We start from the raw sequence: 72,089 nt of genomic DNA, 5'->3' as shown, positions 1-72,089 counted from the left end.
GTTGCCAAGGTTGAGAAACACTGTCTTAAAGGACCATGGCATCCCCCGGGCGAGCGTTTGAAGGAACCAGCCTTCAACTCTGGGAGTTAAAAGTCCACAGGTCTTAAAGTTGCCAAGGTTGGAGACCACTGTCTTAGAGGTGTTGAAAGAAATGTCCTTCTGGGTTCGGCTCCAAGTGGGGAAAAAGACACTGGAGACATGGAGGCTGCTTGGAAAGATGGTTTATTGTTGGATGGGGCCACATGGCTTGAGCCCTGAACAGAAAAGGGGATCACATGCTTCAATGTTGGTGGAGAAGAAGAGAAGGGCTGAGGGAGGGGCCTGGTAGGCTTTTTATAACCTGTTCAGTCCCACCTCTCTGTTTCCTGTTCCTGTGTAAGAAATGTATTCTGATTGGTTGTCAGACTCCCACGGGGCCATGCAGGGGCAACACTCTAGGCTGAGTTTTGAATCCGGGTTTGGTTGAGTTCTCAGATGCCATGTGGGGAGTTGGGGGCCAATATTATCATGCTTTCCTGTAGCTGAAGTGGAGAAGTCTTTGTTATGTAAAGTGGACTAGCTTGGCCTTCTTAATGGCCCATTGACCAAGTGGGAATGGGCAGGAAGCTACAGGCAGATATTCTTTTAAAACAGGTTTCTTCCTTTTCTTTTCCCATCCAGAGAACTATTCTGCCTTTTCAATATTTCCTAGGATATTTCATTTTTCTGGGAGAGGGCTGGGTGATAACTTCCCACAGAGGACAATGGCATCCCCCGGGCGAGCTTTTGAAGGAACCAGCCTGCAACACCAGCGTTCCCACAGGCGGTCCGCGTTCTCGCCTCGCTCCGAACCTTAATTTGACAACTCTGGAGTGTGCATGCTTTACATGCCAGAAAGGATCCTTGGAATAATTTTTTTTAAAAAATGACAGCCTGGAAGTTATAAAATATTTGACCGCTTTTAAAATCGACTGTTTTAAACGAGTCGTGCCCCCCCCCGCCCCAGCCATATAAAAAGGTAAAAGTTCCCCTTGAACATATATGTGCTAGTCATTCCCGACTCTAGGGGGCGGTGCTCATCTCCCATTTCAAAGCCGAAGAGCCAGCGATGGCCGGCATGACTAAACGCCGAAGGCATAAGCTTAGCCACTGTAGCCACCACGTGCCATCCAAGCCAATTAAAACGGCAGATCTTTTTGGAATGCTTCCCACAAGAAAGTTGGAAATACTATAGTACAGGGAAATATTATTTTCAGCCTAGATCTAGTAGCTCTACTTAAAAGGGGGTATTTCCATTTATTTTTAGTTTTCTATGGTGTGCTGAGTATAAATCTGAACTCATATCTTGAGTCAGGAAGAAGGGTTTTAGTATGAGCTGAAGTTGGGGTCTCAACACATGTTCAAAAGCAGTTGTGTGTGTTGTGTGTCTCAGGTAGTGCTTCAGTCAAGCTTTGTGCTTTACCATGCTATCCTAACCATTGTAGGAAGTTATCACCCAGCCCTCTCCCAAAAAATGAAATATCCTAGGAAATATTGAAAAGGCAGAATATTTCTCTGGATGTGAAAAGAAATAAACATGTTTTAAGAGACAGAATATCTGCCTGTAGCTTCCTGCCCATCCCCACTTTGTCAATGGGCCATTAAGAAGGCCAAGCTAGTCCACTTTACATAATAAAGGCTTCTCCACTTCAGCTCCAGGGGGGATGGGATTAAAGCATGATAATATTGGCCCTTTACCCAACTCACCACATGGCATCTGAGAAATCAACCAAACCTGGATTCAAAACACAGCCTAGAGAGTTGCCCCTGCATGGCTCCATGGGAGTCTGACAACCAATCAGAATACATTTCTTACACAGGAACAGGAAACAGAGAGGTGGGACTGAACAGGTTATAAAAAGCCTAGCAATCCCCTCCCTCAGCCCTTCTCTTCTTCTCCACCAACATTGAAGCATGTGATCACCTTTTCTGTTCAGGGCTCAAGCCATGTGGTCCTGTCCACCAATAAACCATCTTTCCAAGCAGCCTCCGTGTCTCCAGTGTCTTTTCCCCCACTTGGAGCCGAACCCAGAAGGGCATTTCTTTCGTCACCATAAAATTGATATAGTGGGTTGATAATTGTATTGGACATGCTAATATCCTGACCTAAACCTTACGTATCTTAACATGAAGCAGAACAGCTCAAAGAGGGCAGTGTTAGCTGTTGAGAGGTGAGCAGTCAATGTAGGAGTTGTTGTAGTTTTTTTTTAAAGGTCCTATTTAGCAACTGTAGGTTCACCCTCACCACGAGCATGTAGTGGCATACCTTATTTCTAAAATCCAATTGGTGACTTGTGTTTAAATATAATATAAATATTTTGACTTATGTGTAAACTTATTTAGGATGAATCAGTTATTAGCCTTTGATATGTCTAGCTGTGTGTTCTGACCTTCCTCGTCCTACTCCAAAGCACACCGAGACAAAGATACTTCAAGGATTTATTAACATACAGACAAGACCTTGGCAGCAATCCAGCAGTCCAGATGTTGGCAGCAATCCAGCACAGACTAACCTTGGCAGCAATCTAGCCTGCCAAGCTAGCCACGAGTTCTCCAGCTCTAGTGAATACGTTGACTCCTGCAAAAGGCTGTGTGCACAATCATTTCTTTTATAGTCTTGAGAGGAGCCTAATTACCACCAGCTGAGTGCAATTACCTCCTGCAACTGCGTAACTGTTCCTTACGCCTATTAGCTCTCCATTGCTGGGCATCCAGGAACAACTCCCTTGTCTCCTCCCCACTGCTCCAATGCATGACGTCACAATCACACTCCCTTGTCTCCTCCCTACTGGTCCAAGGACCAGGTGCCTCCTGGTGGCCAACCAGCCTCTCTGCGCCCTGCTCGGAGTCGGAACCCTGTCCAGGGTCCTCCACATCTTCCAGAACCAACTCATAGGGCCCCTCGCTGTTGGAGTCTGGTGGCAGCTCCAACTGCTCCTGCTGGGCCACAACAGCTGTGTATACACAAAGCTGAGTCAGAAACCCTAAGTAGTACACATTTTCCATTTTGCAATTCCCTGGTTATGTGCTATGCTTTAAGGCAGTGGCTCTCAACCTTTCCAATGCCGTGACCCTTTAATACAGGTTCCTCATGTTGTGGTAACCCCCAACCATCAAATTGGTGTCTTGGTTCCTAAGACCATCGAAAATATGTGTTTTCCGATGGTCTTAGGCGACCCCTGTGAAAGGGTCATTCGACCCCCAAAAGGGTCCCGACCCACAGGTTGAGAACCGCTGTTTTAAGGTGATCTGCAGCAAGTATATTTTGGGTTTGTGCAAAAAAATAATAATGCTATAATTTAATTTGTGACAAGTATAGGTTGCAAGGTCCACTAGTGAGGTGTGCAACGGTGGTGCGTGTGTTTAATAACAGTTGTTTTGGTTCTGTATATTTTGTAAATGCAGCTTTTAAGACAACCAAAAATGATAAATGTGTCAGGATTCCCAACTCTTAATACATGCCAATATTAAGAGATTACTTCAAGATTACAAGCAATTTACTTACCCACCCATCTGTTATAATGTTGAAATCAGACAGCTGTTATTTGCATTTTAAAATAATCTTAATTTAAATGTGAAAATCCCAAAATTTAGTTTGGGCTTAGATAAGATTTCAACACACTTCCAACTTCTTATGTAATTTCTTGGCCTTTGGGGTTGGTTTTTAGTTTAGATTTGCAATTGAAACAATGTTGAAAATTAGTTGAATAATCATTTATACCAATTAATAGTTTATTGATTATAACTGTAAAAAAAACCCTATCCTTTCAATATTTCATTTCAGCCTATTTGTTTTTTTCTTGTATTTTCTTGCAATTTTACAGAAATTAAAGATTTTTTTATTTTATAATCTGGTGGTTCATATTTCAAAATTATGAATTTTATAGTATGAAGAAATACGCCAAAACTACAAAATATTTTTCCCATTCTTTTAATTTGTATTCACATTCAAAATTAAGTTTACCAGAATCCAGTCAAATTAAAAAAAAACCAACAGGGTAATAAAATGCCCAGTGATGCCACAATGCATAATTAAAATCTTGAAAAGACCTAATTCTTATAAACAAACACAAAATTTATTTTAAGGAAATAAGTGTCTCACAATGGTAAACCATAAAAGCCATGATTATTTCGTTCCTTGGCATGGTTCAGTTCATAGCGTTTTACAATTAAAAACAAAGACACATAATTCTACTCACTTGACAGTTACAAAAAAAAAAATTGCTCAAAGTGAGGTATTCCCTTTAGGAAATCACTGAAGAGTGCCGATACCAGATATAGTCAGACTGTATAAACTTAAAAGACACGGTACAAAAAAGAGGAATTATTTGAAAGGTTACTTCCGTAAAGACAATGAAGTGAAGTATTTCAGCTTTGAAACGTGACCATACTTTTAATTCTGGATTGCACTGCAATGCCAACATGACATCATTAGCAACAGCTGATACATGGTGCTTCATCCCAAACATTTGCTAACATAGCAAGTCCAGGGACATATTTTCCTATTTGGACTGTGGTTAATGATGTTTCTTATATAATAAAAACAATGTCTATATACATGTGCAAACCAGAAACTCAGCAAAAAAATAACCATTTGTATCAGAAATGCACTGATCAGGATTCTTCATATAATCATACAACGAATGCAAAGATACGTTACTGCAACTGTCCCCCAAATCATTTTATTTTTAAATAAAGGACTTCAGCAGTATTGACTGTCATACGGCATTTAACATGTTTGATTCTAACCTGTTAGATCTCCTGTCGGATGTTACAGTTAATAGCTACTGCCATAGTAGCAACGGTTATTGGTCCAAATGTAAATTTACAGAAAAATTCTAAACATACCAATTCATGAAACTTACTGAGAGTTAAGAGGATATTGGACTGAATCCTTACTTGCCTTCAAGCAGTGATCCAAATTAGGTACAGCGCATTGGTGGGTTCTGGATCCCGCTCCAACCGGTACAGTAGCATCCAAATGGATGCGCGCAACACACACATCTGTCTTAGCGCCTCCGTGAGCCTTCAGCTGCTCAGTGGAGCATCGCGCAGGTGCTGTATGCGCCATGCGTGTGCGCGTAAGCGCTGAAGCCTTAAAAGACCGGTAAGGAGCTTGGGCAGGTGGGTGGGTCCTCTGGAGCACTGTACTGGAACGGTATCCAGTGCTCTGGGCAGGCTCCGGTATGCCCATACCGGGGCGTACCGCCTGCAACCCACCACTGGTACAGCGGTAACAAAGTAATTTCAAAGTGTTTCAAGAGAAATTACTGATTTTAATTTTTTTTTAAATCTATAAATTTGGTTATTCTAGATGTAAATGAGCCACTACATATTGATCTTGTCACAATTTAAAAGGGGTGTGTAACTCTGTAATGAATCAAAGTTTTATGCTGCTCCCAAACCACATTTCTCTCTATAATGAATATCATATGCATTATACAAAAACATGTAAAAGGTTCCCTTTACAATGAACTAAGCTGCTTTAATTTGGAAGTTACAAAGGGTTGTAAACAAATCTGTAAGACATTTGGGGTACAAAAAGAATTGCCTATGTATATCTCCTAAATTATAAATTCCATGATAAGATTGTTACGAATTTATTGTGTAATCATTACTTACAGTAATGGGCATTATTCTCCTAAAGGTATCATAGAAAGAAATAGTCAATAGAGGACATTTTTAATGAATGATAAGATTAAACATATTGTAGCCCCATTACTTGGGCAATCCCATCAATATAAGACAATTTTGTTTTTTGAGTTGGAAAATTCAAAAGGTGCTGACTTCTTTTATATCTATGAAATTGCCACAAATAGTTTTTATACAAGGATATTTAAAACCTTATGTAGTAGAGGAGCTACAAAGCATTAGGGAAATTATATGGATAATCCATACTGAACAAGAAACTTGTACAAGTGGATTCATTTGAACTCTGAACTGGAGGAAACAATTACTCCTCCAGACAGTTAATGGAGTTGACGTTAGGAAAAAGGCTGGTTCTAGATGATGAATAATCCCATGAGTGTTTTTGTATTACACCACCTGGATGGATTGCAGCCCCCAAGATAGGATTGATTGGTTAATACTCAGAAGACAAAAAAACCCACTAAATTCAATAGGGGATTGAGTTAGACTTAAATTGTGATAATCTTTCCAACAAGGGCTCCTAATAGCAAAGCCATGAAATCAATGTTTTGCAATAAACTGAATATATACTAGCATTCTGCCTTACATTCTAGTTGGTGAGATGCAAAGAACTGTATCAAGCCACTAGATTAGAAATCTGACTCCAGAGTGGTGTGAGAGAGTTTAGGGAGACTTTTTTCCTGGTAGTGTCAAGAGTAGATCTTAGGGAGAAAATGGATATGAAAGGAAAGAAGTGAAAGAATTGAAGAGAAAAGTACAGTGACTGTAGGGGGGTGGGGGGAATTATGAAAAATAATTAAAAAATAAATTGATCTCCAACATAATTTTTTGAAATACATTTCAGGAAAGTAGAAACTGCTTGGAACTGAATGAATTGGGCTTATGGAATGCAACAAGTGTATAGAGTTACAATAGTGGGAAATATGTAAAAGGGATATTTGGTCAAATGATACTGAGAGGCAGCTGTGATGTAATTTTTTTGAACAGATTTTTGCTAGAAGAATTAGGGTATATTTTCTTGTGACTACCGCACAAGGCTAACATCATCAGAATTAAGGGAGTTTTTTTAAAAACAAAGTGAGCTTCATTTATCAGATTTATCTGACACTTATCATCTAACAAGTAGGCTGGTAGGAATCTCTGTAAAATTGTGGCATTTCATCATACAGATAATTTGCAATGAAAAGTGCATCTCTGAGGATTATAACTCGTGTTCAAAACCTTGTTTCCTATCCATGCCCTTGGTTTTTGCTGAAAGTGACAACTGGAATAAGATACCTCCACTACAACAGAATTGGGAGATGGATATTTTAATCATATTTGGTAACCCCCTCCAAATCTACATAAAATTCAAGAGTTGAGGAACATTTGAAGACGTAATTCCAGTCTGTGAGTATGGAGAAAATTCTGGCATTTCATCATAACATCATACAAGTGGATTTATTTGAACTCTGAACTGGAGGAAACAATTACTCCTCCAGACAGTTAATGGAGTTGACGTTAGGAAAAAGGCTGGTTCTAGATGATGAATAATCCCATGAGTGTTTTTGTATTACACCACCTGGATGGATTGCAGCCCCCGATACAATTGATTGGTTAATATTCAGAAGACAAAAAACCCACTAAATTCAATAGGGGATTGAGTTAGACTTAAATTGTGATAATCTTTCCAACAAGGGCTCCTAATAGCAAAGCCATAAAATCAATGTTTTGCAATAAACTGAATATATACTAGCATTCTGCCTTACATTCTAGTTGGTGAGATGCAAACAACTGTATCAAGCCACTAGATTAGAAATCTGACTCCAGAGTGGTGTGAGAGAGTTTAGGGAGACTTTTTTCCTGGTAGTGTCAAGAGTAGATCTTAGGGAGAAAATGGATATGAAAGGAAAGAAGTGAAAGAATTGAAAAGTACAGTGACTGTAGGGGAGAAAAAGTTATGAAAAATAATTAAAAAATAAATTGGTCTCCAACATAATTTTCTGAAATACATTTCAGGAAAGTAGAAACTGTTTGGAACTGAATGAATTGGGCTTATGGAATGCAACAAGTGTGTAGAGTTACAATAGTGGGAAATATGTAAAAGGGATATTTGGCCAAATGATACTGAGAGGCAGCTGTGATCTAATTTTTTTGAACAGATTTTTGCTAGTAGAATTAGGGTATATTTCCTTGTGACTACCACACAAGGCTAACATCATCAGAATTAAGGGAGTTTTTTTAAAAACAAAGTGAGCTTCATTTATCAGATTTATCTGATACTTATCATCTAACAAGTAGGCTGGTAGGAATCTCTGTAAAATTGTGGCATTTCATCATACAGATAATTTGCAATGAAAAGTGCATCTCTGAGGATTATAACTCGTGTTCAAAACCTTGTTTCTTATCCATGCCCTTGATTTTTGCCGAGTGACAACTGGAATAAGATACCTCCACTACAACAGAATTGGGAGATGGATATTTTAATCATATTTGGTAATCCCCCTCAAATCTATATAAAATTCAAGAGTTGAGGAACATTTGAAGATGTAATTCCAGTCTGTGAGTATGGAGAAGTTAGTTACATTCAATCTAAAGCCATGGACAATTAAAATGTCAGATGTTAGTTCTGTTTTGAAGGAGCAATATCCTAAGAACATAAAGCTATTGTATGAGGGAAACAGCATTGAAAGGTGACAATAATATACTAAAAAATCAGTAGTTTTAATAAGATTGGAAGAGTGATCAAAATTAAAGGAAAGCTGATGCCATAATACCCAATTTTAACTTCTGGAACATGCTGAGAAAACATGGAACTGATGGAAAGGAGAAAGAGGTATTCCCCCAAAGGAACGTGTTCATAAGATATCTAAGCTTTGATCTTGACTATCCTGAGGTAGGAGAGGGGTCTTCATTCCAAATTTCTCTATTGTAAAAGAGTAATATGGAAAGCTATTAATACACTCTTCCTCGGATACTTAGTTTTAGGATTGAGGAAGACCAGGAAGGATTTATGTGGCTCGGACAGGTGAATCTAGCAATGGTAGGAAGAAGGAAGCAGGCATGGAAAAGAACTGTAGGTAGAATCTCTACAGCACCCTGATTTTTTTTTCCTCCTAGTTTTGTCCTGCTCACTTTTAAGTGGGGCAGATTTTTAGGAAGGCTTTGTCAATTTAATGAGCAATTCCTCTGAACAAGTAGCAATACAATAGAAGCTTGGTATTTCCTATGAAAGAGAGACTGCAATCAAAGAGGGAATGGGGTGTTTAGACAGTTTCTGGGGCACAATAGGTTTTAAGCGTGACCCGTCAAAACCACGCTCGACTAAACCGCGCCCGATTAAACCGCGTCGCTGACGTCATCAACAGGGCGACAACAGCCAGCGCGGAGAAAGAAGGGCGCTTTAAATAGTGCTTTGAAAGCAAGCCAATCCAACAAGGTAAGGGTTAGGTTTAGGGTTAGGGTTAGGATTAGGTTAAAGGTTAGGTTAAGGGTTAGGTTTAGGGGTTAATTTTAGGTTTAGGGTTTACAGCGTGCTTCTGTCTCCGCGCTGTTGTCGCCCTGTTGATGACGTCAGGGGCGCGGTTTAGTCGAGCACGGTTTAGTCGAGCGCGGTTTTGTGGGTGAACCGGTTTTAAGTGGAGGACGAAATGCCATAATCTGCCATCCATATGCTTGTTCTCAAGGAAAATTCACAACCAAGACAAATGATTATCCTGAATCTGTCCGTTTGGCAATATTTACTGTTTACTGTATCACCTTTCCCAAGATACAAAAAAAAATATTGATCTGAAGAGTGAATTTTCCTTCTACAACAAATTGTGGAATAGGATCTTCATGATCAAAGAGAGATACTGAAAAGTCTGTGCATGAGGGGGACAATAACATTTTGCACATGCTCGTCGCAAGGCAAAATAGAAATGGGAATACTAAATGGAAACAGAAAAGTACTTGGGGTTCAGAGAAAAATCTGGGAGAGAAGCTAATTACTGTGGTTACAAAAATGTAATAAGAGGAATTAGTGTGGATCTAGTGATGTGCGATGCTGCAGAAAAAAAACGGGATTCCTTTTTGAAATTTTATATCTCTTGGCTGCTTGGACAGGGTCTGCACGGATGCCTAACCCATAATATAAATCACAGAGAGAATGCAATAAAACATCCCATATGGTGGAAAGCTTTCTGTGCCTTAATAGGAATCAACGGGACGAGGAAGCAGAATGCAATCCCGATATTTATATCTCACTGTTAGTTGACTGTGAAGTAGATGATAGTTGTTCTCTGAATTTCTCTTCAGATAATTGAGCTGGCACAAGTCCTGGGCCTTGGCATATTATTTTGTTTTTTCAAGGCCTTTGGTAAAATAGAGAAACAAGAATAATAATACAAAATTTAGCAAGGGGATATCTTTTCTATCAGCCTTTTTGCTTTCCTACCATGGAACCTGATTCTTTGAGTATATAATAAAGCATTCTGATAAACTTTGTAGCTCTCTCTACTGGAAATTCCTCAAGCAAAACTTTCCTACATAATGCCTTCCCATTAATTCTGCTTACCACAGATTTTAAAAATTTAAGAGTTCCTCAAGGTAAAAGGAGCTGCATTTCCTATTTAACTGTACTACTGTAGAATTCTTTCTTACATATAAGGAAGTGATGCTGGTGATAAATGTGGTGGCCTTCGTGAATTGCAAATGAGGCCTTTGACAAGATGTTATTAAGTTATGGGTTCCTATAGGTCAGCTAGCTAGGCCCAATTATTAGATCAATAATTTTGTTTTATCTGTCCCACCTAACAGCATTATCTATACCAGAGTATTTCTTTATCTTCCTCTTTCCTTTCTTGAAATTGGATCACACTGCTTTGGCAAGTTAAGAATCAACAACCAGAATCAACAATATATTCACTAGTAAGAGAAATGATTGAGAATAATGTATTACCACTATTTTCAAGATGAATGGAATTCTGAGATTGAGGTTTCTTTAAAATCAGTATTTTGGTTTTAAGGAAAAACAGCATTTTCAATTACTGATACTTTGCAGAAACTGGTTTAACTCACTGAACAGAAGGGAGGCAGGACCAGACTTATAGATGTATTAGATTACTTCAGCTAAGAATCATTTATGCAAACAATCATCCATATCATCACAAAACTGTAATCTAGTTTGGCAAAGTGGGTAAAACAAAAGAATAAGCATCATTTTGTGGCTAAGTCCACAGTAATACTATTGAACACAGCCTTCATCTGCATTATCCTTATCCAATTTTACCCAAATAGTTTTAAAATAGAAGATATTATATATTTCAAATTCTAAATAGATTTCAGCTTTGAAAATCTCTTGAGGAGGACTTGGTTTTTTAAAAACCTCCTTCTCTATATGCTCTTCAAAAAAAGCATTATTAGCAAAATAAAAGCAACTTGATAGCAAGAGATCCATTCTTGCTACTATATGTAAAAACCTTTTATGTTTTGAAACATTATGAAAACAAGCCACCCCTACATTAACATAGAAATGATAGCAGGAAATATAAAAATGTTGTGGCAATTACTTGCACAGTAGGACTCTATATTAATATAGTCATTATCCCACAGTCAGTCTAAAAATCTATCAAAAGCTGCTCCCACTAAAAGTAGAAAGCCTGAAGTGATCACAGCAGCTCTATCAACCTAAAAGGAAAAAAAAAAATTCTTTGGTCCCAAACTTGAAATATACTAACCTACTAATTTCAAAAAAGCTTTTTGCACAGATATTCAGATTTAAAAGAGGCAGTACTATCTTTATGCCAATTAATAGACTATTATGACTAAACAGAACAGGCATATAAATAAATCAGCAACCTTATTTCTTTAGAATATTTATTTAGTTTACTTGGAAGGAAAAAGCTGCTTTTGAATTTTGAAAAAACTACATCTTCAAATGTTCCTCAACTCTTGAAAAACCAAACTGCCAGAAGAGCTGTAATAAAACATGTCTCAAAACAGAATTAGTTTTTAAAAAAAATATTTTTTTTAAATTCTCCTTTATGTATGTGTGAGATATACTGTATATTGATGGTTTTTTTTTTACTTCAATTAATCTATAATTATATTAAAATCTAAATTTAGTTATTGCACCAAATTAAATGCTTGCATTAAAATGTTTTTGTGGATGTACATGTATAGAATAATCATTTATAATGGAAGCATCCAGAGTAGAAGCAAAGTATTTTGTGGCTTAGAGATTAGAGAATTGCCTTGGTAAAAGATTGTGATCGAATTCCAGGGAAATAAATAGAATTAGTGGGAAGAATAAATAGTGATAAATGTATCCCACAGACTAGATTAAGAGGGAAGGAAAATATGTTTTTTAGGACTAGATGAAAGCAATGTATATGTATTTTCTAGGATTTCGTAAACATATGAGCACATTTTAAAAAAATTATGTAATCTAAAAAGTTATTCAAAATTATATGATCCTATTGGTTATGGAACAAAAGAGATTCATAATTAAAATGTAATAAGCCAGTAAGCCAGCTTTTATGTAAAGTTGTAGTAAACAGTATTAACATTAGTGTCTTGAGAGAACCAGATCACTAGGTTTTCACCATACATAACTAGTGCAAAGTAACTTGAATTCAAGATCTTTTTAGCGTAAAATGCTTCATTTTGAGTTTGAAACAGTTGTTCTGACTCTGAAACAGGCCATCCTGACCTTATCACACTTCCGTTTTGAGACTGAAATTCATTTCTAGAATAGCTGAACAGCCCACTTCGAAACTGAAACAACTGTTTCATATTAAAACATTTTGCAAACCTGTAATTTTCTCAGTGAAAAGTAGTTACAAAGTCAGGAATTATATTTAAAAAAATCAGATTTAGTACCAAAAAAAAAATCTTTTCAGTCAAAATCATATAGCTAAAACTGGTAACCTGTAATAAACTATATGGTAATTATTGGCAATTTATAATGCAGCAGGTTTATTTTATGCCTGTTCGATTGAAGATTTTGTTCTGTGCAAAAAGCCATTGAAACTGCTTTTTAAATGACCCTTTATCATTGCCTAGAACACTCAAATGCAGCAGTGACAGAGAAGACAGGGAAATAGCAAGGCTGTGTGTATTCCATGATCCACCCAGAAATATAGGAGTTCTAATTTAAGTGCAGATTTTGCTATCCTGAGAATTTTAAACTTTAAAAAGGCATGTTTCTAGTTCTTAAGGCTGAGAACGATCTGAATTTCCAATTGTCAGAGGCAGTGTTTCCATTTTTTTTTTGCATTTGTTCACCTTCCTTTACCCATAAGCCAATCAACATGAAATACAGAAATATTACCTAATTCATAGGATTGAGAGAGGGACTTTGGAATTCAGCTTTTCTGAAGTATAAAATCTGCGTTTCTGTGCTAAAATCTGGGTTTTTAGCACAAAATGCACACAATCCTTGATAACTCCCCTTATTCTTTTCGATATCAAGATGGATTTAAAAGTTCAAAAAAGGTCATTTTACTAGGAAACACAATAAAAACAATTCCCTAGGTAAAAATATTTTTGCATACTCCCCCCCCGCCCCCTTTAGCTACCTACTAGATTACAATGAAAAAGGTGAAACTTGAGCTTGCGGTCAATGTTGCCTCGTAAAAAAGGAAAGCAGAATCTGGCCGACAAAGAATTCCCTAAATAGGGATAACACTAATCACCGAAGTGCACTTGACACCATAGGAGCTACAGTATTTTTTTTTTCACATGCACACTTTGTAGGACAGTTTGTACATGAACTCAAACAATGAATATAAATATGCAAGCATCTTGTTTTTAAGTATACAAATTAAAAGTTTGTTTACATTCTTTACTTTCCAAGTTGCTGATGGAAAAAGTGATCTTTCCAATAGGAAGCCAAAGATGCTCATTAATGCAGTAAAATATTCATACACGCCTTTCTTTCTTTCTTTCTTTCTTTCTTTCTTTCTTTCTTTCTTTCTTTCTTTCTTTCTTTCTTTCTTTCTTTCTCTCTCTATTTCTTTCTCACACATCCACACATCCAGCCTTCTCACATACTTCAGGATATATAGTTGCGTGACTATGAAAAGCCCTAGATAGGACATACTCCTCTCACCACAAGAGGATGACGGAATTATTAATATTAATTCATTTTTTTCTGTAGGGAATTTCTTCTATTTTCAGTAATTTGCGGGCTGAAATCTGCACAGAATCCATTAGGAGCAGGAGTTTCCAAATAACTTTTAGACTCCATTTGATCAGGATAGAGGTACTCTTCAGCAAAGTTTGGGAACATTTCAGTAAAATAAAGGAAATCATCTAGAAATGGGGGAAAAAAAGACAGTTTCAATAATTATTTTAATTAATAGGTAGCTGTTTTTGCTGTATTATAAGTCATATTAAAAGTATTGTGTATAATTTAGTTGAATGGAAATTTAGTTATGCTTTATGTCTACTGAAATCAACGGCAACTAAGTTCACGGTGATTGATTGAACTGATTTCAGTAGGTTTTTGCATGGCTAAATTATGATTTATCTACCTTTAAGGAACATGTTTAAGGTGGGTTGTTAACAACAATTGTTTCGTATTATAGAATATTTGGAGCAATTCATCGTAGAGTGCATAATTATAACAGGGCCTTGTAGACAACATCATCATCATTCTGTAAGAATCAAAGTTAAAGAGCAACTAGTGTAATAGTACTTTTGAAACTATTTTTGTTTTCTATGGTGTACATTGTTTCTCAATACTGATCCACAATATCCTCTGAGAAGATACATATAGAAACAGCATTATCTCTCATCAAAGGCAGCTATTATTTCTACTGCTTATGAGATTTCAAATTTTCTCTTCTCGGACAGCTACTGCGTATCTCGAGTTAGATTATGCACCCCAAGATTACATTATAATTTGATGATTGCATGCTGCAGAAAAATGTGAAAAAAATATTAACAAACATTCAGCAATTATATATGTATTCACTGTTGTTTACCTTTCTAGCAAGAAATCCCAAGATGCTCAGAATTCCTTACAATGCAATTCAAAGTCCCAATTTCCGCATTTCACCCCTATCATGCTTAAATTAATTTTCAAAATCAGAGGGAAGGTAAAATAAGTCGTAAAAGAAATTAAAATATTTTCATTAAGAACAGAAAAAATAAATACTATCTACTTTTTCTGTACTAAATTAAAGACCAGAGTAGGTTTTTCTTTTATAGATAATATAGATTTCTGTATAGACCATATAATAAACTATTGTCAAAGAAGCATGGATATATGTTAATTGTTCCAGCAGGGACTAGAATGACTTGCAACGAAGGGAGATATAGAGCAATCTAGGAAATGTGGTACGATTGACTAGGAGTTATAGTACTGGTTTTGCAATATTAATTGTAGATTACATTACAGCACTGCCATAAATGATTCTCTCTCAAGAACACATCTTTATTTCATTGATATGGAATGTGGGCAATTAAAGGCAATGGGTAACACTGTCAAGTAGTTGCATTCCAAGGTGGGTTCCTACCAGTTCGCACCTATTCGGTAGAACCAGTTTGTCAAATCTACCGAACCAGTTAAAAGAAGTTCCACCAGTGGACCCGGAAAGCAGGCCACACCTACAGAAGAGGTTCCAAAATTTTTTGAAACCCACCACTGACCCTTGGATATGATTATTCTACACTATCATGCTCATATTTATAAAACTCAGTGCCTCTGTGAAAGGTAAGGATGACTACTGCGTTTGTGGTGCAATCAGAACATTGCGTGTGTTGAAGTTGTTTTAACGCAAACCAAAGATGCCTTTTAAAAAACAAGTTTACATCATATTCTTATGCAGGCCAGTGCTGTGTGTGAGATCATTTAAGGTGGTTCTGACAAGTGTCGTCGGCATCTTCATATCCGGTCACATGGGCGGCAAGCCACTCCCATCCGGTCACATGGGCAGAAAGCCACTTCCACAAAGGAGGCCACACCCACAGAGTACGTTCGAACAATTTTTGAAACCCACCACTGTTGCATTCCATCTTTTAATGTCAGCCAAAATGTAGTAAGGCTTCAATATGAATTACACCACAGAGCATGCAGCGCAGTATATTTTGTGGGTTATCTATTTATTTACATGTTTGGCATGAGCATAAATAAGCAACCCACAATCTATATAAACAAATAAGCAACTGCAGTCTCCAAATGCAATTATTGCAAAAGGAGGAATGAGTGTGGGATTGGCTGCTGGTCTATATTTAGAAGATTGCCTTGCCTGCTTTGATGGAGGCATTGTTTCCTCTGTTTGGCTTGTTTTCGTTTCCAGATGCCCTTTCTGATTTCCATACACAAAAATCTATTAAAAAAATGACTTACCATATGCAATTTCCCCTTTTTCTTTATCATCTATAGCTTTAAAAAGATTGGACACATTCAGGTCTGAAACTCCCATGGCGCTCTTCAGGATGGAAGTTAATTCTTGTTCTGTTATACCACCAGTTTCTGATTGATACATCTGTAAAATACAGACACCTATTATTTGATGTTCCAGAAAAGGACCATATTTATTACTAAATATGAGACACAAAATAAAATATTAAGTTTAATACCAGAAAACTATATAAGTTTCATTTTATTTCCAAATATGTAAGTTCTTTCTGCCCCTAGGTGGTGTGAAATTTTTCCTACCAATCAATATAAACTTCTAATTTTTTTAAGTGAAAATATGCACGTTATTTGCACTTAAAAAGGGCTGGTACTATTGACAAAGTACTGAGAGGCATCCCTTTTTATCCGTGACCCGACAAATGCGCGCATGTCAAAGGCGTGCTGACAAAACCACGGCGAGAAAAACGCAAGTTCAAAATAGCACCCACAACAGTGCGCCGACAAAAGCGTGATTACGGTTAAGGTAAGGTTTAGGGTTAGGTTTAGAGTTATGTTGTTTTTGGGTTGTTTTTTGAAGGCGCGCTTTTGTTGGCGCGCTGTTGTGGGTGCGATTTCGAAATCGTGGCTTTCTCGCCGCAGTTTTGTCGGTGCAGTTTTGTCGTGCGCGCATTTGTCGGTGAACCCTTTTTATCACGCTTCCCATAGAGAAGTATCTACAGCAGAGGTGTCAAACAGGCGGCCTGTGGGCTGGAAGCATCATGAATAGGACACGATCACCCGGGCTACGCAAAGGCAAAAAATGTCATGATACGTTATGTGACACGATCGAGTTTGATGCCCGTGAGCTAGACTGATGGAATAGAAACTGGAAATTGTTAGTCCAAATCTGCATTAGTTCTTAGTGAAGCATCAGACTACAGGGCCTTTCTCAAGCATATTTGAAGGTGGGCTGGGGGTTCCGTTCCCTTCATTCCCTTCCCAGCAGACAGGCAAACACCTGCCACTAGGATGGGGAGGAAGCCAGGAACTGCAAGAACAGCTGGAGACTGTCACGCAATGTTCCAAATGAGCATCACATGACTGCAGCTGCAAGCCAGCAGGGCTGAAGCAACCATAACTTCCCCAAATTTCATTCCCTCAGAAGTTATATGTCCCAGATTTTGGACACATTCAGTAAGCGAGCTCATCTGAAGTACCTTGTTTCAAAAATCATTGTCCTAAGAGGCATTTTGCTCAGTTAAAGATAAAAAGTTGGCTTTTCCAGCAAGCCAGCCTGGCCTGAACAAAACAAAACAAATTATTGATTACTGTTAATTTTAATTTTAATTCTTTTTTTAAAAAAAATATTGTCAATTTTAATTGGGTTTGGGATATCCTATTTAATCTCTTTTTAACTTTTGTATTATGTGTTTCTTTTAATGTTGTACGCCGCCCTGAGTCCTTGGGAGAAGGGCGGCATATAAATCGAATAAACCTAAACCTAACCTAAACCTAGTAATGTATAGATTAATGAAGCAATCAGGAAATTGCGCCTTAGTTACATGAAGAGTGGAACCAAAGAGAATCTACGTATGAAGAGGATAGGATCTATATGAATATTGTGGATCCTAAACATGGTATTGATATTGGACGGATAAATGAAGTATGTGGAAACTTCCCACTAGGAAATGGTAGCACTATGCATATTTAAACAGTAATTGTGGTGAAGTTGAGTGGGGAGCATTTAGGAATCTTGGCCTCAGAGAAGAAACTTTTTTTCAGGTTTTGTTAAAGATCTACAGAATCATGGCTGAGGATCAAGAATTGTGAGCCTTGAAAAATAAGGTGATGGAAGGGATAAGGATAACGACGTATATATAGATATCGGTATAACATAAGGAAACTGGATGTAAACTTTAAACAGTGATTTGGAAAGGAGGATTAGAAAATTTTGTTATTAAATATTATGGATGTTAGCAATAGCAGTTAGACTTATCTACCGCTTCATAGGGCTTTCAGCCCTCTCTAAGCGGTTTACAGAGTCAGCATATTGCCCCCAACAATCCGGGTCCTCATTTCACCCATCTCAGAAGGATGGAAGGCTGAGTCAACCTTGAGCCGGTGAGATTTGAACTGCCGAACTGCAGAGCTGCAGTCAGCTGAAGTAGCCTGCAGTGCTGCATTTAACCACTGTGCCACCTCGGCTCTATGTTTAGCTAGAATAGGACATAAGGATTTAGTGTTAGTGGAGGATTTTAGAAATAGTAATTGAAAGGCCAGTATGTAGTTATGTATTAAATTTTGGTATATTTTATGATGAAGGACGCTTAAACAATTATAGTCAAATGAAAATGGAGATGTAATGATGGTGACGTATAAATATTTGAGTTAAAATACTTAAGGTAATATGAATTATGTTTGTTGACTATGGAAGAGATGCATGTAAATCTTTCTGTAACCAACTGATACACTTTCTATAGTATGTAAAGAAGGATGCTGTATTTGTTTTAAATTAAAAATTAAAAAAAATATTTAAAAAAAGAAAAGAAAAATAAGGTGATGGAGTTGGACATTTCAAAGATGGTACCTATGGCATATCGCCAGTCACTGGAGATGAAGGAGAAGGAAAAGAGGTCAAAATTGGTGATCTGTTGCAGTCAGCCACTTCGGTGAATCAAAATTTTGAATTATGTAAGACATAAAATGCATTCAAACCTCCATAACTGATTTTCCTGGTGTCAAGAGCTCTCCAGGAGTCACTGGCAGTGCCAGTGTATTTGGCTTGGAATGAGAGGTGGGATATGTAATACAATAGAATATCAATGTTACTTCCATCAGCAGTACAGCAAAACCACCCATGCTCAAGTTCAGCAAGGAAGCATCTGGAACTAGCACTGCTTGATCAGCCTAAAGTCTGAAAAGGTAGTTTTGTTAAGGGTCAGAGCGTGAAACACTTTGTGATCTATAAAACTTTTAAGAAGCAGAGATCTGCCAATGAACACAAAGCCAATGGAGGTGGCACAAAGAATGTTCCAGTTGGTAGGAAGCTTACTTTCACAGTGTGTATATTCTCCCACTCCCTCTCAAAAGACAGGACCTGAGGTCATTGGCTAAGAGAACTTTGGCAAAACGTACCATATTGAAGTAAAAATGTTAGGAAAAAAAGAGATGCAACGGTAGTAGAAAGAAAAAGAGAAGACAAGATAGAAACCAATAAACAGGAAAACACGATCAAAAATGAACAAAAGGCAACAGAGATGGAGATTATTTCTCATTATGTGCTGCTAGAGAAACAAAAGAAGGAACTAATTTGTTTGATACATCTCTTCATAGTGTTATGCATTTAGGGAGTGCAATTCTGCCCCAGAGCTCAGCTTTAAAATATTGTGGACTGAAGATCCACAAAGCTGTTCTGACCCCCCTCGTCCTACACCAAAGCATGCAGAGACAAAGATACTTCAAGGATTTATTAACACACAGACAAGGCCTTGGCAGCAATCCAGCACAGTCCAGGCATTGGCAGCAATCCAGCACAGACTAACCTTGGCAGCAATCCAGCCTGCCAAGCTAGCCACGAGAGTTCTCCAGCTCTAGTGAATACGCTGACTCCTGCAACAGGCGTGTGCACAATCATTCCTTTTATAGTCTTGAGAGGAGCCTAATTACCACCAGCTGAGTGCAATTATCTCCTGTAACTGCGTAACTGTTCTTTACGCCTATTAGCTCTCCGTTGCCGGGCATCCAGGACCAACTCCCTTGTCTCCTCCCCACTGCTCCAATGCATGACGTCCGGATCACACTCCCTTGTCTCCTCCCCACTGGTTCAAGGCTCAGGCACCTCCTGGTGGCCAACCAGCCTCTCTGTGCCCTGCTCCGAGTCGGAACCCTGTCCAGGGACCTCCACATCCTCCAGCGCCGACTCATAGGGCCCCTCGCTGTCGGAGTCTGGTGGCAGCTCCAACGGCTCCTGCTGGGCCACAACACAAAGCCATGTGTGTCATGCAAAGGGGAAAAAAACCCTGGCCCATCTCAATTTTGCTTCCACAGACAAAAATGGCATCATATCTGTACAGTCCAGATTGCTGCTATGATTTGTAACAGATAGTAACATTTATGAGCAGTTGTAAAGTCAGTAATGAGTTCCAGATACAATGATATTGCAGTATTTGACCTAATATTTACCTATGTTGCAAAAAACACCCTTTGGTTTTTAAATAGCCATTAAGCATTTTAAATAAAAAACTGTAACTTGCCTTAAAAGCCAACTGCATTGTTTGCAATGTTTTGGACGGTCTACAGACTACCGACAAAGCTGTTACATATTCTCGTATGTCAATCAGGCCATCTTCCTTCTGTTGAAAAAATAAGAGTAACATGTAGAAATTCATATCTAGAGAATATATGAAAATTTCTGCATTTACAGACACCAATTTCCTAAAACTGGGATTAATGCAACTATTTAGATATATAGGGGGCAAATCCTTGTGAATTTTTGAAAATCTAATGTAAACTTCCGTGACCCGTCAAAACTGCGCTCGACTAAACCGCGTCGCTGACGTCATCAACAGGGCGACAACAGCCAGCGCGGAGAAAGAAGGGCGCTTTAAATAGCGCTTTGAAAGCAAGCCAATTCAACTTAAGGTAAGGGTTAGGTTTAGGGTTAGGTTAAGGGTTAGGGTTAGGTTTAGGGTTAGGTTAAAGGTTAGGATTAGGTTTAGGGTTAGGTTAAGGGTTAGGTTTAGGGTTAGGTTAAGGGTTAGGTTTAGGATTAGGTTTAGGGGGGTTAGGTTTAGGGGTTAATTTTAGGTTTAGGCTTTACAGCGTGCTTCTGTCTCCGCGCTGTTGTCGCCCTGTTGATTACGTCAGCGACGCGGTTTAGTCGGGCGCGGTTTTGTGGGTGAACCGTAAATTTCTGTTTTCCTTATCAGAATGGAAGTTAGAAAGTTTGAAGTGTGTATATTTATGGTTTCATTTTTCAGTAACCCCTAAAAGTGTGATTATGTAAAGAAATACGTATAGGCAATTCGAGTAGCATATTTGTATAATTTTTTACTGCAGAGTGAAAAATTTAGCAGCGGAGGAAGGCAATTGTCTCCATGAAATATATGTAACAGAATCAGTACTGTTAGGTGGAGTCATATCATACCAACAGCCATTTCCTGTTTCCAAATATAGGTAGTCCTCAACTTACAACTAGAATTGACCCCAAAATTCGTTAAGGGAGTTTTGCCCCATTTTACAACTTTTGTTAGGTGAATAGCTGCAGATGTTAAATTAGTAACATAGTTGTTAAGTGAATCTTCTTCCTCATTGATTGCTTGCCAGAAGGTTGCAAAAGGTGATCACATGAGTCCAGGACATTGCAACCGTCATAATTGTGAGTCAGTTGTCAAGCATCCAAATGTAAATCACATGACCAAGGGAATACGGCAATGGTCAAAAGTGTGAAAAATGGTCATAAGTCACTTTTTTCAGTGCCATTGTAACTTCGAACAGTCAGTAAACAAACTGTTGTAATTGGAGAATTATATATACAATTATATACAATTATATACAATTAAATATACAATTACATATACAATTTAGCAATAGCAGTTAGACTTATATACCGCTTCATTGGGCTTTCAGCCCTCTCTAAGCGGTTTACAGAGTCAGCATATTGGCCCCAACAACAATCCGGGTCCTCATTTTACCCACCTCGGAAGGATGGAAGGCTGAGTCAACCCTGAGCCGGTGAGATTTGAACAGCCGAACTGCAGTCAGCTGAAATAGCCTGCAGTGCTGCATTTAACCACTGCGCCACCTCGGCTCTTCTCTCACATCAGAGGTGGGTTGTTCCCGGTTCAGCCCAGATCGGGCAAACCGGTAGTAGCGGCAGCGGGAGGCTCTGCCCACCCATCCGGATGCTTCTGCGCATGCGCAGAAGCATCGCACACAGGCATGAGCACACCCGAACCAGTGGTAAAAAAAATTGGCAACCCACCACTGTCTCACATGCATGTAAGTCCTCAACTTACAACTAATTACTTAAAAACTGTTTGAAGTTACACTGGACTTTTAAAAGGGCTACCTTACCGCTCATCCTCAAACTTATAATTGCTGCACCTCCCCATGTTTACACAATCATATTTCGGGTGTTTGGTTATATTACTGGCTGCAGTGATTTGCAATGATTTTGCTGTTTTCCAGCAGAAAATGGCAAAAAATGCCCTTGTGTATGTTGGATTCACTTGATGACCAGGTAGTTCACTTAACAACCTTGATATTTTGCTTTATAAACCACTAATAAAAATTGGTTGTAAAATCTAGACCAATCATGCTGTCCTTTGACTTACATATCCAACAGCTTATGATGAGAATCCTAGGTCCCATGGTGGTCATAAGTCAAGAACCATCTGTGGTGACGCAGTGGTTAGAGTGCAGTACTGCAGGCTACTTCTGCAGACTGCCAGCTGCCTGCAGTTTGGCACATTGAATCTCACCCGGCTCAAGGTTGACTCAACCTTCTGTCGTTCTGAGGTGGGTAAAATGAGGACTCAGATTGTTGGGGGCAACATGCTGACTCTGTAAACCGCTTAGAGGGGGCTGTAAAAGCACTGTGAAGTGGTATATAAGTCTAAGTGCTTTTGCTATCTATACATTCATTATCACTCATTAAATCATATACAGATCGGGAGAAGGGGAGGAAGAGACTTCAATCTTGTCACATGGACACAAGTGGATTTTACCCGCAGTAACATTTTCTACTGTACAATAACTTTCATGTTATATTTCTGGTGATAATGAATTCTTACCTCTTCAAAAAGTGCAAACATATTTTCTAACATATCTGAAACTTGGATTTTCAAATACTCTGCAAATTCCTTGAGAGTGACTTTTTTGTTTTTCAGTTTCCTAGCTCTTTCTGAGTATGCATCAAGTTCTTTTTCAAGTTTTTCCGGCTTTAACCTTAAAATGGTAGGGGAAAACAAAGTATTACCTTTGGACAATAATCATTTAAAGGGGGGTGGGAAGAGAGAGAAGTCCTCTCTATTTCTTATATTAGCCCCAAAACCCATAAAAATTGAAAATTTAGTTTCAATTGAAACCTGTTAGGAAAAAAAAACTTGATTTCAGTTAAAATTTATTTTCAACTGAGCAATTTATGTTCTGTTTTACAAAATACCAGATCAAGGCTGTACATTCTTTTTAATATGCCCCTATATATTTTTGTTCTCAAACAGATGTGTTTTACAAATTCTGTATCCTGAATTGTATTGGAATAAAGACTTTGGCTATCAAAAAAAAAACAGAAAAAAAAACAGAGTATTTCAACAGAACTCTCACTTCGTAAAATACATTACTTTTAGCAGAGAAAACATTTTTCCCAACACAAATTCTTATGTTTATAGTAAGTGATGTATAGCTATACAGCCATATAAAATCTCTGTAAAGATATACTAGATCTGCCACTTTTTTTTCCAAAATCACACTTCAAATCACTTTTTTCTTTGCATCGAAAAGCATGAAGAAAATAAGGCTGTTCTTTCATTTCTGAACCAAAAGCTACCTGAAGAACTCAGAAAAGCAGTGACATGCATTTTATAATCAGTTTGTCACGCAGTTCTAAACAGTTACAAAGCTTTTTTTATTTGCTAAAAACATATTGTCAATGTTAAAAACATATATAATGTTAAAAACATATACAAAAGTATATTATTATGTATTGATAATTTGCTTACCCAAGATTTCTTACAAGTTTTGCAAATTCTAAGAGACAGGTATTTGATGGGAGTTGGAGCTGTCCTTCGGCCAAAGCCAGCTGGCAATCTTCAAAAGTATAGTCTGTTATTGAAATTCCTAAAGCCCTTAAATAGACAAAATTATGTACCTATTAGATTTTTTACAACCCCTGGTAAGCCCCAATTATGGGAGGAAGCTAACTGCTTCCATCATCTGTCAATCGGCTCATCACAAGAGTCCATCACGACAGAAACCCAATATTTTTACTGTTGCCTTTGTTATATTTGTGGTTTTTTTATTTGTGCTGATAAATAAATAAAGGGAGACTAGTATAGATCTATTTCAAGCTATTTAGCTCTCATCAGCTAGCCCAGGTTCAAATCCCAGTAAGGGTATGGCTAGCTGATGAGAGCTAAATAGCTTGAAATAGATCTATACTAGTCTCCCTTTATTTATTTATCAGCACAAATAAAAAAAAATGTACATATATACATATATACTCATTCACACACAGGTTCATGAAGCATCTATTTGAGGCATAGATCAAAAGTTCAATCTTGTCATGGCATAGCATGGCAGTACAACTGAGAGGTTTTCTTGCTTTACAAACCTTTCAGATATTAGAAGTGGAAGGTAAGAATTGAAGCAGAGATAATGACTCGAGGATCCTATGTTGAATTTGCATTGAAGAGACTAGAATACATCCTATTTAGCATATCCATTTCTTGCAATCTCCAAATTGCACCTCAATTTATAATTTAATTTATAACTGCAGCACAGATTGCCATATTTGGTTATTTTGTAATTTCTGTCCTCTTGTTCCAATCAGATCCAAGAAATGGTTAATCAGGGTGCTGCCTTGACACCTTGTATGTGTAAATTTCCACAGAATCCAATATTGGGACCATTCCAATTTAACATCTGAGTCAGGATTTGGCAGCTTGGTTTTCTGATCCCAGCAAATCCATGCAATGAGTACTGTAAAGCCATTTTCCCATTGCAAGATTTTGGTTACTTCTTAAAGTATGTTAGTTACCCACAAAGGTAGTTAGGAGTTAAGTGTCCTGAAGCGTCTGACAATACTCATTTCTATATTTATCAAACACTCGGCTGATGTGTCTATTCTCAGTCAGTACTTGGAAACTATAATCAGATGGATAAGGATTAACAGATTGAAACTAAATCCACTGCAAGTGAGATTTGACAGGAAAATATTCTCAGGTTCTAGAAAGCACACAGGTCTTTCTACAACTGAGGTGTTTGTTATTTCCCTAACAAAATGCGTTTAAAAAGAAGATTTTTAAATATAGAATAGCAACTTTATAAAGTAGGTGTAATCCATATAACTCTTTTTCAGCCAGGCATGATAGCAATAACAATGGCACAAGTTATATACCACTCCATAGTGCCTTACAACACTCTGAGCAATTTACAACGTCAGCATATTTCCCCCAACAATGTGAGTCCTAATTTTACCAAACTTGGAAGGATGGAAGGCAGAGTCAACCTTGAGTCAGTCAGGATCAAATCTGTCAGCCTGCAAAACTGCATTCTAACTCTTGCCCAGAGGTGGGTTCCTACCAGTTCGCATCTATTCGGTAGAACCGGTTCGTCAAATCTACCAAACCAGTTAGAAGAGGCTCCACCAGTGGACCCGGAAAGCAGGCCACACCTACAGAAGAGGTTCCAAAAATTTTTGAAACCCACCACTGGCAAGGATCTTGTAACTTGACAGCTTTAAGACTTGCATGCTTCAATGCCAGAGTTTCTGAATAGCTACTTGGACCGACCTAAGTACTAATTCATAATTTCATATCCGGTCACATGGGCGGCAAGCCACTCCTATCCAGTCACATGGATGGCAAGCCACTCCCACAAAGGAGTCCACACCCACAGAGTAGGTTCCAACAATTTTTGAAACCCACTACTGCTCTTGCCCCACCAGGGCTCATGATGTAGAGTTTCTATTTTTTTCTTGAATAGAAACCTTTGCAGTGCTAATTTTTATTTCTAAAAAAAATCTCATGTTCAACTATTAAAATATATTCTCTTCAGTGTAGGGACCAAAGATTCTGACATTTCAGTTACAGAAAAAAACTTATCTGCAAGTATTTAGACAGTTTTGCTGTTTTCATTATCTAGTAAAATGTAGAGTTAGTACTATAAAAACATTTTATTCCTGGATATATGCTTGAGGAGCACCTCATCTTACTGGACTTCCTTTATCAACCTTCTTCTTCTCAGCTTCAAGTTTTGATGTTTACATGAAATATAAACTGTCAATGAGACAGAGGACCTTAACAAGAAGAACTCTGATACTGTGGGGGAGATAATCTCTTATCTGCAGTTTTCCCCAAACCACTTTATTTTAGTAATATAACATAATTGCCTCTCTTTCTCGGTAACAAGCATGCAAATATTTAGTTAGGTTTTTGGTTGCCTCTACAATGTTCCTAATTTGTTTTTGTTTGAAACACAGCAGTTAATTATTTCCTGCCACTAATATTTTCCCTCTATCTTTTGACATTATGGCAGAGAAAAAACATTTTTCTTGCAATATTTCATATAGAAGCAAAAATGTTGCTACTGCTTGAAACTATGCAGCTATTGGGCTATTTGAAACCTTAAGTTTACTCACTCTGCCATTACACGCCTCACATTGTTCGCGTATAAAGATGGGTTTTTCTTTTCCTCTTCAGAAGGTATATACACAGGTAGGAACTATACACAGGAAAATAAGTTTTAATGCACAGTCATTATCACATTACACAAACATATAATACTGGTGTTTTGAAGACGAAGAAATGTTATGAGAATAAGCATTTAAAATTAGGAATAAAAAAAACACCTAACAATTTGAAGCCTGAATAGTTATCATTGAGAATACCAGCATGACAAGCGCCGTACTTGGTTTTCATTCCCTCTATTAGCATGTTCTAAGAACAAATGTAACCCTTCAGAAAGCAAATGACTATTTTTACACAAATTATGTTTCTATCTTTGTATTAAGATTTCCTGTCACTGCAGTTATTCCATTTTCCCCATCATTCAAGCCTTTAAACTGGGGAAACCCTTTTTATTTAAAAGAGCACTCAGATGTGAAATGGATTTCTTTCCTGCCTCTGGGTACAGTATGGTTTAGGTTTAGGTTTATTAGATTTATATGCCGCCCTTCTCCCAAGGACTCAGGGCGGCGTACAACATTAAAAGAAACATATAATACAAAAGTTAAGAAGAAATTAAACGGGATATCCCAAACCCAATTAAAATTGACAATGACACATTTTTTTTTAAAAAAAAGAATTAAAATTAAAATTAACAATGATCAATAATTTATTTTGTTTTGTTCAGGCCAGGCTGGCTTAGGGCGCGTCGGAAGGACTGGAGGTCGGGGATTATACGAAGCTCCGGGGGCAGCTCATTCCAGAGGGAAGGAGCTCCCACAGAGAAGGCTCTCCCCCTGGGGGTCATTAGCCGACACTGTCTGGCCGACGGCACCCTGAGGAGGCCAACTCTGTGGGATCGCACTGGACAGTGGGAGGCTACCGGTGGCAGTAGGTGGTCTTGCAAGTACCCTGGGCCTAAGCCATGGAGCGCTTTAAAGGTCATAATTAGTACCTTGAATCGCACCCGGAAGACAACCGGCAACCAGTGCAGGCCGCCTAAAAGGGGTGTAACATTCTTGTCCTCCTCCAAATAGTTTACTTATCAGAATTAGCGAAATGATTGCTTCAGTTGCCTTTTCAAAATGTAGAGATGAAGTTGAAGTAACTCAAAGTAATTTCCTTAACAATATTCTTTAAAAAGTACAAGAGTGATTTTTTTCCTTACTATCTTGGATTCAAAATATAATAGACATCTGAAATAACCTGAGTGAACAATATTTGCAAACCCATTGGAGACATGGAAGAATATCTCCACTGCCTTACTATCAGTCTAAATTGTTGTATATGCTAATAGCTGCACAAAAAGTTCAGAAATTGCTAATTAGCTTCAAATTACAATGTACTTTTTAATGAATTAAGTTTATTAAAAATATTTAATATAGAATAATTAATTATTTTAAATGGTATGTTTTCAAGAAAAAACCACCATTTTGCAAAGAATATATGTATGTTGTAGGAACTGTACTACAATAAAACAATAAAGCAGAACATAGGAATTTTTCTTTGAGAAAAATCAAAAGCAACTGTTCTTTGTGAGAAAGATTAAGTTGCAGTAAAAGAAAGTCAAACAAAATTCAGTACTTTTATATATTGGTCTTAAGAATTTTAAACAATTTGTGGATAAAAGAATAATTAGAATCCCATTAGTTAAAGTTATAATGGCAAAATGACATTAATAAAAACGTTATCTGCAAATAGACAATAATTTTAGTTACACAGTTTTACCAAGAATATGGTTTAAATTCCATTAGCATGGAAAATATGTTAATTTATAATATACAGTATATGACCATGTTTCAATTTGTTTTATCATAATGTTATTAATGAAATTACATGCTAAGCAGATATGAACAATTAGTATTTAGTTTCTGTTAAAGATCTCATTCCTGCTTGCACTTTCCATATAGATGAGTAAAAGCTAAGCATCATTACTATTAAGAAATTTGTACTGTATTGAAGTAAGAGTGTATTAATAAACAGAGATATGTTGCTTTATATTTTGATAGAAAAATTATTTGTTTGATTTTCGTGAAAGGAAATATTCCTTGAAAATAACTCTATGGGATATTGAAGAAGATACATCTCGGGAAAGTCTGATAGAAGAAAGCCAAATGTTAAATGTAAAGCTTGGCTTAGCTAAAATAGTGTTAAATAGTGCCAAAAAAACTCTTCAGTTACCTACCCCATTCATATATCAACTTCATATCTGATTATTTGGGTTGGTTTAATTACTCCTTTGATGAAGTTAAGTAAAAATACTTATTATGACAAAAGTCATAAATCTCTATTATTATATTCTATTTCACATAAATACAGAAAGAACATCACTAAAAGAGAGTTGTGGGTTTTTTTTTATTTCTCTCTTCCAGTATCTATGCAATAAAGTGCAGATTAATTACACTTGTGTTATTATACTTACCTCTATTTCCACGAAGTTATGAAACTGACATAAGGTAAGCCACAGAATTGTCAACCTTAAGAATAGAAGAATAAAATAGATTAAACTTTAATAAACTTTAATGTCACTTTAAATGTACATAATCAGCATACATTAAAATGAAATTTTGTTGTATTCAGCTCTCAAAAGATAAGCATTATGCATATACCCACATACCCACACATATATGACACAGAGAAACATCAATCTAGTTTGAATGTGTGTGTGTATGTGTGTGTATGTATGTATGTATGTATACATATACATATGCATATATATATACATATATATACACACACACACACACGGCAAAAGAAAAAGAAATCTTGCAAATTTACAAGATGGGTGGCATAAGAAACAATGATGTTACAGAATTTAGTACTCCCTCTAGAGATACTACAACATCTCTTCCCAAAGGGGAACAACAGAAACAGATTGTGAAGTGCGTTTGTGGGGTCTCTAACAATACTTCGAGCTCTAAGCACATAGTGCTTATAATCAGCATCCTGAAGAATGGGAAGCGAGTTTCCTATACTCTTCTCAGCTGTCCTTATCACTCTCTGTATGGACCTTTTTCCTATACTCTTCTCAGCTGTCCTTATCACTCTCTGTATGGACCTTTTTCCTATACTCTTCTCAGCTGTCCTTATCACTCTCTGTATGGACCTTTTATCTGAGGCACTGCTGCCACCAAACATACAGTGATGAAGTTTGTTAAAATGCTCTCAATCATGCCTCTATAAAAAGTGGCCAGGACAGGAGGAGAAAGATGTGTTCTCCTCATCCAATTCAGGAAATGCAAAGGCTAGTTTGCACGCTTCACTAAAGATAAAAAAAAAATCTTGCCATTTGACTAGTTCATATACTATGATCACTTCTGTTGTTAACATTAACACTTTTGAGCTTGAAACAACTAGTATTCCGATGTTTTTGTTTTGTCTATTCTTGAAACAAAACTCAGGGCTTTTCAAGTATATGGGCTTTTTTATGTCTCATGATTGGTACATTTTGTGACTCATTATTAGGTTATTTTTTTTCTACCCTAGCAAATGCACCAATCGGCACTGCCATGCACCTAATGCTATTAGTTTAGGCTAATAGTATGTAGGCTAGAGGTGTGTCATGAGCTGGCACGCTAGAGAAACTAACCATATGGTTTAGCATGCGAAAAGCCATGTTGGATTCTGTTCTGTTGCTGGAGAGAAAATTATTATCAATAATTTATTATGACTGGAATAGACTACTACTGCAGCTAGTATTCTGATATCATACTTAGGCAACCTTGTCTATTCCCCTGCATTCCATTCTAGTCAGAGGTGGGCGAATTGGTAGTGGAAACTGGGACTAGGTCGCTAAATCGGTAGGGGCGGCAGGCTGACCATGCCCCAAACCGGTTTCCCCGTGGCCCATGCCTTTCCCAGCATGTTTTTTTACTCTGTTTTTAATGTTCTGCGCATGCACAGAAAAATTTGCGGGCAACTGCGCAAAGTGCGCGCACAACAAACCGACAGTAATGCTGCCAGCAATCCACCCCTGATTCTAGTATTGTGCTTATATTTTAGTTCTAAATTAAAAATTAAATTTAAATCTTTAAAAATTCTCCCATTAAAGATAAGAACATCTCTCCTTAAACTCCCTCAACCTTTGTACTACGAACTTGCCTTTAAGGAGAAATTAATTGTTTCAGCTGGATGCATACTAATATTGCTATCTCTGCTGTGTTGCTTGGTGGAGTATATATACTTTAAAGAGAGCCTTTCACACAGATGCATAAAGCTCTTGTAGTAGCTTTGTATTTTCAACTTCCAGTCTCAAACAGCATTAGTGACTCTTATTAAAAAATATTACCGTAGCCAGTTCTAATGAAAACTGCGTAGCAAATAGCACTCAGTACTGAATATCAACCTCCCCTCCCCCCCGTTTGCAACATTAGAATAAGAAATGAGGGAGCAAGGATCATGTTCCAGGCTCCCTTTTTTCTTATGGTTGGGATATTTGAAATATTTCACTGTCTCATAGCCAGATCAGGAAATTGGGATAAGATTTTTCAAGTTGCATTATTTGCTCTGAGGTGAAAACAAAACGCATGTTTCTTATTTCATACACAATCCTGCAGGTATTAACAATGCATTCTATTTGTTTTAAAAATTGTTTCACAGAGGACATGCCTCAAACAACATTAACAATCCTCAGAGTAGTCAGATCACTTTGGATACCAATTGTCAGTTTTTATTTTAGAAATATTAAGTCACTGCCCTTTACATCTGAGCAAAAAATAATTTGGAGGGCGAATGTCACACTAAATCTTAGAGTAATAAATAAGTCAAATAGTATGTCACTGACTTACGCTCCTGGACCTTGCCATGTCCATGTAATCGTATCCTATAAACAAAATAATTGTTTTAAATATAGGTGTCACAACTTCTTGTTCTACTCTCAACATATTAACAGGCTTCATCAGAAAAACAGCGTCCCTTTAACAGTAGATAGATGTGATACATTAATCACAGTATCATTTCAAAGATTTTGAAAATGATTATTTAAATTAGAAATATAAAGCCAGGTGTTAAACTTTACATGCTAATTTTATGTCTTACACCAGTGGTTCCCAAACTTGGCAACTTTAAGACTTGTGGACTTCAACTCCCAGAATTCTCCAGCCAGCTGGCTGGAGAATTCTGGGAGTTGAAGTCCACAAGTCTTAAAGTTGCCAAGTTTGGGAACCACTGTCTTACACAAATAACATTTCTATTAGAAATATTAGAAATAGAAGTATTAGAAATAAAAAATTAATCTATACCCTCAGAAATAAGACTTCAAGGCAGATAAAATAATGAAGCGTTACAATGGAAATCTATTCCAAGAAATGTGGGCGCGAGTCCACGAATGGCATGTCAACATATTATCTAACAGAAAATTGTACTGACTGGATTGATTCTGCAGTCATGGGCTATTTTAATCTGAAGTATTTCGCAGTACTGGTGTATGGTAATAGCATAATATAGGCTAATTCCATCACTGTTCCCATGTTTGTATTGGGCCTTCCTTCCAGGGTGGAATGAATATTATATCAAAGAAAAATCTTTTCATAATTATCCACAACTTAAAGCCAAATTGTCGAATGGGCTAGCAGAGGATTAGAGGAGGGGGAGTAAGAAGGAAATTGAGAGATGAGAGTGAAAAGTGGACATCAACAGCACAATGAAAAGTGCTCAATAAGAAAATGAAACTAAAGAGTTAGCCAGAGAGTTATGAACATCCCTTAATTTGGAGCTCAAAATATCAGCTGTACTTATACCAAAACAATTCTTTCTAACCAATTCTTATCCCCTACCCAATCTGATTTCTCTAAGTCAGACTATTGCTTAGAAAGAGTGCTAAACTGGTATAGCAATAGCAATAGCAGTTAGACTTATATACCGCTTCATAGGGCTTTCAGCCCTCTCTAAGCGGTTTACAGAGTCAGCATATCGCCCCCACAGTCTGGGTCCTCATTTCACCCACCTTGGAAGGATGGAAGTCTGAGTCAACCTTGAGCCGGTGAGATTAGAACCGCTGAACTGCAGATAACAGTCAGCTGAAGTGGCCTGCAGTACTGCACCCACCTCGGCTCTTGGTGTGAACAGGTCAACAGCCATCTAGTATTGGTCCTTTGATTTCAAGAAATAGATTTGAAAATATACTTCCAAATAATTTCTTAATATTTCCTCTAATTTCCTCTAATAGACAGTATTATTTCAGATATTAATACACACAATTGGTACAATACATACCAGCTTGTTTGGATAACGTAAGATCACTGGTTGCACAGGTACTCCAGGGATAAACGCTCCTAAAAATATGCATGGGATACATATTTAATTAGAACAATCTCTCGCTCTAAGCTATTATGGCCTTAAATAAAACTGAATAAATCTAAATCCAAGGAGAACTCACTAAAATCAATGGCTATTAAATTACTTACATCCAACTTAAGTACTGCTGATTTCAGTAACTCTGTTCTAAGCCTGATTAAGCCTGGATTTTGGATTGTGTGAGCAATGGAGTATCTGTGTTAACTAATACTTTAGCAGTGTTTATTTTCTAGACAACATAAACAGCAATATTTCCCTGCCAATATAATCTCTTGACGTTGATATATGTCTGTGAAGATTTTCAGTCCCTCAGGGCATGGTTATCCCAAAAGTGCTTTTTTTTTCCTCCAAAAGGCAACTGGACTTAATTTTTTTCTTGAAGACATTTTTCCTTGATGTTGATATATATATTTTCCAGAATGGACAGAGCAGAAGTTCTATTACAAGCCTGTTCATTGGAATATACATGGTGTTTTGAAAAAGAAACATTACAAGATGAAACGGATGGTTCTGCCCTTTTTAGAAGAGTTTTAAATTTGAAAGAATTCTGATTTGAGTCTAAAATAAACGTTTTGGACTCAAATTAGGGCCATTTCAACCTGAGAATACTTCCAGAATGGAATAACCAGATGAAATAGCCCATTTTATGCTCAATGTTCTTTGAATTTGAAATGTATTGCATATCTTTATATTTGTTTTCCAATGATATCCCTTTTCAAAAAAAGGAAAACAAATCTGTTTTATATAGATTTTCCACACAGATTTTAAGTTTATGTCTTACAAATATTTATGCGAATGTAATTGACATTATTCTTGATAATCTCAATGGAACAGATATTAGATGGAAGAAAAATGCATTATAAATCAAATGTATAATTGCAAAATTAGAAAGACCTCCCAAGTGAACGAATCAAGACGGTTTTATGTGTTTTTCCAGTTTCTGCAATGCAAAAATTAACATCATCTTTGGACAATTGCTAGCACCCTTCTAGATTTGCATTATTAACATTCCTATTTTGGTTCATCATTTTAAATTTCTTTAGAATTCAGCAATTTACCCATAGGAGTCCAAAACTCTTTGTCAAAGTCCCAACAAAGGAGAACTTAGGGTTTTTGTATAAAGACATATCTAATTCCATTTGTATGTTATCCAGTTATTGAAACTGTTATTTAAATCTATTAAACCAAACATTTATCCTAGAAGTTTCCAAATTTTAATTCTAATTTTCTTTTTCTGTCTCTGAGAGCTTTAGGTCATGCCATGGGGAAGGGAACAGTAATTGGTAGTATTAGGAAAGATTAATGCAATGCAATCAATTATTGACAATACGCAATCACAAAAACCTGGATTATAAATTCAAATATATCCACATATTTCATAAATTATGCAGTCTGAGTATTTTAAAGATATTTTCTTGGATCTCATAGCAGTAAGTAAACACAAAAGCACATACTGTATTTTTCGGAGTATAAGACGTACCTTTTTCCCTCAAAAAAGAGGTTGAAAATCTGGGGGTGTCTTATACACTGAATAAAGCATTTTTTGCCTCCTGAAACTCCACCTCCTTCACCAAAATGGCTGTGCATAGCTTTTAGAAGGCGTTCAGAGAGTTCCTGGGGGCTGGGAGGGCAGAAATGAGCAAAAAACGGCCCATTTTTTGCCTCCCCAGCCCCCAGCAGCACTCTATAAACTTCCTAAAAGCTATCCATGCCCCTTTTTTTGACAAAAAACAGGTCCACTTTCGCGAAAAATGGTCCGTTTTTGGCTCGTTCCCCTCCCCCGGGGAGCGCACTACAAGCCTCCTAAGGGCTATTCATGCCCTTTTTTTTGGGGGGGGGGGAAACGGGCCATTTTTGGGACGTTTAAAATCTTTTAAAAAATTTTTCCTCTTCAGAACCTTCTGCGTCTTATACTCCAGTGCGTCTTGTACTATGGTGCATCTTATACTCCAAAAAATACCGTATATCAAGAAATAGCTTTGCATTTTCCCAGGGAACAGTCAGAGCATTTTGCAAAGTTTTACAAATATTTGAATTTTTAAAGTATTTTTGGTCAATTAAATTCTGCAAAGCATAATATTTACATATGTATAAATGATATAAAAATACTCAGTAGTTACTCCACAAAGGAAGGAAACAGAAAAGGACATATTTTTGCTGTAATGTAAGAAGTGAAACTGAGCAATAATGAAGACTGAATTGCATTGTTTCAAAATCCAAATCTATTAAAGGAAAGTTGTCCAAAATACTTACCAGGTTTGAATGTAATTAGGCAGGATCGATTAGTACAGGTTCCCTCTGGGAATATCATTATCTTAAAAAAAGAAAAAAAATCAAAATGCCTGGTTAATATTGTTAGCCATCTGGTCCATCCTGTTAGGACACATGTTTCAAATGCAGAATTTAGTCTTCAATTTGCTATTTGAAGCACTTGTAAAGGGAAAGTAATCTCTGAAAGAATTCATGGAATGAGGCCCAGTGTCCATATATAAGCACTATCATTTTGGCACTGTAAAAGGCAGGAAGTACAGTAAATGTTTTCTCTCCATAAACCCATTCCTTCTTATCTAAGAAGATAGCTCTTTACTGCTTAAGAAGAAAATACACCGAGAAAGCCGCCACTAATCTATCTCTTCAGAGCCCATGTTTGGAATTCCTCAAACTTCTTCCAGTTCAAGGAACTCATTTCCAGGAATGGCCAAACCACCCTTGCCTAGTCAATTTGAGGGCTACATTATATTAAATTGGAGAATGTTGAAAAAAAGGGAATACAGTGATCACTAAATCCATAAGAAAATGCTAAATTGCTTGGTTCATTCAATTCGGAGAAAACGACAGTTGATTAAAAGACATAATTTATGAATCAATGTAAGGAAATTCTAGGGGGAGGAAAATACTCATATTTTCTTTCTTTAATTTTTTTTTCATTAGTTTTATTACAGAAAAAGCACACACAAAAAAGAATCATCTTTCATTACATCTTGTAGAAAGCGTAATCCATTGGTCACAAGTACATTTCGTGCGTTCCTTCCACAATCACATATATTCCATTCAGTTTGAACTGTATATGTTAAAAATTTATATATTTTGCTATCACCATGCCACCATTTTCATTTAATTAAGATTTCAAGAACACAGCCACCTGCTGGCATTTTTTTCTTCTTCCCCCCGTCTCAATCAATCTGCCATATCTTTATATCTTTATAACATATTCTAAAAAAAAAAAGTCAATTAATAGGACATCTAACATTTCCTCTCCCTAACATACCTTTATTATTGTTATAGTTAACTAGAGGTTATTTACTATTTTTCTCACCTCTCCTCTCCACAGGCGCAAAAAAGCAACAATCTCTAAACAACAATCTATTAATATGTGTTAACAAAATGACCATTTAAAATCTAAAACAATCTAAAAAATGTTGACATTTCTAGTTGATAATCACCAAAGTATACATTAACATTCCCTTTTGTTATTGTAGTTAAAAGAAAACAGAAAAAAAACCAATTGTTTGCTATTTATGTCACGTCACCTCCAAATCCAATTCTAATCCAAATTATTATACCTTCATAACAGGATTTGGGGGGGGGATACTCTAATCCAAATTATTATACCTTCATAACAGGATTTAGGGGAGGGATACTCTTATTTTCTAAGCTTGCTTTTCTCTGAAATGAATAGAGACTTTCCCCTTCTAAAGCATACAATTATTGCTCTAAAATCATTCATTCACTATGTTTATAATACCGTAAACAACAATGGTCAGTGTTTATTATGATTGCAGAAATGGAAGGCCTTTGAAAAGTCATGGAGGTTTCATTACCTAGGCTCTACAATGACCACATTCCACAAGCAAAGTGCTGCAATAACACAACAAGGTAAGTCACAACAGGCTATTACAGACTTCTTTTACAAAAGGTGAATAGAACAGTTCATTTAGTGACAGTTCAAAGTCATAAGGGCACTGAATAAAGTGACTTACGATGTTTTTCACACTTAACAACCTTTGTAACGTCCCCATGATCATGTGATCAAAATTCAGATGCTTGGCATCTGGTTCATACTTATGACCGTTGCAGCGTCCTGGGGGGTCATGTGATCACCTTTTGTAAGCTTCTGACAAGCAAAGTTAATTGGGACACCAGATTCACTTAATAACCCAGTTACTAACTTATCAACTGTAATGATTCACCTAACCGTGGCAAGAAATGTTGTAAAATGGGGTAAGACTCACTTAACAATGGAAATTTTAGGCTTAATTGTGGTCGTAAGTCGAGAACTACCTGTATATGAATACCTATCCAGTGATCAAGGACAATGAATACTGTTGACAAATACTGCTGGTAAAGAACTGTACCAGCTTGCCACACTGACCTCATTCATATGTCACATTCAGATAAGCTTATGATTGGAGAACATACCAGCTATATGTCTCCTGAAAATAGATGTAGCTAATGCCTAAGCTTTGTTAGTGAATATAATACAGCACCCAAATAAAGAATGTTGGTTTTGATAGTAAGAAAACAGAGAATTAAGCTATTAAGCAACTCAAAACCGTGGCACGACAAAACCGCGGTCCACTAAAGCGCGCCCGATTAAAGCGCATAGCTGACGTCATCAGCGACAAATACGACCGCGGAGAAAAAAGGGCGCTTTAAAAAGCGCTTTTAAAGCAAGCCGATTCACGTAAAGGGTTAGGTTTAGGTTTAGGGTTAGGTTAAGGGTTAGGGTTAGGTTTAGGGTTACGTTAAACGTTAGGGTTAGGTTTAGGGTTAGGTTAAGGGTTAGCATTAGGTTAAGGGTTAGGTTTAGGGTTAGGTTTGGGGGGGGTTAGGGTAAGGTTTTCGCGTTAATTTTAACTTTACCGCTCACAGCGTGATGTTTTCGTCGCGCTGTGATGACGTCAGGTACGCGCTTTCGTCGAGCGCGCTTTAGTCTACCGCGGTATTGTGGTGGAACCCTCAAAACTTCATTCCTAGATTTCCTTTTAACTGATAAAATCCTATGTTCCAAATCCTGAGAAATCTGATTAATCAAACCAGAGTATTAATTCATATTCATTTATGAGAAAAAATCTGTAGCCTGAACCAATGGATTCCTGATAATGCAAACCCAGCAAAGCACAGTAAAATTCAAGCAACCATGTATGAGAATTGTAAGAATTATGTACCCTTCACTGCAGAATTATAATTATAACACAATACTGTTTCACATTCAAGCATCCATGTAAGAATCACTTGTCAATGGCTTTCTTAGGCTCAGTGTCTTCTACAAACAGATGTTTAACTGGGATATTACTTTACCGATAAACAATGGATCAGAAATTTAACCTTAAACTCTTAATTAATTTAGAAATCCCTAGATAAGAGCGCTTAAATATTTTAAATCCAACTTATATTTATTTGTTGCTGGCAGTCTTTGAACAACTGCTGCTATAATATAAATAACTTCTGTTCATAGGAGTCTATTTATTGTTTTCAGAACATACTCATTTCTTTATTTTTAGTGGAGTCCAGTATAACAATTATATCTAATTCCTGTTATTTTAAAGACCTTCAACACTTCTAATGGATATCTAGTTTTTTTATTTCAGTATATCAATGATAATGCTTTTCTGTTTAGCACCATGCTCGATACTTTGTTTTCTGCCCTATTTTCTCCCTCTTTCCTTTCTAAAAAGAAAAAAAAAGTACTCAGAACGAAATCTTTTCAATTAAAGCCTACACCTGGCCACATCAAAAGGACACTTCACATTCTTTTCTGCTCCAATAAAAATCAAAATAAACATATGCTAATTGAGGACCTTAAAATGATTCCTCTGGAACGACCTCCCTGTGGAGATCCGGACTCTCACCACCCTTCAGGCTTTCCGCAAAGCCGTCAAAACCTGGCTGTTCCGACAGGCCTGGGGCTGATGAGTTCCCACCCCCTCTCGAATTTGTGTGACTGTTGGTTGCTTTTAAATTGTTTTTGTATTTTGTTTGTTTGTTTTTGTCTGTATTATCCCTTTCCCCTTTGGTTTGTTAGCCGCCCTGAGTCCCTTCGGGAATAGGGCGGCATACAAGTGCAATAAACCTTCTAACCTTTTAGATTCTTTCCTTTCCCTTTGTTTTAAAGTGGGAAAAAATGCTCTTCCTCAGCAACTCTCCTCTGAGTGCTTACGTTGTGTAGTGTGAAGACTGCTGTGACTGTCATCCACTTAAGGCAATAAAATGAAGAAGAAAATGTGGTTGGGGATGATATATAGAGCCGGACGTAGCGGTAGCGTGAGAAGGAAGATGAGGCCAAGGACAAGCCCCACAATATACCGTGAAACATTCAGGAAAGAAGGCTGAATGAAAATGAAGAGAATCTGACTAAGGGGCAGGATTGTAATTCAGACTTCCTGGTCAGCTCAATATGTCTGGCACACATGTTTTTTTGCTCATCTGCCTGTGTTTTTCCCCCCCTGTTTTGCTAATCCTAGATTAGTAGATGAGCACAATTCCTAAGCCAAGGAGACAGCTGTGCAAAAATACAGGTTTTAAAATAAAAAGATCATTCATGTCTCACAACTACGTGCATTCATATTTTTTTAAAAAAATGATTGCAAGACAGTGCCACAATTCCCCAAGGAAAAGAAAGCTCAAATGTCCTACCATATGCAAAGAGAGGAAAAAATGAAAATTGATCTCATAACCTGAAAACTCTCTCACCACTATTTGTAATATACAAATACTAGACTGAAAATTCGATAGCCGTAAGTACCATGTAAATAGCAAAATGAATGACCACCACAGAAAAGAGAACCATGATTCTCAAGATCAGACATCTATTAAACAAAAGAACTAGAATGCTAATGGATCAAAAATTTCATTCAAATGAATTATTAATTATTTCAAATAACATAATAAATCTATATGTAATCAAAATTATAGACAAAAACAATATTTCCTTTGCCTGCAAAAGTATTCGGAGAAGATAGCTTCACATCCCCCTTCATAAATATTCATGGGCATATCACAATTTAGAAATAGAAATATGGGCTAAATATTCCTAAGTATTATTTAAAAAGAAGCAATGTTTCTGTTCTTATAGGTAGGTTTACCACTTTAAATCAAGTTATGTATAGGAGAGAAGTAAGAAAATGCTAATTCAACAGGGCAATGAAAAATTCTGAATTCAAACCACTGTTGGGATTCCAAATGGTGATGGCTATCATGTTGAAAAAAAAATAGCATACTTATAGCATTTCTTTACACGCAAATAATACAATTAAATTAAGATGCTTTATCAATACCTGTGGCCATTTGCCATTAGACTGAGCGCGCCGTCTTATCTCCTCAACAGTTTTTCTGCGGGAATCCTGATCCAATCGAGATACAAATACAGGTCGAATGTATTTAATTAAAGCTAGAAAGAAACACAAAAAGATTAACATTCCCAAGGGTGTTCCTTTGGTATTACCATATTTTTCAGAGTATAAGACGCATCGGAATATAAGACGCACCAAGGTTTTGAAGAGGCAAATTTAAAAAAAAATGTAGGTGGGTAGATAGAGGAATAGAGAGGGAGAGAGAGAGAAATACAGTAGGTAGGTAGGGAGAGGGATAGAGAGAGAGAGAAAGAATGAAAGAGAAAGAGAGAAAGAGAAATTCAGTAGGTAGGTAGGGAGAGAGAGTAGGTAGGTAGAGGGATAGAGAGAGAGAGACATACAGTAGGTAAGTAGGGGGAGAGAGAGTAGGTAGGTAGGTAGGTAGAGGGATATATATATAGAGAGAGGTAGAGGGAGGGAGGGAGGGAGGGAGAGAAATAACAGTAGATAGGGAGTGAGAGAGAGTAGTTAGGTAGAAAGATAAAGGGATAAATAGTTGATAAATAGATAGTTAGATAGATAGATAGATAGATAGACAGACAGACAGACAGAGATAGGTAGGTAGGTAGGTAAGGAGAGAGAGTATGTGTGTAGGTAGGTAGGCAGGTAGGTAGAGGGATAGATAGAGAGAAATAGAGATAGGAAGAAATACAGTAGATAGGTAGGTGTTTCTGCTGGCACAGCACTTGATCAATGTAATTCTCACCAATCAGTTAAAGAGCTTTCCAAAAGGAAAGAGTTTTTGCACTCTGCAAACCTCCCCCAAATGGCAAGTTTTTCACAAAAATGCACTCATTCCCCGCCCAAAAAGGCATGAATAGCCTTGGGGGACTTGCAGAGTGCTGGGGGGGGGGGAATGAGCAAAAAAGGCCCATTTTTCATGAAAACGGGCCCGTTTTCCATCAAAAAATTTGAATGCATAGCCTTATGGAGACTTATAGAGTGCTGTTGGGGGCTGGGGGCAAAAATGGCCCATTTTGTGTTCATTTCTGTCCTCCCCAGCCCCCAGGAATTCTCTGAAAGCCTCCATAAGGGTATGCACGGCCATTTTGGTGAAGGGGGCGGGGCCCCAGGAGGCAAAAAATGCTGTATTCGATGTATAAGACGCACCCAGATTTTCAGCCTCTTTTTTGAGGAAAAAAGGTGCGTCTTATAGTCCAAAAAATACGGTATTTAAGTTATGTAAAATGTATCAATAATAGAAGCAAACAAAATATAATTAATAAAGACTTCTAGGAAAAAAAAGACAATGTAACTGTTAATTTTTTCTTTATACTTGACAACAGGAACCACCGTTGAGTGCTACAATAGTAGTAATACATTAAAAAATAAACTAAAATAAACTTGTTAGTTATTACTTTACATATTAAACCCTTAAACTGAAAGCACTTTCTAAAATCCAACTTAACATGCCCATTTTATTCTTTTTTTAAAAAAAATTACCTTACTGAATTGAGAACAATTTGAAGCTCCAAACACTTGAGACAATTACTTGTTCTAGGTGACATGAAAACTTAACTAAAAAGCCAAAACGTAGCAGCCTAGAGAAAAGTTTATAAATCCAATGCCATGCGATTTTAAAATTATGTTATTCTCTTCTTCCTAATTATTCCAGCACTGGAGTGAGGATCCCCAAGGGTGGAGGAAAAAAAAAACCTATAAGATTTGCCCTTTTACCCAACTTCCTTATGAGTTGAGTTACAGAAACCTTCCCTGTTATTTAGGCTCATCCATTGGTTTTGGGCCATATCGTTCTAATATTGGGAAGCAAAGTAAAATCATAAGCTCAGTCACGGTCACGTGATCTTTCACTTAGTGACTGAGTTGCCAGTCTCAATTGTAGTTGCTAAATGAGAACTACTTGTATGAGCAGAACTATCAGGAATCAAAGAAAAGTTTTACCTATGTACATGCAACTTCTTTTCCTTCTCTCATCCTCCCTATTGCCTATGAAATATATTCTCAAATTTACATACCATACTCCGTGACTCATTTGCTAGGCTATTTTACTGTACTTATTTATAACATCATGGACCTGCATGGTATTGTGTTACTTGTGAAGCAAAAGAAAAATAGTTGTCTAGGAAAGTTTCCCGTGCTTTCACGAGGGAGAGGGGTAGGAATAGATTTTCTGAAAAAGGGGATGGGGTGAAAAAAGAATGAGGGGTCTCAAACTGACGGCCCGTGAGATGGATGCATCTTGCGCAGGCCACACTCACCCCAGCTCTGTGACGGGGGGGAAAACATCGCAATACATCACATGATATCATGAAGTTGCAAGTTTGACACCTGTGAGCTAGAGCAGTGGTTCCCAAACTTAGCAACTTTAAGACTTGTGGACTTCAACTCCCAGAATTCTCCAGCCAGCAGAGAATTCTGGGAGTTGAAGTCCACAAGTCTTAAAGTTGCCAAGTTTGGGAACCACTGAGCTAGAGTAAGGAAGATTGGTTGCCATCTTTCACCTGAAGCTCACATTACAATGTTATTTCCAAGAATAGAACTGAGCAACTTCTTAGATGCCATCTTTAGAATACAGAGATAAGGGAACGCAAGAGTCTTGGTGGATTGATAATATTATAGGTTATTTTTCAAAACAGAAATGTCAGCTGAATGTCCAGAGCTAATCCAGATGCCTTTTCCAAATGATTTGCTTGTAGCATTACTATTGCTACAGTTCAGCTAAAGATGTGAGTCCAAGGGAGAATTTCTATTGTCAAATGTATTCCAAAAGTGCTAGCAAAAAATCCCCTCAAAACATTTATATTTGTATCAGTCTTCTTCGATTCCAGATACTCCTCACCCATGACAACACATGAATTTAAATGCCAATTTTTTCCTCAATTTAGTTAAACAGGTTTAAAGCTTTCGGAGCGAGTTATTATTTTGTGTCACTTATTAAAAAACGAAATTCCATTGGTGTCTTAAGAATGCTGTTTAAATTAAATAAGAATTAAATTATTCTTCATGTTTACAGAAGCTTAGGCAAGAGCCTGATTTTGAGAAAAAAAAATATAATAATATTTTCCATTTCCACAATAGGCAAAAAAGTTGTTACACACAAGGGGCTCAGCAATATGCAACAAGTTTTTGGAGGCAGCTAGAGTTCATCCTCAGCAATATGTGTAATTGCCTTTCTGATAATTTGATTCCAGTAGTTGTAGTTACATACAAATGTTGCAAAACTACCTGAAAGAAAATTACATAGCAATTTTAAATTAAGAAATGCAGTTGACTCCTTTGTTTATGGAATCACTTAAAAATGCCAACAAGGGTCATCAACCAAAGTAATTATCTGAATTCACAATCTAAGACAAACACTGATTAAGAAACAAACAGATAACACACACACATTCAACAAAATACTTTTTAACTAATATACTACTAACTGGAAACCTCTTACAAGCAACCTGGATTAAATGTGGTTCATTGGAAAATACAGAAAACCTAATATTTTCCGTGGCACGACAAAACCGCGGTCCACTAAAGCGCGCCCGATTAAAGCGCGTACCTGATGTCATCAGCAGTGCGACAAATACGACTGCGGAGAAAAAAGGGTGCTTTAAAAAGCGCTTTTAAAGCAAGCCGATTCACGTAAAGGTAAGGGTTAGGTTTAGGGTTAGGTTAAGGGTTAGGTTTAGGGTTACGTTAAGCGTTAGGGTTAGGTTTAGGTTAAGGGTTAGTGTTAGGTTTAGCGTTAGGTTAAGGGTTAGGTTTAGGGTTAGGTTTAAGGTTAGGTTAAGGGTTAGGTTTAGGGTTAGGTTTGGGGGGGTTAGGGTAAGGTTTTCGCGTTAATTTTAACTTTACCGCTCACAGCGTGATGTTTTCGTCGCGCTGTGATGACGTCAGGTACGCGCTTTCGTTGAGCGCGCTTTAGTCTACCGCGGTTTTGTGGTGGAACCATATTTTCAAGCAGGTTTTTTGTTTTAGGAGCTGAGGTGGCGCAGTGGTTAAATGCAGCGCTGCAGGCTACTTCAGCTGACTGCAGTTCTGCAGTTCGGCTGTTCAAATCTCACCGGCTCAGGGTTGACTCAGCCTTCCATCCTTCCGAGGTGGGTAAAATGAGGACCCGGATTGTTGTTGGGGGCGATATGCTGACTCTGTAAACCGCTTAGAGAGGGCTGAAAGCCCTATGAAGCGGTATATAAGTCTAACTGCTATTGCGATTGCTATTGTCCAGGTAGGACAAGAACACTCCGATGCCAATTGAAAGCTTTTTTCTATAAATGCCTTTTGTGGTCTAAGGTAAGACCTCTGCAATAAAAGCTGTGCTGAAAGCCTAGAATAGAAACAGTTCGTGCAAAAAAATATGGATGAACTATTTATATCTGGTTACCGTAGAAGGTATAGATGATAATTATGGATTACCATCAATTCCAATATCTCTCTGCAACCATATGTTTTCAACTTTCTCTGAAATAAATCTTTGGTCTGAATCAACCGAGGCTTTTTTTACGAGATATACTTTCCTCCCATTTGAATGCCATGTGGTAGGCAAGCTAAGGTTAAAAACGGAAATAATTATGGAATTCCCTGCAAGTCTAAGCACTATAACCTTCAGTCAGTAGAGATAGCAATAGCAATAGCAGTAGACTTATATACCGCTTCATAGGGCTTTCAGCCCTCTCTAAGCAGTTTACAGAGTCAGCATATCGCCCCCAACAACAATCCGGGTCCTCATTTTACCCACCTCGAAAGGATGGAAGGCTGAGTCAACCCTGAGCCGGTGAGATTTGAACTGCTGAACTGCTGATCTAGCAGTTTACCATCCCATCAAGCCAAGTGCACTCCAGGCAAGCCGTAAAAATAAAGTATATAGGTATAAATAGAAGTTGTCTAAGGAGACTATTTTCCCTAGCCTTAGTATTAAGCATGGCACCATTTGTGGTTTAAGGTATTAACAGTTTCATCAAGAACCGGTGCAATAATATACAGGCATGTGAAAAAAAATAAGAATATCTCATTGAAATTTTTGACTTTATCAATGAGCCGAGGTGGTGCAGTGGTTAGGGTGCAGTACTGCAGGCCACTTCAGCTGACTGTTATCTGCAGTTCGGCGGTTCTAATCAAGGTTGACTCAGCCTTCCATCCTTCCGAGGTGGGTGAAATGAAGACCCAGACTGTGGGGGGTGATATGCTGACTCTGTAAACCGCTTAGAGAGGGCTGAAAGCCCTATGAAGCGGTATATAAGTCTAACTGCTATTGCTATGTACAGATATTTGATATTTATTTCAACAATATCGTTAAAGGGGATGTAATTTATCATGCACTACTTACATTTTGTAATCCATTGTGTAAGTTAACATAAATCAATTTTCACATGTGAAAAGAGAAAGCAAACAGCTGTACTTACTACCTCAAAGGTTTAAGATTAAAATCAGGTGCACAAGATCAGGTGCAAATGATTTAGAAAATCATCAGACAGGATCTAGTAGGAATCTGTATAATTGAAACCTCAGATATTTAGTTTGATTTGCCCTTTGTTTTTAAGTGTGTGGTATCACTTCACGTAGTACTAAAAGAGCTCTCTTGAGGTCTTCAGAAAGAAGATGATAGATGCCTATATGTCTGAAAAGGAATTTAAAAGAGCTTGCCAAACAGTTCAACATCAATTATTCTACTGTTCTTCACATCTACAAGTGGAGAACATTTTAAACAATTGCCAACTTGCTCAGCCTGGGAACAAAGCACAAGTTACTGAATGAAGTCTCCAATCAAATCTTATTATGTGACTTTCTATAGTAGTCTTGCTACTGCTGATATCAAAAGTAGTACTCAAGTGTACCAAAAGAAAAAAGCTTCATAAATTAGATCTCACAGGGGAGCTGTGCCAAGAGGAAACACTTTGCTGTCCAGAAAGAACATCAGAACAAGACAAATGTTTACTCATGAACACCTAGGCAAACTTTTGGAACAAAATGAACAGGATAAATAAGACGAAACGCAAGAGTTATTTGGCCATAATGCTTGAAGGCCTGTTCGGAGAAAACCAAAGACAGCATTTCACCAGAAGAAGACAATGCTAACTGCAAACCATGCTGGTGGCAATGTTATGGTTTCAGGCTGCTTTGCTACATCAGGAGCTGAGCAACTCAACTTCTCACAGGATCTAGTATGAATTCTTTAAAGTATTAGGTTAGTGAAGGAGAACCTTTTTTGGCTCGCGTGCCAAAAGTGGGGGGAGCACAGTGAGATCGTGTGCGGGTGTGCCACATCCATAATGCAATGCACGACCCCAGCGCGCATGCATGCATGACCATCACTCCCCCCCCTTTTTTTTGCATGCTTTTTCTGTCCTCCCCAGGCTCCAGAGGTTTCATAGGAGCCTGGGGAGGGCGAAAACAGCCCCTCCCCACTCCTCCCAGAGGCTCTCTGGAGGCTTCAGGAGCTTCCCTGAAGCCTCTGGAGCACAAAAAAACAGCCCTATGGGCAAACCAGAAGTTCAGGAACGGACTTCCGGTTTGTCTGTAGGGCTGTTTTTAGTCCTCCGGAATCTTCAGAGACCTTCTGGGGGCTTCCCTGAAGGCTCCGGAGGACGAAAAACGGCCCTACAGACAAACCGGAGTGACTTCTGGTTTGCTTGTAGGGTCGTTTTTTGCCCTCCAGAGCCTTCAGGGAAGCCTCCAGAAGGTCCCTGAAGACTCTGGAGGGCTAAAACCGACCCTAAGAGCAAACCGTAAGTCCGTTTCTGAACTTCTGGTTTGCCCATAGGGCCATTTTTTGCGATTCGGAGGCTTCAGGGAAACTCCTGAAGTCTCCGAAGGGGGCGGGGGAGGCTGTTTCGCCGTCCCCAGGCTCCTATAAACCCTCTAGAGCCTGGGAGGGGAAAAACAACCTTTAAAAAAAGGCTGAAGTCAGCTGACAGGGAAACGCCTCACGTGTCCTGACAAATGGATCTGCATGCCACCTATGGCATGTGTACCATAGGTTCGCCATCCCGGTATTAGAGGATGCTTGAAAATAATATGAAACAATGTCAGAAGACTGAAGAACAACTGAAAATGCTCCTTGCAGTTGACCTGAAGCATTCTAGTGTATTCATCAAGAGATGAATCATCAAGAGATGGCTACAAACAAATAAAAGGAAATGGAGGGTAATGGAAAGGCCAGGTCAAAACCCAGATCTAAATTTCACTGATACGCGTGATTTGAAACAGGCTATGCAAGAAACCCCTCAAACAGGCAAAAATTCTGATGGAAGAGTAGAAAAATTTCCCCCCAGCTAATGTCAAAGACTGGGAGCGATGCCTATCCTGATGTTGTTTCTGCCAAAAGGGATATATAAGGTATTAGAACAGAAGGAGATTGCATACACCATATATTAATTTTTGTTGAATAAATGATTGCAAAGTCATTTCTCAGAACGTTTTTTGTTCAGTTATATCACCTTCATCTTTATATACTGTTTGAAATTACGAATTGTTGTATCCAAATACGTTTAAACAGGAAAAATAGTTTACATGGGATGTATTTACTTTTTCATGTGGCTGTAGTTACAAAGAGATCTTGGAATCAATGGTAATCCATAAAATATTATAGGTAACTTCAACAAATACTGTATAATTGAACCATATTTTTCAGTAGTTTTATCAGCCCTATGGCATTCTAAACCTACTTGAGTAGAATAGTGGTCCTTGAAGTGATTTGTTAACACAGCCTTTGCTTAATTAATAATACATATCCCAACATTTTGAAGCCGACAAATAAGGGCTAATTGATAGATTCTCAAAACCCAAATACGACCCTGTGAGAATGACTCATATAATAACAATGTATTAAAAATACGAAGCATTTTTCAGGAAGGCCCCAAGATTTTCTTTAAAATTCTGTTCTTTACATTCAAAAGGTAAAGCTTAGCTTAGCTTAGCTGCTATTATGTTTAGAATAATTTTTCAGTTACCAAAACTAAGTGCAATCATCTGAATATTACTTGGAAGAATAATATTTTTACTTACTTCCCCACACAGGAATATCTTTGCTTTCAGCTTTCATAACAATGGAAGCCATAGTCATTGTCACTGGTATTGCATCAAAATACGATGAATGTGGAGCCAGCGTCAGAATTGCTGCTTCAGTGGGCAATGCCTGTCTGCCCTTCACATTTATCCAATGAAATCCACCAGCAAGCCACATTGTCCTCATAATTGCCTTCAGCAAGAAATCAATAATTCTGAAAACAAGTGGATACAACAGATGCAAAAGAAACCTTGTTATTTTAAAATACTAACCCTTCTTAGTTGACCAAAACTCTTGAATATATTAAAAAACAAAGTTCTTGTTTCTTGAGAATGTTTTAATTTTAAAACATCACACTGTTATGTAAGATAATTAAAAATCGCTTAAACAGTAAAATGTGACCTATGTACCCAGTGATTCCTCTGATTGATTTTAATATACATACATACATACATACATACATACATACATACATACATACATACATACATACATATATTCTGAGGTTTTCACGGGTGTTAGTATGTAGGTCTTTGTTTATTCGGGTTTTCTCCCGCGTAAAATTGGAGGTGTCTTCGCGATGTTTCGACGAAGTCTCATTCGTCATCTTCAGGCTTCGTGCTTACCAACGTCGCCAAGACATCTCCAATTTTACGCGGGAGAAAACCCGAATAACCAAAGACATACATACGTACGTACGTACGTACATACATTTCCAAAGGCAGATGGTTGCAGTAGATCACTATAAAACAAAAAATTACTAACACCTAAGGTAAATTGATGGTGTGTAAATTTGGGGACCAACAACCATGCTTGGCATTTAAGTATCATGCCAAGGCATCCAGTTCGAAAAAAAATAAAGGACAGAAATGGATGGTGTTATGACAAAACAACTGATTTAAATTAGGTAAGTGACAATTGTTAAAATGCTTATTACCTGTGTTCAAAATTCGGTGGCCTTATAGCAGAAAGTTCCACTGTCCTCATATCATTCTGTTTTCTCCCAGAATGTGTTAATTTGGGGATAGTTTACTGCTTTCTAGAAATGATTATTCCAGAACAGAAATAGCCCTAAAGTTTCTAGAACTGTCAGCAGTCTTAAGTTATCCAGACTAGAATAAATAATTGCCAAATCAATCCTGCTTTCCTCTGATTTTACTATTCACTTTATCACCTCCTTATCCAGCACTTCTAGAAATCATAATCAAGCCTCCTCTGCATCCAAACAAAATGAGTGAGAGATTCAGGAAAATAAAAAAGCCAAGTTTCACAATCAAATCAGCTTTATAAAGGCCATATGAAATAAAAAATGAATGAATTTCTGAGCCTCTCCCAGTCATTATCCATCATAGATGTTCAATCAAAGCAGGCAAAATGTATCCATTCTATGACATAAATTATATTACTATGGAACCTCTCTGTCAACATTGAAACAATAATATTGTTGAATTCCTTCCCTCTGAAAGCAAAACTTTGATTAAAAAAGAGAAGTTACATTTTTATGCATAAGGAGCTTGGCCACAAAGCATTCTCTAAAGGTGAAGGAGTGGGCATCTTCACTTTAAATATATATTTCAATGTGCATATGTCGGAACTAGGTGTTTGAACCACCTCTTTTTCTTTTAAGATAATATGATGAAACACTCGGATGACAGAAGACTATTTTCTACATTATTCCTCATATGACTAAATGTGAAAAGTATGAACGAGGAGAGGCTAAACTGCTCGGCAAAGGCTAGATTTTGATCCAATCAGATGTACCTATTGTTAATCCTGGTATTAACATTGCACGGGAGAGCACACACTGAAATACTTCCACAAACAGCCGAGCTCTCAAGAGCTTATCAACATTTTCAGTAACTCATCTTCAAGTTTAAAGAGAAAAGTACAAATGCAGTTTAAGTAATTGAGGAAGATTCTACACTAAAATATAAGCAGCATTGTAGGATGAAGTTATTCATTGTAAGCAAATCTCTCTCTCTATATATAAAATGCCTTATTATGGAAGTATACTTTCTCTACAACAAATTCATTTTAGAGTCATAACAAAAATATAAGCATTTAAGTTACTTATCTAAGGATTGCAATATTTGGAGACTGGAGGCCACAACTCAATTTCTCATGCTTCTTGAGGGCTACATAACCTCATGCTTTGGGAAATAAACCTCGCCATCCTGACCCTAATGCTACATCCATTGAAATAACATCACTGGAAATGATAATTGCCATATTCTGGGGCTGGGCTACTGGGAGGGTGAATAGATAAGGTCCTAAGAACTGAATGGAGCCCACTTTGCTCACTGCTGTCTTATACCATATCAGTTGAGGTATGGCAAGAGATACTGGCAAGTAAAACAGACATAACAACTTACTTTCGCCACCACGATATCGGTTTTTCTAGCTGTTTTTCAGCAGATCCTATTGAGGCAATGAAGGCAAAAGGCCAAGCCAGCAACATCATAAACGCAGCAAAAAACAGCCGGATGGGGAACACTGTCAAGGTCATGAAGACAATCTGCAAAATTAAAAGGATTCATTTCAAAGGATTGGATTTGGACACAAGCCAAACAATATTTGATTGATGAGCACATAAAACAATTAACAAACCTTTCTTAGCAATAGCAATAGCAGTTAGACTTATATACCGCTTCATAGGGCTTTCAGCCCTCTCTAAGCGGTTTACAGAGTCAGCATATCGCCCCCACAGTCTGGGTCCTCATTTTACCCACCTCGGAAGGATGGAAGACTGAGTCAACCTTGAGCCGGTGAGATTTGAACCACCGAACTGCATTCTAGCAGTCAGCTGAAGTGGCCTGCAGTACTGCACTCTAACCACTGCGCCACCTCACCTCTTTCTTTCTCTGGCATATCCATTAAAGCTGCTTTAATTGTGGTTCCAAAACTTCATTTTGTACAGATAGCAAAATGTTAAAGTGACAAAAAGACAGGGGTGAAATCCAGAAGGTAATGACAGGTTCTGGAGAACTGGTAGCGGAAATTTTGAGTAGTTCAGAGAACCGGCAAATGCCACCTCTGGCTGGCCCCAGAGGAGGGTAGGAATTGATATTTTGCAGTATCCTTCCCCTGGAGTGGGGTGGAATGGAGATTTTGCAGTATCCTTCCCCTGGAGTGGGGTGGAATGGAGATTTTGCGGTATCCTTCCCCTGGAGTGGGGTGGAATGGAGATTTTGCAGTATCCTTCCCCTGGAGTGGGGTGGAATGGAGATTTTGTGGGTATCCTTCCCCTGGAATGGGGTGGAATGGAGATTTTGCAGTATCCTTCCCCTGGAGTGGGGTGGAATGGAGATTTTGCAGTATCCTTCCCCTTGAGTGGGTGGAATGGAGATTTTGCAGTATCCTTCCCCTTGAGTGGGGTGGAATGGAGATTTCCTGCCACGTCTACCAAGCCACACCACACCCCCAGGACTGGTAGTAAAAAAAATTGAATTTCACCACCGCTAAAAGGGGCAAAGAATTATTTCCAATTCTAGACAAAGCCCCAGTGGTTGTTAAATAAAATTCTGTCATATTCCTATATATAATTTAATTAGCACGGAAGAGCATTTATAATTAAACACTGAGTTGGAATAGTTAGAGATTTTCAGTATTTGTTTAAAATCTAAATTTCGCCATAGCACTTTAAAGTAAAATTGGTTGCAGAAATTGACTAACAAGGATATGCAATAGTGCTTTGGCATATAACATATAGCTTTCACAGCACAGATAACCATAATTGTTTAATATAGGGCCAAACTAAATCATCCATGAATTGTCTGTAACTCCTTAACCTATTTTGGCAACTGCAGAGCACTCTTAAACTGCTATGTTGAAATCTAGTATTAGCATTAGTGGCATATTTTACACTTATTTTGTGGGGGGGGAAAACCCACCCATTTCGTCCTTCACCCTTTTCTAGGTTTCAAAGGAAGAGGAGGCTTAAACACATCTTTAACCACCTGATATGTCAAATTTGGAAAAGTCTCATGGCTATAATACTACAGCTGAATAGTAAGTGAAAATATCGCATACCGTTTTTACAAGAACTGAATCATGGGAAAGCACAAACTTGCATTCTATTCTCAAAATTTCTCTAAACTAGTTCCAATGTATCAGGACCTGTGTCCTGCTTTGAAGATGAACTCACAGCAAAGGGATGTATAACATCATCTCAACTGTCAAATTTTTTGCTTCACATTTTTATCCTGATCTTCTATCAAGAAACTCTGAAGAACAACCATGAGTATTACTTAGTAGCTCACATATTTATTTCATTTATTTCAATGTCTTGTAAATTACATACGGTCAATATCAAATAGAATTTTGATCTGATTTGCAAAAAAAAAATATTCTTTTCATTTTAATGTAATGAAAGAGTTTTCTGCAATCAAAGCTGTAATTTATCGTATTTTTATTTGCTTCCAAGGACAGCATTTGTAATTTTTTATATTTTGGGACCACGTTTTTAGTCCTTTTGGGGATATTTTTTTGGCAGGAAATTGGTTTCAGTAGAAAATTAATACCACTACAATAATGTAAACAGTTATGTGAATATCCATACTCATACCAAGGATGTCCAACTATACAGATTTTATGTTCAAGACATCTTACCAACTATCAGAAATACTGTTAACAGTATAGAATTTATTATAATTCAACTTCTACCATTTCATTTATTCATTCACATAAAAATCCTTCAATTTTATATATAATGTGCTAAAAATGCACTTTGCTTAAATATAGTCTGAACAAAAAAATAATAATGAGATAGTGATCATTAAGACCTACTATACTTTCAAAAATGGATTAGGATTAAGAATCATGTTACTTTAATGAACAGGATAAATGAATCTGTTACATGAACCCATTTCACTTTTTATGCTTGGAAACTAAAGAGTTTGTTAAACAGAAAAACATGCACAAAGGATGACAATAACAATTAAAGGATGTGTGAAATATGTAATTTATCAAAAATAAAAAAATAAATTCTAGAGGCAGATATTAGTTTAAATATGAATATTACTCTAATTTATTTTTGTGTATTACATAAAATATTCTAATCATTTTTACAATGCAAATTAACAGATATATAAGGTTGGGTTCTCATTACAAATGATAATATAGCACTTTGAAGTAAGTCTGAGTGACAGACAGAAAATCATAAAAACACAATCACATTAAAATGTATCAAGAATCTTTCATTCTGAGCCACCAATGATGTCTAATATATATTGCATGGAGAGCTACCTTTAAAACGATTCATATTCTAGCTAAATATTAGCATCTAATGCTATTATACATGTTCTTATGATTTCTGAGCCAAATCAAAGCCTTCTAGATTGGTCAAAAAGATTCTACCCAAAGCTGGAACTAGAAGACAAGATATCAAAGACTATTTTCAAATCCCCATGAAAAGAAAATTTGCCTGAAACTGACAGTATTAGCTCAAACAAAAAAAGTGTAGCTTTCTGATTAACAAACAAAATTTTACTTCTTTTACTTCTTTCATTCACCCTTCCTTTTTTAATTCTTCCAACATTTTCTTATTTATTTCTTATTTTAGTTATTAGTCATAAAAAAAATTCTGCTGGGTGAAAAAAATGGCTGGGGGTGGCATCTTTATACTTAATATTCGAAGAGATTCTCCACATACAAACTTAATATAGGGCTCCTTCAAAATATATCCACATAAAATGTATATAAAGAATGAGTGCACACCTACACATATGTACCGTGTTTAGGTTTAGGTTTATTAGATTTATATGCCGCCCTTCTCCCAAGGACTCAGGGCGGCGTACAACATTAAAAGAAACACATAATACAAAAGTTAAAAAAAATTAAATAGAATATCCCAAACCCAATTAAAATTGACAATGACATTTTTTTAAAAAAAATCGAATTAAAATTAACAGTGATCAATAATTTGTTTTGTTTTGTTCAGGCCAGGCTGGCTTGCTGGAAAAGCCAACTTTTTAGGGCGCGTCGGAAAGACCGGAGGTCGGGGATTATACGAAGCTCCGGGGGCAGCTCATTCCAGAGGGAAGGCACTCCCACAGAGAAGGCTCTCCCCCTGGGGGTCACTAGCCGACACTGTCTGGCCGACGGCACCCTGAGGAGGCCAACTCCGGTGGCAGTAAGTGGTCTCGCAGGTATCCTGGGCCTAAGCCATGGAGCGCTTTAAAGGTCATAATTAGTACCTTGAATCGCACCCGGAAGACAACCGGCAACCAGTGCAGGCCACCTAAAAGGGGCGCAACATGGGAGCACCTAGGGAGCACCATGATAACCCGCGTAGCTGCATTCTGGACCAGTTGAAGCTTCCGGGTGCTCTTCAAAGGCAGCCCCATGTAGAGAGCGGTGTACACTGTTTCCACCTATGCTATTAGATTCTAGTAAAAGAGCACTGTCTGAGTCATATAATAGATTATTATCTGGTGGGGCCTAAGAAGTTGGCTTTTGGTGTAGCAGAATGTGCCTTCTGAAACACCTATCTCCATCTTCCCCAAAATCTGGCATTTCATAAAACTGTAGGGTCCCTGTTGCTCTCTGATTTTGGCTGTGGTTTTTTTTGCAGATATTTCATTACCAAAGTAGGTAAGGTGATCATTTGCTCTCATTTTATATAGTGGCTTGCCCTGTCAGTCTTGGTGGGTCTGGTTTGGGTGGTTCCTTGATGGAGCTGTTGTTTACTATTAGCTTTTTTTGTTTGAGTGGATGGATGACTGGGGTATTGTTTACCTCTTGATTGTTAGTCCAATGTTAATCTTGGTGGTTAATCTCTGCTCACCTGAGTGCTGATTGCAGGTAAAGAGGTATTTTGCCTTTTAAATGGTATGTAGATGTTGTCTCTTTTAAATGGTATGTAGATGTTGTCTCTTTTAAATGGTATGTAGATGTTGTTTATTTCTATGTGTCTGCTGATGGCCAGTGTGTCTGAGTGCCAGGTGTCTAGGAATTCCCTGGCATTTTTGGACTTAATTAATCTAGGATATTCATACTTTCCCAGTTGAAACGATGGTGAAGTCTGTCAATGTGTTGTGCAATTATTGATTTTTCATCATGTCTTTTGATGCAAACTGGTGTTCATGGATTGTGTTCCGCTAGTTTTCTTCCTGTGTGTCCTACATAGCGGCTATTAGTGTCCTTTCACTGTATGCTGTAGATGACTTCTGTTTTTTTTTCTAATGGGACTGGTGGGTCTTTTGGTCTAGTTAGGATGTTTTGGAGGGCTTTAGTTGGTTTGTGTGCCTAGTGATACCATGAGGTTCTAATGATGGTTTCTGAGATGTTTTTGTGGCAGTGTTATGCTTTTCACAGCTTGTGTTGGTTGTGCTCTATTTGGCTGAGTCAGGCACTTTTTGATAAAATTGTGGGGGTATCCCTTTTTTTTTTTGCAAGATGTTATATAGATGATCTATTTCCTTTTTCTGATGTTCTGCAATGTTTTCCTAAAGCCTTAAAAACATGTGGAGCTGGGAGATTAATGAGACCAGTGAAATGCAAGTTATTGTAGTGACTTAGTCCTCAGTTGCCAATTAGGTTCCACCACAAAACCGCGGTAGACAATTGCGTGCTCGACAAAAGCGCGTATGTGACGTCATCACAGCGCGACGAAAACATCGCGCTGTGAGCGGTAAATTTAAAAATAAAGCAAAAACCTTACCCTAACCCCCCCAAACCTAACCCTAAACCTAACGCTAAACCTAACACTAAACCTAACGGTAACCCTTAACGTAACGCTAAACCTAACCCTAACGCTTAACGTAACCCTAAACCTAACCCTAACCCTTAACCTAACCCTTACCTTTATGTGAATCGGCTTGCTTTAATTTAATTTTAATTTTATTTTTTTATTTTTTTCATCACGCTGCTGATGTCAGGTACGCGCTTTCGTCGAGCGCGGTTTTGTCAACCGCGGTTTTGACGGGTCACGGCCAATTATTGTGGAAAACTTTTACTGAGTTTTAATTTCTATGCTATGTCCCCCGTCCGGCACTGTTGTGAAGCCATATATCTTGTTTGAATAAAAACATAAATAACAAATATATTGTGCCTCAGATTTTCCGTTTAAGAGGCATATGCAATTTGATTATTTTTATCAATTCAATTTAAAAGAGCATAATCATGAATCATCTTATATTTCAAGCGGAAATTAACATCACAGAAAATTTAATAACCATCTCATCTTACTACTTGTGGATGGGTTTCTAGAGATTAATATCATTTACTGCTAATCCAAAGTAATTTAAACAAATTGTTAACATTGTGATCTTAGCATGTAAGTATTAGCTAAAATTACCAGACAGCACTGAAGATACTGAAAAAAATCTGACTGGATATTGTTTGCTATACTTTTTATTAGCTAAAACGACCAAAAAGTACTGTAATTGTATTTGCGATCGTTTGCTTTAAGTTATCATATTGAAAATAAGAATATAGGAGGGAAAAAGGACTAATTAGAAAATATTCTTAAACCTTATCTGTTAGAATGGAATGATACAAGCCGTTTATATAATTCTTAGCGCGTAAGTATTTTGTGTTCCAATAGATTCTGCAACAGCTCAAGCATTGCAAACAATACTAATTTCCTGTTTTGCTTGTCTTGAGTTATGGGGGAAAAATATCTTGCAATAGCAGAGATAACCATGAGAGCATAAGCATAGCTGAGAAATGACATGCTGCCCTGAAGATTTTCTGTCCTACTACCTTTTTATAGAAAGTTAAAATTGGAACTGAATGTTTCATTTCAAGACTGAAAAAACGAATGAGGGTAGGAGGTAGAAATAAATTTATGAAAAAGGCAGATGAGATAATAATGGGTATGTTCCAGATTTGACATCATCTATTTTTCACATTGTCCTGACACTTTTCATAAAGTTCATAGATGCGTGGCACGACAAAACCGCGGTCCACTAAAGCGCGCCTGATTAAAGCACGTACCTGACATCATTATCAGCGCGACAAATACGACCGCGGAGAAAAAAGAGCGCTTTAAAAAGCGCTTTTAAAGCAAGCCGATTCACGTTAAGGTAAGGGTTAGGGTTAGGTTAAGGGTTAGGTTTAGGTTAAGGATTAGCGTTAGGTTTAGCGTTAGGTTAAGGGTTAGGTTTCGGGGGGTTAGGTTTAGGTTTACGCGTTAATTTTAGCTTTACCGCTCACAGCGTGCTTTTTTCATCGCGCTGTGATGATGTCAGGTACGCGGTTTCGTCGAGCACGCTTTAGTCAACTGTGGTTTTGTGGTGGAACCCATAGATGTCCACAACTTAAATAATATGGATGCTATTATACCGTATTGTTTTCTCTAGATAACTATTTTATCCCCTCTGATAAAGCCAGCTGTTGAATTAGAAGAGTTCAAAAGAATTTGGGGATGGCATGAATGTGTTTTGATTAAAATCAAGGGGCACCAGAAGAGTTGTAGATTTCATAGTTGCACCCTACAATTCTTACTCATTGGCAAACAGCTCAGCCATTTTTCTTCAAATAGCAGATCTTTGCCAATCAAACAAAAATCACATACTAATCCTATGAACAACAGAGGTTCTTCCATAGTCAAGCATCAGAGACTATTGCTGGCAATTTTCAACATAGGAAAAAAGGAAGAAAAACTCTTTTGCTATGACATGGATATAAAATTTTCACATTTAGTCTGGATTCTGTTTAATAACACAGACACTGTTTATGGGCTTTTTGCCATTTCGCTGGCTCCTGTTGAAGAAAAATGCATTCTTTTCACATCAGCAGCGCTGCTCTTCGATATCACAATCACTATGCTATTCTAGAATGGTAAGACACCAGAAAATGTTAAGTAGTAAGCTGTTGAGAATAATTCTTATTCACTGTTTAGTAAAACAGTGAGCACTACCTCCACTTTAACCTTAAATTCATAAGCAGCAGAGCCTCAAATTGAAAGTTTATTCCTAAATCTATTAGATTTTCAGGGAGATCTGGTGTCACCTAATAAACAGGTAATTTTAAAATGTAGTAGAAACAGTTCAAATAATTATGGATTATCTTTGATGGTAACTAAATCCCTAGAATAGGCCTGTTAAATTAGTGACCCATGGGCTGGATACGTCACACACAGGCCACACCCACCCCAAAAAGATTGTGGTACGTCACAATACAGCACGTGATGCGATCGAGTTTGACACCTGTGCCCTAGAGCGAGCTAGTTTGGTGTAGTAACTAGGGCATCAAGCTAGAACCAGGAAACTGTGAGTTCTAGTCCTGCTTTTGACACAAAGCCAGCTAAGTAACCTTGGGTCAGTCACTTTTTTTCAGCCCTGGGAAAGAGGGAACAGCAAACTACTTCAGAAAAACCTTGTGAGGAAAGCTGCAAGGACATGTCCACCAGTCTCCAAGAATTACACACACAAATGAATGGAGGGGGGCAGGGAAATCCCTAGATCATATACCAAAGAAAACAATTAATATGATAGAACATTACAGATGTACTATTTTGCAAATAGAATTATTCCATGCAAATTGTATCAAGACTCATTCGATAGCTTTTGAGGGGACAGGTCAGTGGTGGGTTACGACCAGCACGCCCCGGTACGGGTGTATTGGTGCCTACCAGGAGCACTGGGTGCCATTCCGGTATGGTGCTCCGGAGGGCCCACCCGCCCTCCCACGCTCCTTACCGATATTTGAGCTCTTTGGGGCTTCCCCGCACGGAGTGTACAGCCCATGCGATGCTCCGGCGAGCAGCTGAAACGTCGCGGAACGTCGCAGGCCATAAGTACGCATGCGCGTGCATTCATGTGATGGACGCCGGACCCCGTTGCACCGTACTGGTTGTACCGGGATCCGGAACCCACCACTGGGACAGGTGGATTTTCGGGCACAAGTAACAGCAGTTAAATTTGAACATCCCAAAATACTTCCTCACAAATTATTGTACTGGAAAAAGAAATACATAATTACAAGTATGAAAACTAAACTAGCCACATAAAAAAAACCCAAAACCAGTGAATATTTTACTGCATTTTAAAAAAGAATACACGTAAGGAGACTACACCTAAAATAAGTTGATGAGAAAAGAAAAATAATGTTGTCTTCAAGTCAAACTAAACTGTGACTTCATAGACATATGTGTTCAGTTATCTCCACAAATCTATGGAAGTGATATGTCATTGTTTTTATTTTAAATTTTGAATGATAATTATGTTATCCAATGTATTTTAATTTAACACGTGAGATTACATATTTGGGAACCCCATAATTAATTTGTTTCATTTTCCCTGAATATGTCTATAGTTAAGTTTGTAAGATGTATCTTATTCTACCTGGCCAGGTGTTTTGTTCAAGAATCTTAATAAATGGCAGGTGTTATGTTTTCCACCACACAACTTTATCTCTGGCTCCATTTTATTCTAGATGCTTCATTAAACCACTACTTTAATAGCATGTTAAATATAAACAAACACACAAAGGAACTAAAATTAAGGATTTGGTTTAATTCAGCATAAATATAGCAATTTTCCAATGGAATTTAAGGAGATCTAACTTGTGCAATTTCAAGGTTATATTAAGTACTTCTCCTATCTGGTGAGGACTCATCAGTAGCAAACCACAGATGAGAAATATGCTATTTAGATCTTGATGATAGGATGGCTATGAAGCAATGTGATTCAACAAAGACTTTTTTTTAAAGAAATGAGTAAAAATCTATGGAGAAGTTAAAATTGAATCACTTGAAGCATTTTCATTCCATAAATACCAGCCCTATAGCTAAATTAGCAGATAAGCCACACAATCTGAAAATTACTCTTACTTATATTCCCCATGGTTTTTTGCCTTTTCTTCTCCCTGAAAAGCAATATCCACCTCTCCCCTTTTCTTGTATTCTCTCTCATTTATATTAACAATTATATTATATAAAAACAGCTGGGAGAGCAAGCAGAAAAGATGTAATATAGATGCAAGGCAAGCAGTTTTGCAGTTGGTCAACCTCCCCTTAGATGATTTACTTTCTGGGTTCAAGGAAAAAGAAATAGGATCAGCTACAAAAAACAATTAGAAAAAAAATCTATGTTGTGTTGTTAAACTTTATGAAACATGTAGAATTCTAGGGTTTTTCCCATGCAAATTATAATTTGTATCCCATCTTTATTATATGGTAACTTAATAATTCAAGGTGACTAATATACCTATTATTCCTGCCTATTTTCCATACAACATTCCTACGAAGTGGGTTGGGTGGATTGGCCCCAAATCATCAAGCAGTGTTCACAGAGTGGGCTAAAACTCACATTCTATTGCTTTGTAAGCTTCCTGGTTCTCTTAAAACTCTTACATGCCTACAAATCTAATTTTTGCTCCTCACTAGGAAAAAGTATCTTTGCAGTAAAAGAGTAACAGGAATTGAGAAGAGAACCTGCCACTCAGAAAAGAAACATATTAATACATTTACTTTAATTTTAATCATAAAAGCATATAACTTAAGAATAAATGTTTCTAAATAGTTACATAAAGAAAACTTTGTAGGATGTTTAGTTGCCTATTAACGCATTTCAGTGCTATTAGCAACCAATTCATAATTATTCAACTACATGAAAGTGAAATGGAAAAAATGAATTTAATCCATGCTTTTTCGTTTCATTTGTTATTTGCTTTTTTGAGAATCCTTATTATACAAACAATAAGAAAATGATTTTTTAAACACTCAAAAACATTATTTGACAAAGAACTAGTCCTTACTAAATCAACTAGTTCATTGAATATTACTTATACAAGGTGAGATTTGCTATAGCTCACAATTTCCCAACTCCCAAATCTTTAAGAATAGAGGGCAAAAAATCTCTTTAACCTACATAGTTTTTTCTTAAAAACCACACCAAGGTTTATAATGTCATTTGTTTGATTTTTTGATCTGATTTAATGTGTTGTGTGAACACAAATAGGGATTAATTAAAAGCCAATTAATTGATTATTCCGCAAGACATGATTAAGCAAAAATTTAAATCACTATATCTTGGGTTCAACAAAACTATAAATCCTGGTTTAATGCTAGCTGGATGTGAAAGGGGAGGAAGCAAATTAATCTAAACCTTTGCATGATCTGCTTAAACCAGGGGGTCCTCAAACTTGACAACTTTAAGGCTTTTAAGATCTTCTGGCTGAAGAATTCTGGGAGTCTTAATGTTGCCAAGTTTGAAGACCTCTGGCTTAAACCAACATTGGTAGCATTAAAACATAGCTTAGTTCAAGGAACACATTAGATTTGTCAATTAACATAGGGAATACAATTAACGTTAAGTGAATAGGTCAGGAACAAAACGCTGTTTACTGCTCATTTTTAGATGGTACTCAACCTGTTCCCTATATTGTATTTCAAAGCATTCCACTATATTGACTTGATGTAGACTTTTCATTTTTTTTTATGTTGAGACTTAGTCTGATGTTTCACTTTCTCTGTGCCTTAGCACAAATGGCTAAAGCTGCTGGCAAAGAAAGGTGGATCAATGACTAATTATAATTGATGACTGGGATTAGACAGGTCTGGATAGACACATTTTTAATTTCATGCATAATTCTGGAACTAGAAAGGAGGACATAATAAGCACATTTTTCTATTTATACTTTGGGATTTTTTTTAATAATTCAATTTTATAAACCACAGAGCAAAGATTCGAGGAAATCATGAACAATTTTAGCTATCTGACAGTGAAGCTAGCACATTTCTTCATATTAAACAAATATTTCCCTCAAACTGAAAAGTATGTCTATTCAAGAGAGAGAGAGAGAGAGAGAGAGAGGGAGGGAGGGAGAGAGAGAGAGAGAGAGTGAGTGTGTAAAAGATGCCTGTGTCAATTTCCAATGTTGAAAGAATATATCTTTTGCAAGGGAAGTCAAAATATAGAAGTGAGTTAAACAAAAGTAGTACAGTACTATATCCATTTACAAGTTTTCCGTAACTTTTTTACAATGTGGCCATAACAAGTTTCTGTTTGTGACATAACACCAGGTATCAATGCAAATTACTTTTGTGATTTCCAGGGCACATAACTGTTGTACAGACAAAATGGCTTCATCATCATCCTCTTGCACCCAGAACATTACCGGAATATTAGTGCCATTATTATGAAAAAGGCAAATGGACCCAGCTTTTCCAATCGCAGAATTCTATGGTGATGCTATCTACATGAAATATTGTAATTACTCTTGGGTCCTCTGTATATACTATATTGTTACTGCTAAAAGAATGCCACAGAAGGACCCACATTAGACCACAATTTGTTTAATCCACTATTTCCAAAATCAATTAATTTTCAGCCATATTAAAACCCTCAAAGAAGATCTGATGCAAGGTCTTCAATCAAATGTGAAGTATGTATCTTACTTCGTGTTCCTATCCTTGGAATTACAATGTGGCTGAAGGTAAACTGATAAAAATAAAATGAGGTTAAAATCCCTTGTACAATAATTCGGATATTAGGACATTTAAGTTAGGGTTTCTTTGCAACTTTTAATTCTTTTAAGACTTTAAGCGTATGTATAGTTTAGTTGTGCTGAAAATCAGTGCTGTACTTCTTAGTAATCTTGGTTAACCATTGGGTTTCACCAAGCTTGGATTTCAGCAAACCTCAATCATATTCAGTTGCCACGATAAGTTTGCCACCACCCTTCTGTGGTGACTATAGTAAGCCCAACTTTCTCATTTTGGGCTCCATAGATATGGAGATTAAAATTGTAATTACTGTCATGTGGATTTTAAAACATAAAAATTAGTAAGTGAAGGAGATTCTCTCATTCTCTCAAATAGGGCAAGTTCTTTGTAAAGTTGGTAGGGCAATGACCTTAAAGCAGAGTTCAATTCTTTCTCTCTCTAATAAAGCAGCAAATCCTACATAACAAGACAGCTTCTGTTCAAAGTCACTCTTCTTTTGACTTCTGGAGCACATAATGGGTAGGTATCAGGGGTGGGTTTCAACCGGTTCGCAGCGGTCCCCGTGAACCGGTTGGTCGGCGAACCCGGAAGGAAGTAACTTCCGGGAACGGCGAAGGGCCCACCCGCCCGCCCTCCTTACCGGTCTTTGAAGGCTTCTGCGCTTCCACACAGGCGCATGGCACATACAGCGCCTGCGCGATTCTCCGCGAGCAGCTGGAGCATCGCGCAGGCGCTAAGACCATGCGTGAACTGCGCGCGTGCACGAGGATGCCTCCGGCCCCGTTCCAACCGAACCGGTTGGAACGGGATTAGCCACCCACCCCTGGTAGGTATGCATGAAAAGATGGGGCTGTTTTGAGTACATACCAAGAAATACCTCTGACAATATTCTATATCTGAGATGGATTGGTTTTCCTAGAACCAATTAGGATACAGGTACTGTATTTGTTTCTCAAAAATGCAATCACATCCAATTAGCAGATTTGAGCCTGATATTTTTGGTCTCTCATGCCTGCTAGGCCCCAAAAATAGTATCTGTCTGCTTATTTTGTGAGTTAAAATCACATGGGTGTAGGAACTGAAATGTTCTGGGGAGCCTCTAACTTTAAAACATGAATAATAAATTGGAACACTGGGGACAGATAAATAAACCTAGTGAATGCAAATTTTTGGGCAGTTTCTGATTCTTTCCCCTTAATATTGTTTCTGTATGAAATTATTATTAAAACAGTGGTCCAAAGCAGCAACAATTTTACGGATCCCCAACATTCACGTCCTTGCAAACTCCTTAACTAGCTTTGCCTTCGACCAAACACTGGAGGTACAAATAGTGCTAATAAAGTTCAAAGAGGTTTGTACCTCTCATGCTTTGTGTCGGGATTCTGAAGTGCCACAAAAACCTAACAGCAACTATGATGGATTGGGAAAAAAAGAAACTTTTATGAAAAAAAGGAGCACGCGGAGGGGAAAAAAAGGGGGCCCCCAAAACAGCAGTAACAAATACCGTATAGCTTTGTTACAATACTGCATTTGTTACAATGCTGTGTTTGGTTTGTCAGAACACCTTCTGAAGTTACTCTGCTTATTTTTATTATTATTTTTAATAATTTGGCTCCGTCTACTGTGGCCTTCGGCTTCCTTTGTTAGGCTGATCAAGCAAACTAATGCCCGTCTCTTCCCCACATTCAGCTGCTTGCCCTTCCTCCCCTGCACTGCTAACCTCAAGGGACACTTAGATGCAACAGCCCCCCCCCCCAGTGCATACATATAGCTGCAACTAGAATAGGAAGGATTCTCACGCCTGCGTTCCGTTCCTAACCAGGATTATAACAACGAGGAACCGTTTTCTTTCCAAACAGGCAAAGAGAGCTATCCATGCACGCAATTGCACTTTCTGCACGCTTAATAAAGCCCCCCCACGAGAGGTTCTGGGGATGTCTCGGGCGCGGACACGAGCAAAGCCACTGCTGCTTCGCGGGGGCGCGCGCACACACGCACACTTCTTTGGGAAAAGGCGGGAGGGGGGGGGAGTGTTGGAGAGCACCATTACGTATTTGGGGCGGCTTTCGTTTTGCCCTTTTTTTCCCCCTCCCCTCCCGCCGGCCTGGCTTACACGCGTGCATGTGTGCACGCGCGTACACGCGTGCAACACCCCCCCCCCCGCCGCCAGCAACAACACACCCACCTTTGCTTTCTGGAAGGCGCTGAAGTGCAGCCGGTGCGCGAAGGGGCTCCGCATGGGCGGAGGGGGCGGCCCGCGTCCTTCCCCGCTGCCTTCCTCCTCCTCTCCATCGCCGTCGCCTCTGCTGCTCCCGGTGCAGCATCCCCGGCCTTTCAGCCGCATTGTGTGCCGCGCGAAAGAGGAGGAGGAGGAAGGAGGTTAGAGAGGGGGGAAAAAAGAGGCGAGAGAGAGCGAAGAAAGAAAATGGGCGCAGTGGCTTTGCAAAAAAAAAAAAGGAGGGGGGGAAAAAGGGAGGAAAATGTATTTCCCAGGAAGGAAAAAAAAGAGTAAAAATTCGGGGTCGCGGCGGATAAAATAGGCCGTCGACAACGTAGTTAGCGGAGGCGGCGGCGGAGGAGGAGATGCGGTCAGCGACCCACAGCTTGGCTCTCCCTGAACCGGCAGGGAGTGAAAGAGGATGCGCGGCACTGTCAGACGCCGCTATACCAGGCTTCGGCTTCGGCCCCGCCCTCAAGGAGGCGCATGCGCAATAGGCGCAGTGATGGGGAAGGGAAAGCGCGACAGTCGCTTGGCGGTTTTAGGACAAGGGGCGGGAAGAGTAGGAGCAAAGCGGGGGGGGGGCAGGGGGGGACGGGACGACCCACTGGCCGGCAGCCCGGTCGGTCTTCACTTAGGAGGAAGTGTTTTATTGCCCATCTCCTTCCCATTTGGACACCTGCTTCCAATCTAATCCAAGCAGAGCTTTTGAGCAAACTTGGTTAGGAGACCTTCTAATTATTCCCTGATTTATTTATTTTTAAATGTCCCTTAGCAATAGCAATAGCAGTAGACTTATATACCGCTTCATAGGCCTTTCAGGCCTCTCTAAGCGGTTTACAGAGAGTCAGCATATTGCCCCCAACAATCTGGGTCCTCATTTTACCCACCTCGGAAGGATGGAAGGCTGAGTCAACCCTGAGCCGGTGAGATTTGAACCGCTGACCTGCTGATCTAGCAGTAGCCTGCAGTGCTGCATTTAACCACTGGGCCACCTTGGTCCTTAATAATCCTTTTCCAAAACAAGGCACGCACATTTTTCCCCAATATATTTTTAATTATTTTTACATTTAAAACAATGCAGTACCGTGAAGTCGGAGTGACGGTACATTCACATTATATACAGCTAGTCACAACTATTGACAGTTAGCCTACTTAATACATGATCAATCCTTCTGTCCAATCGCAATGTATACAGTTTGTTCCAGTCTTGTCGCCTTGTCTTATACCGGTCATAAAATCTATTCCAGACTTCAAAATATTCTGATTCCCCCTTTATTTTTAAGTTCAAGAGTGAGCCTATCTGCTTCCGCACGGGCCAACACTTTTCGGATTATATCTAGCTCTGATGGTGTAGTTTCTTTTTTCCAACATCGACTGGCAATTACCCGGAGGAGAGCCTTCTCGGTGGCTGCTCCGACCCTATGGAACGAACTCCCCGTGGAGATTCGTACCCTCACCACCCTCCAGACCTTCCGCATAGCCCTTAAAACCTGGCTGTCCCGACAAGCCTGGGGCTAAAGACTTCAACCCCACCCGAATAGTATGACTGTTGCGTTTTTTAACAATGTATTGTCTTCATGTGTGTACTTTGTCTTGTACTTCCCTCCCCCTGGATTGTGAGCTGCCCTGACTCCCCTCAGGGAAAAGGGCGGCATATAAATAAAGTCAAATCCAAATCCAATCCAAGGCACACACATTGATGTATTCATGCATAAGATTTCTCCTATAGAAGAAAGTTGGATTTTTTGTTTGTTTGTTTGTTTGTTTATTGGATTTATATGCCACCCTTCTCCCAAGGACTCAGAGCGGCGTACAACATTAAAAAAAAAAACATATTACAAAAGTTAAAAAAAATTAAGAGTATCCAAAAAACAAACCCAATGAAGATTAACAATAACATTTAAAATTCGATTAAAATGAACACTAATCAATCATTTGTTTTGTTTTGTTCAGGCCAGGCCGGCTTGCTGGAAAAGCCAACTTTTTAGGGCGTGTCGGAAGGACCGGAGGTCGGGGATTATACGAAGCTCCGGGGGCAGCTCATTCCAGAAGGAAGGCGCTCCCACAGAGAAGGGTCTCCCCCTGGGGGTCGCTAGCCGACACTGTCTGGCCGACGGCACCCTGGGGAGGCCAACTCTGTGGGATCGCACTGGACAGTGGAAGGCTACCGGTGGCAGTAGGTGGTCTCGCAGGTATCCTGGGCCTAAGCCATGGAGCACTTTAAAGGTCATAATTAGTACCTTGAATCGCACCCGGAAGACAACCGGCAACCAGTGCAGGCCGCCTAAAAGGGGCGCAACATGGGAGCACCTAGGTACCCCCATGATAACCCGCGCAGTCGCATTCTGGACCAGTTGAAGCCTCCGGGTGCTCTTCAAGGGCAGCCCCATGTAGAGAGCGTTACAGTAGTCCAGGCGAGAAAGGACGAGGGCATGAGTGACTATGCACAGAGCATCCCGATCCAGGAAGGGGCGCAACTGACGTACCAGGATTTTCATTTATATTAGTAGAATCAGATGGAATGAGGATAAGAATTCAGATTGATGGAACAAACAGATTCTATAATGATTGGTAAGAATCAACAATACTTATTTAGGTCTAAATACCTTGAATTAAGTGTCATCATACTGAATGTTCTTCCAAATAAACGTGCAGGAACATTGCTAATGTTGCCACAAATATGCCTTGAATTAAGTGCTACTGTAAAACATCTTTTACAAAATATATAATAGTATTATGAATGGTAGTGGGGATAAGAGGTATTACTCAACTCAGTTTTCTAAATGAGACAAGCATAGAAAAGGAGCAAAATATTGACTGACTGTCAGCAGTAGTGAGCAAAAAATGTTAGTGCATGGTATTAATTGATTTCAAAAGTGTTTGTAGCCAAATAATTCTGTTTTATATAATAAAACAGATTGTTGCCCCTAAATTGTGGACAGAAAGTTATTTCCACATGGGAACTAGTCCACAAACTGCACATCTCTGCCTTTATATAGAATACAACTTCAGGTTTGCTTCCTATCAAAATAAAAATACTATCTGAAAGACTTACGTGCTGATCTCTTTTTTTTTTAACCTTAGATTAAGATACATCAAAAAGTGATTGGGAATTGAATTGTTCCTTGAAATAAGTAAATGATACCTATAGCAACTTTTATTCTATTTTCATTAATCCTACCTCTTAGATTCAGTGAAACTTAACATTACAGGCTTGATCTCTTGAAATGATATCAATATATTTCGGCATATCTGTTAGAAATTCTGTTTATATATAACACTGCAGATCAAACGAGTACAGTCACCATGTGTTTTACTGCTATATATAAACAGAATTTCTAACAGGTTACGGGCCCAGAGACTGCATCCAAGCATGGTCTTTGTTTCCCAAAAAATATGACCTATCCCTAAAACGAGCCCCAGTGAAAGGGGTGGGCTTGGCCAGCACAGGAGGCAGCCCTTCCCTTTCCGGTCACCTCATGGAGGCTTGGTCCCTTGATTTGTGGCCTGCAAATCAGCTGAGCCGGCAAGGGCTGGGGGTTGCCTCTCATTCTGTCTCTCTGGGCACCTGGATGACTTTCTGGTGCTCTCTTGCCAGCCTCAACCCTGCCCAAGGCACCAGGCAACAAGAGCATGGCACGACATAACCGCGAACGTCAAAAGCGCGCCGACAAAACCGCGGGGCTAAAACCGTGATGTCAAAAGCGCGCCGACAACAGCGCGCCGACAGAAGCGCGATTTAAGTTAAGGTAAGGTTTAGGGTTAGATTTAGAGTTAGGTTTAGGGTTAGGTTTAGGGTTAGGGTTAGGTTTAGGGTTAGGTTTAGGTTTCGGTTTAGGGTTATGTTACAGCGCGCTTCTGTCGTCGCGCTGTTGTCGTCGCGCTTCAGCGCTCATTCGTCTCCGCAGTTTTGACGGCGCGGTTTTGTCACCGCGCTTTAGTCACATGCGCTTTTGACATACGCGCATTTGTGGTGGAACCAACCTCACAGCCAAAGGCTCCTCTTTCTGCAGCTTACTTTGTGATTCTCGAGCAGGCGGCAGTCAGGGTTTGTACTCTGCCAGGCCTGGAGCTCGGGTCTTGCTCAGGCTGCTGCTACAATGAGGCAGAAAGCTGTAGGGCATGTCAGAATCGGCTCCCCTCTGCCTCTGCCAGGCTCCTGGGCCTGCTGCACTTGCTGCTGCTAGCCTCGCTGGGCCTCATTGCCCTCCTGGCTGTGCCCTCCTGGGCTGCTCCTGCCTGGCATGGGGCAACTCGGCCCAGATCTCTGGAGCACCTCCCCCATCAGGGCCCCCTTCGGCATGGGTTGAGCTGCCCTGCGTGAGCTCCGTGGTGGCTCTGCAGCAGGACCGAGGAGGGAGGGGGAGATCGCCCCTTCCTCTTTTGCACCCCAAAACCCCATCTTCCCTGGCTGTTGAGCCGCCGGCCTGCACCCCTCTCGCTGGAGCAAGACGTTGTGGGAAGTTATCATCCAGCCCTCTCCCAGAAAAATGAAATATCCTAGGAAATATTGAAAAGGCAGAATGTTTCTCTGGATGTGAAAAGAAACATGTTTTAAAAGACAGAATAGTTGCCTATAGCTTTCTGCCCATCCCCAGCTAATGGGCCATTAAGATGGCCAGGCCAGCCCACTTTACATAATAAAGACTTCTCCTCACTGCAGCTGTAGGGGGAAGGGATATTACTCAACAAGGCAACTGAGAACTCATCACAGCCTAGAGAGTAGCCCCCTGCATGGCACCATGGGAGTCTGACAACCAGTCAGAATGCATTTCTTACACAGGAACAGGAAACAGAGAGGTGGGACTAAACAGGGTATAAAAAGCCTAGCAAGCCCCTCCCTCAGCCCTTCTCTTCCTCTCCACCTACATTGAAGCATGTGATCACCTTTTCTGGTCAGGGCTCAAGCCATGTGGCCCTGTCCAACAATAAACCATCTTTCCAAGCAGCCTCCATGTCTCCAGTGTCTTTTTCCCCACTTGGAGCCAAACCCAGAGGGACATTTCTTTCAACAACGTACAACTCAATGTTACCCGTGGAGGCCTCCCAGTGCAACACTCTGCCGCAGCTCTGCTGTGAAGTCAACCTCCACCTTTCCTGTTGAGGATTGGAGCATTTTAGGGATGTGCGTCAGTGCAGGGCTCCCAAGGAGTGGGTGATTGGCAGGAAAATGGGGGGGGGGGTGTTTCCTACCAACCGTTCATTCCTTGGGAGCCCTGAACCGATGCACATCCCAAAAATGCTCCCTCCAAAGCCTCCAGCTTTGCAATTCTGCACAGGGAAGGTGGAAATTAGCTCAAACCTGCGGCAGAGTATTGCACCGGCAGATAACATTTCTGCAATGTTAACTTTTAACACCTGCCTCCATGCGTCTTCAGCACAAGGAAAGGACACTTGGCAGGAAAGTGGGGGAGGGCTGTTGGGAGTTCTGAGAGTTGAAATCCACAAGTCTTAAAGTGGCTAAGCGGCTGCAGGCAAGCAGAAAATGGGACTCCCGTAAGCAATAGCAATAGCAGTTAGACTTATATACCGCTTCATAGGGCTTTCAGCCCTCTCTAAGCGGTTTACAGAGTCAGCATATTGCCCCCAACAACAATCCGGGTCCTCATTTTACCCACCTCGGAAGGATGGAAGGCTGAGTCAACCCTGAGCCGGTGAGATTTGAACAGCCGAACTGCAGAACTGCAGTCAGCTGAAGTAGCCTGCAGCGCTGCATTTAACCACTGTGCCACCGTGCTTTCCGCCTCCTGCACATCAAAAATAGGCCCGAGTGCTTATTTTCAAGCCCCAAAGAAAATATGTCCAGGTCATATTTTCAGAGAAACAAGGGTAGTACCTGTTTCAAATGGACTGTTTTACAGAGCTAGATCTCAGAAAAGTTTTAGAGTAAAGGTGGTTTGGGTTATTTATTTATTTTTGTTCAAGTGCAGCGGCAACTTTGTTTACGTATTTGAATTCTACCGTGTCTTTTTTATATTGATAAACACAGCTCTTACTTCAGCTATGAGTTTCTGTTCTGTTACAGTTCATCGATCAACTACAATAAAGACAGTGGTAGAGACTAACTTGATTCTGCACCTAATAACGGCAGCAAGACTGTTGGTGGCGCAATACTGGAAGAAGGAAGACTTGCCTACAACTCAAGAATGGACATTGAAAGTTACAAACTTAGCCGAGATGGCTAAAATATCGGCATATCTTAAAGATCACTCAAATGAGAGATATAAACGAGACTGGAAAAAATGGAATGACTATATACAAAATAAATACGGGACCAAGAAATTCCAGTTAGCCTATGCTTAAGATCAGGAATGATTTAAATTGTTTAAAGTTAGCTCAGCAAGAAGAAGCTACGGTCAATGTAGAATGTCATTAATTTCTTTATTTCTTTTTTCTCAATAGATTTTAGACTGTGTTTGTTAAAAATCCATACTGTGTACGGGTTCTGGGAAGTCGGGGGGGGAAGGAGGAGTGGGGTTGGGGGGGAGGGGGGAGGGAGGGAGGGGCATACATTTGGCTAAACTAGAACTATTTTGACACACAAAAAATTGTACTTCGATGTCTTACTGATTGAGGAATGATGAAATGTTTGTTTTAAAAGAAATAAAACTTTTGAACCGGGGGAAAAAAAAAAAGACAATGAAATATATAAATGCTAGGGTAAGTTCTCAGAGTGGGACTTGCTGAAGTCAGCCGGGATATTTCGCAATCTGCTTTTATAATTCGTAGTTCCATTTTTACAGCATGTCGTTTCAGGAGACATCACTATGGTTGGTGCCCCTTTACAAGAAAACTTGACAACGATTGTTGTTATTTTTCCGAACAGTGCTAGGACTGTTTAGTAGGTTAACTACATGCTACTGGGTATTGATCCTTATGATAAGATCAGGGGTGGGTCCCTGTGAACCGGTTGGTCGCCAAACCCGGAAGTAAGTAACTTCCGGGAACGGCGAAGGGTGTGCCCGCCCGCCCGCAGTCCTTACCCGGTTTTGACGAGTTCTGCGCTTCCACGCATGCGCAGGACGCATACAGCGCCTGCGCGATCGTCCAGGAGCAGCTGGAGCGTCGCACAGACGCTAGTATACATGCGTGCACTGCGCGCGTGCACGAGGATGCCACCGGCCCCGTTCCAACCGAACCGGTTGGAACGGGGCGAGAAACCCACCCCTGGATAAGATGAAACAATTTTACTCACTATCTTGAGGGGTTTTAGACTGGTTTTATTGTAGAGGAGCTTTTTTTCAAACTTTGGAGCCTGAAGGAGACCTTGAGCCGAGGTGGCGCAGTGGTTAGGGTGCAGTACTGTAGGCCACTTCAGCTGACTGTTATCTGCAGTTCAGCGGTTCTAATCTCACCGGCTCAAGGTTGACTCAGCTTTCCATCCTTCCCAGGTGGGTGAAATGAGGACCCAGACTGTGGGGGCGATATGCTGACTCTGTAAACCGCTTAGAGAGGGCTGAAAGCCCTATGAAGCGGTATATAAGTCTAACTGCTATTGCTGTTGCTAAAGTATTTTTC

The 72,089-nt window shown here is 38.7% G+C and overlaps 1 protein-coding gene across 1 annotated transcript; it reads right to left on the bottom strand.

The window, feature by feature from the left end:
- Nucleotides 1–13,196: 13,196 nt before the first annotated feature.
- On the bottom strand, nt 13,197–64,921 carry LPCAT1 (lysophosphatidylcholine acyltransferase 1). The gene is made up of 14 exons (XM_087721946.1): nt 64,536–64,921; nt 50,331–50,473; nt 47,958–48,172; nt 39,930–40,042; nt 34,906–34,966; nt 32,572–32,630; nt 31,146–31,180; nt 28,781–28,835; nt 26,334–26,416; nt 23,695–23,820; nt 22,768–22,921; nt 20,227–20,325; nt 15,983–16,121; nt 13,197–13,941 (listed from the first exon to the last, which is right to left on the bottom strand). Exons 1-14 carry the CDS (start codon nt 64,692–64,694, stop codon nt 13,766–13,768), a joined length of 1,617 nt encoding a protein of 538 aa, XP_087578072.1. The 5' UTR covers nt 64,695–64,921; the 3' UTR covers nt 13,197–13,765.
- Nucleotides 64,922–72,089: the final 7,168 nt, after the last annotated feature.

Source organism: Thamnophis sirtalis, unplaced genomic scaffold (genome assembly GCF_051295495.1).
Source record: "Thamnophis sirtalis isolate CommonGarterSnake01/CBP01778 unplaced genomic scaffold, rThaSir2_p1.2 scaffold_8, whole genome shotgun sequence".
In the NCBI taxonomy this organism is placed as follows: domain Eukaryota; kingdom Metazoa; phylum Chordata; class Lepidosauria; order Squamata; family Natricidae; genus Thamnophis; species Thamnophis sirtalis.
The sequence above is the reverse complement of the archived record's forward strand: the minus strand, read 5'-3'. Positions and strand labels throughout refer to the sequence as shown.

Excerpts from the sequence above, each read along its gene's own strand:
- LPCAT1 (XM_087721946.1), bottom strand. The coding sequence starts at position 64,694 with ATGCGGCTGAAAGGCCGGGGATGCTGCACCGGGAGCAGCAGAGGCGAC. Across the intron at positions 34,967-39,929 it reads CTAATGGCAAATGGCCACAG|ATAATGATATTCCCAGAGGG; the intron begins GTATTGATAAAG and ends TCTTTTTTTAAG. Across the intron at positions 31,181-32,571 it reads TACGTTATCCAAACAAGCTG|GATACGATTACATGGACATG; the intron begins GTATGTATTGTA and ends TTTTGTTTATAG.